Source organism: Vicugna pacos, chromosome 8 (assembly GCF_048564905.1).
Source record: "Vicugna pacos chromosome 8, VicPac4, whole genome shotgun sequence".
Taxonomy (NCBI): Eukaryota; Metazoa; Chordata; class Mammalia; order Artiodactyla; family Camelidae; genus Vicugna; species Vicugna pacos.
In genome coordinates, this window is record NC_132994.1 from 12234792 (window position 1) to 12306880 (window position 72089).

Consider the following 72089-nt stretch of genomic DNA (forward strand, 5'->3'; position numbering starts at 1 on the left):
TAATCTGCTAGCACCAGTGATCCACCCACCCTGTGCTTAAGCTGAGATCCCACCACAGCCAGTGAGCATGTGCAGCCCACACAGGGGATGCCCTGTGAGTTCCTGACTCTGGTTGCCAGAAGGGATTACACTTCTGGGCCCCACGAGCCATCTCCTACATAAGGCTGCTCCTTCAAGTCTGGGAGATGTAGATATCTCACCTACTACACAGCAACAAACTCAGAGAGTCAGGCAAAATATGGAGACTGAAGAATATGTTCAAAATGAAAGGACAAGACAACAACCTCAGGAAAAAAGGTCTTAATAAAATGAAATTAAGTAATTTTCTTGATAAAGAGTTTAAATTAATGGTTATAAAGATGCTTACCAAACTCAGGAGAAGAATGGATGAACACAGTGAAAACTTCAATAAAGCAATAGAAAATATAAAGTATTAAATAAATATAAAGAGATAGAAAGTACCAAATAGAATTCACAGAGCTGAAGAATAAAATAAGTTAACTAAAAAATACACTTAAAGAGTCCAACAAAAATACTCTACAAAATACTAGCAAACTGAATTCAATAATATGTTAAAAGGATTGTATATCATGATCAATTGGGATATATTCCAGGGATACAAAGGTGGTTCAACATCTGCCAATCAATCAGTTGATGTACCATATTAACAAAATGAAAGATAAATTTTATATGATCATCTCAATAGATGCAGAAAAAGCATTTGACAAAATTCAACATTCATTTATGGATAAAGACTCTCAGCAAAGTAGATATAGAAGGTTTGTACCTCAACATAATAAAGATCACATATGACAAACCCACAGTTTATCTCACAACCCAACTGAGAGTTTTTCCTCTAAGATCAGGAACAAGACAAGAATGCCCAATTTTGCCACTTTTATTCAACACAATATTGGAATTCCTAGCCACAGCAATTAGGCAAGAAAAAGAAATAAAGAGAATCCAAATTGGAAAGGAAGAAATAAAATTGTCATTATTTGCAGATGACATGATATTATATGTAGAAAATCCTAAAGATGCCACCAAAAAACTGTTAGAACTAATACATGAATTTGCAAGATATACAATTAATATACAAAAATATGGTGCATTCCTATGCACTAATAATAAACTGTCAGAAAGAGAAGTCAAGAAAACAATCCCACTTACAATTGTGTCAAAAAAAATACCTAGGAGTAAATTTAACTAAGGAGGTGAAAGATGTATGCTGAAAACTGTAAGACATTAATAAAAGATATTGAAGGCACAAGTAAATGGAAAGATATTTTGTGCTCATGGATTAGAAGAATTAATATTGTTAAAATGTCTATACCTACCAACCAAAGCATTCTACGTATTCAGTGTAATCCCTGTCAAAATTCCAATGGCATTTTTCACAAAACTGGAATAAATAATTGTAAAATTTGTATGGAATCACAGAAGATCCCAAATAACCAAAGCAATCTTGAGGGAAAGAACAAAGCTGGAGGTATCATGCCACCTAATTTAAACTATTCTACAAAGCTATGCTAATCAAAACAGTATAGTAATCATATACAAACAGACACATAGATCAAGGGAACAGAATAGAAAGCCCAGAAATAAAACTATATATATATAATCAAATAATTCATAACAAGAAGGCAAAAATACAAAATTGGGAAAAAACAGTCTTTTTAATATATGGTGTTGAGAAAAGTGGGCAGCTACACGCAAAAGAATGACATTGGGCCACTATCATACACCATATACAAAAATTAACTCAAAATGGATTAAAGAGATAGGTCTAAGACATGAAACTTTAAAAATTCTAGAAGAAAACGTAGACAGTAAGCTCCTTAGCATCGATCTTAGCAGTATTTTTTTGGATTAGATTTTAAAGTGAAAGGCAACAAAAGCAAAAGTGAACAAATGGATCTACATCAAACTAAAAAGCTTCTACACTGCAGAGGAAACCATCAACAAAAGGAAAAGGCAATCTACTGAACAGGAGAAGATATTTGCAAATCATATACCCAATTAAGGGTTAATATCCAAATTATATAAAGAACTCATACAGCTCAATAACAAAAAGACAATCTGATTTTAAAATGGACAGAGGATATGAGTAGACATTCTTCCAAAGAAGATAAACTGATGTCCAAGAAGCACATGAAAAGATGCTCAACAACATTAATTGCCAGGGAAATGTAAATCAAAACCACAATGAGATATCACCTCACCTGTCAGAATGGCTATTATTAAAATGATCAAAAAAAAATCAAGTGTTGGTGAGGATATGGAGAAAAGGGACCCCTCATGCACTGTTGATGGGAATGTAAATTGACACAACCAGTATGGAAAGCAGTATGAAAATTCCTCAAAAAAACTAAAAATAAAACTACCATATGACCCAACAATTCCACTTCTGGGTTTCTATCTGAAGGAAATTAAAACAGAAATTCAAAATGATATATGCACCCCATGCCCACTGTAGCATTATTTACAGTAGGCAAAATATGGAAACAATTCAAGTGCTCACTGATGAATGAATAGATAAAGAAGATGTTATGCACACACACACATGGGAATACTACTCAGCTGTGAAAAAGAAGTAAACCTTGTCATTTGTGATGACATGAATGGACCTTGAGGGCATTATGCTAAGTGAAATAAGTCAGATAGAGAAAAACAAATACCAAATGATTTCACTTATATGAGGAGTCTAAAAAACAAAACAAATAGAACAAAAAACAAAACCAAGACTCATAGACACAGAAAATAAACAGGTGGTTGCCAGAAGGGAGGAGGGTGAGAAGGATCAAGAGGTACAAACTTCTACTTATAAAATAAGTAAGTTGTGGGGATGTAATGTACAACATGGGGAATACAATTACATTGTACTGATTCTGTATGGTGACAGATGGTAACTAAACTTATTGCGGTGATATTTCACAGTGTATGCAAATGTCAAATCACTATGCTGTACACATGAAACTAATACGATATTGTATGTCAAATATAGTTCAATAAAAAAGTTTCTAGTATAGTGTCACATCTAAGATTGCATTGGCCACCATAAATGTTAAATAGAATGCATTGTCTAGGTATGAAAATATTATTCCAAAAAGCTATTTATAAATTAGAAGCAAACTTTTCTGAAGTAGTTATGGCTCTCTCTCTCTCTCATCTTTCTCTGGACCTCTATTTTAGCACCTTTTATAATATAATTTTTTGTTTTCTTTGCCCATCTTCTCCACAAATCATTGACTTCTTCAAAAGCTTAGGATGTGTATTATTATATTCCTCAGGCCAACACAACAATTGGTACATGGAAAGAATTGATCAAATAATTGTCAAATTAATATATGCAACAGTAATCTAAGAGTATAGAGTATAATCACCATAAAATGATAAAAGCTGCCTTTATATCATCTAACTTCTGACATAAGCACACTACTTCTTGGCAAGGAAATGCCTTGTTCCCAGAATTACACTAATGTCTCCCAAATGTTTATACAAATTATGGTTACAATTAAGAAACCTTTGACTTAAAATCTGAATACGAAAGGGTAAGAGTTGCAAAAATTGTTGAATTTTAACCTTTATCACAATTTTTATGAATTATTGTAATTTTAATCATCAATTAAGACGTTCAAAATTAGACAATTCATTTCAGTAATACAATTCCATAGCCATGTCAAGATATCTTAAGAATTTATACCACAATTATATATATATATATAAGTGAAGCTTTTCATCTCAAGATTTATTTATATGTAAATAAAGCTTTCAGATCAAGATTAAAGCAATGTATTAATTTATACTAAATATTTAGTAAATCTATGCGAAGAGCATTAAATAACCTTCACATCTGTCTTATTTTTTGTTCTTCTCCATGTCACTCTTGACCCTTTCCACTCACCAGATAATAGTTAGTATTACACACCCACAATAAGAAGAAGTCCCATTAGGTCATGGTGACCCACTTCTTATAATTCTATGAATATCCTATGAATAGGAAAATCAGACCTTTCTTCTAGTTGCATAAATATGTTTATTTATTGTTCCTGATGCTACTGCCTAAAATAGGCTCCCAGTCCAGTGTACAAATGGAGGCAATGCCTTTCCTAAACTGAACTGGCCACGTGGTGCTATGAAGTTCACAGCAGGTGACCATGGCTTCCCAAGATTGTTGATAAATGTAAATCAAAATGAAACAAGTTATTAGTCAAAACAATTACTATGGGGTGTTACAATTATACTGACAGTAATAGCAACACGCTGTAATTACTACAGTGGCAATGGTATCATGGAAACCCTGTGAGAGTACTATTCATTGAACATTCAGTATGTGCCAGGTCCTAGGCTAAATGTGTTTCAAGCAATATCTCACTGAATCCTCACCAAAACCTGATCACTCAATTGTGATGGAGAAGTAGGCAAATTGACATGAATTTTTAAGATAAAAATAAATTCAGGATGAAGTAAGCTACCTCAAATTCTTATTGGAAAAAAGAATTCCTTCTTCCCCATTCCCTCCCCCATCTACAGCACAATGAAGGCATAAAAAAATGATGAGTCACTCAACAATGTCTGAATGAAACTGATTGTATTAATCAGAAATGTAAGTGGTTAACTTTAAATGTCTGACTGATTTTTCCAAGAAGCAAGTGGTATTGCCTTCATAATAGTCTATGATTGTTATGACTTAGTATATTTATAAGATCACAATTCATGTCTAATAAGCAAGAATGAAACAAATCTGGAATATGTTTGCTCCAGTTTGTGTGCCTTAAAGAATGATTAAACTAGTTAATCCAAAAAATGTGATTTATCAAGACAGCAGAAGACAAACCACAGACTAAGAGAAAATATTTGCTAAAGACATGTCTAACAAAGGTCCACTATCTAAAACACACAAAGCACTCTTAAAGATCACCAGTAAGAAAATAAACAACCCAATATTACAATAGGCAAAAGGCCAAGACAGATGCTTCACCAAAGAAGATACACAGGTAGCAAATAAAGACATGAAAAGATGTTCCACATCTGAGGTCATTAGGAAATTGCAAATGAACACAGCAATGAAGTAACACCACACACCTATTAGGATGGCCAGGCTCCAAACACTGACAACACCAAATGCTGACAAGGATGTGGAGCCACAGGAATTCTCATTCATTGCTGGTAAGGGTACAAAATGGTACGACCACTTGGAAGACAGTTTGGTACTTTCTTACAAAAGCAAACGTACTCCCAACACAAAAACCAGCAATTTGCTCCTGGGTATTTACCCAAAGGAGTTGGAAATTTGTGTCCACACAAAAGCCTATACATGGATGTTTATAACAGCTTTATGCATAATCACATTTATGTTCAAACTGTAGGAGATTTATAGATGTATACAAGGATGGGCACGGTATTAGTAATGTTTCTTAATCCGGGAATCTATGGCGAGCCCCTCTGGATTTAAAGTCATTAATTTCTATTATTGTCACAGTGCCTGACCATGAGCCCTTAATCTGATTATCTCTTCTGCTATTCTAACCAGAGCTGTTCCAGCACTGTCTTATAACAAGTGCAAACTAATACCTAATATAAAACCATACGAGCTAATGTAGAAAGTTCTTTAAGTTTATTGTGCTATTAAATAAACTATGAAGTGCTTCAGTTCTCAGTTAAGAAATCATGCTACTTCCTTTAGTGATTTTCTTTTCCTGAATTCAAATTATAATATATGAATCCACAATCAACAGTATCAGGACAACAGAAGGTACAATTAACACCCCAACAAGTCTTTAATTGGAAGGCTTCCGTCTGCATGGAGATTTTATTTCCATCTCATTGTAAGTATTTTCTAAGGAGGTCCCAAATTCAGAGCATCATTAAACTGGTTTATGATAAATCACAATATGTAAGCTATGCTATCTAAGTATCAGTACACTGAATCCTTTACTAAGCAGTTAATACATACAGTGTATTATAGTATCTTTAAGGTACAGAATGCAATCGAATCACCAGAAAGGTTCTACAATTTCCTAACTATAGCAAACCATTTCAGAAGTAAGTTTTAAGCTGTGAATAGAAAACAAGAAGAAAATCATGAATCGTCTTAAATAAGTAATGAACATTTTGTTTCTCTGGGAGGGAAAAATAATCTTTTTTTGGAAATGAACATAAAAAGATTGTGGACCACTTGCAATTAAAAAAAAAAGCCTAGGGCAGTGATTCTTTCTTTTTATGGCTGTGTAAAGAATAACAACCCTGCAAACTACCCAACCCTCCCCATTTCTACCACTAAATAAATTAAGAAACGAAAATAAACAATTCTACCAGATCTGAGGGAGAATAAACTTTTAAGGAGATGCCAAGAAAAATCAAGTAATTCACATTAAGAAATTATATGAGCTAGACACTGTACTAAATACTTTTTATACATTTTTCTATTTAATTCTCATATATTAACTATTTGAGTTAGATATTATCTATCAACCGTCATGGCATCGCAGTGCTTATGCACAAGTTACTGTTATTTTACTTAATAATGGCCCCAAAGCACAAGAGTAGTGATGCTGGCAATGTGGAGATTCTCTTACTGTGCCCCATTTATAACTTAAACTTTATCATATTTATGTGTGTAGCAAAAAATATAGTATAGATAGGGTTTGGTACATCATGTACATAGGCTTATATGTTGTTTTCAAGCATGCACTGGGGATCTTGGAAGTACCCCCTGCAGATAAGAGGGGGCTACTGTATTTATTAGTGAAAACATAAGAGAGTCATAGGATCAATTCAGGGGCCATAGCAGCCACATAACAGTGTTTTCAGAAAGAAGAACCATAGAAAAATGAAAGGGGCAGGAGCTATAGGAATAATAGAAGAGAATTTTTCTTCATCAAGGAGAGACATATTTTGCAAATTAAAAGAGACTTCCAGATGTGTAGCAGAATACATGAAAAAATAACAAAATCTAGACAATTCATTGTGAAATTTCAGAAACCTAAGGATAAAGAAATACTACCAGACAAGGGAAAACAGGTCATTAACAAAGGAAGAAAATTCAGACCGGCACTTGATTTTTCCTAAACAATATTATTCATGTGAAGACAATGGATATACTTCCACCAAGATTCTAAAGAAAAAATATTGATAATTCAACCTAGGATTCTGCACTCAGCCATTGAGGTTCCACCTAGATAATGCAGGATTATCTTCTCATCTCAAGATCCTCCACTTAATCACATCTACAAAAACCCTTTTATTTTTAAAATAGGTTCACATTTACAGGTTCCAGGGATTAGGACCTGATATCTTTGGAGCCACCATTCAGTGCATTACATTCCGAAACCTTGCTCATTTGTGTTTATGAACCCACTGAGCAAACGTGGGGTGGCTAGGAAAAGAGGCTGACTAATTTCCATGGATCAAGTCACCCTGTCCTGTGTTTGTTGAAAGCCTCTCCTACAGTGGTACCTTCTGTAGGCATTTACATGGAACAGGAGTAACGTCATACTCAGAGCTTCTCAGAACTTCTTGTCATCAGTCCTCAATTTTACTCCATACAGGTTCTTAAACATCTGGCCAAACCACTATCAATTACCCCAAAGCCAATGAAAATTCAGAACTCTGTTAATTTTTCCTTCTAGGAACAGTAGACAACCACATGCACCGCCCCAGGCTCTTTTGTGGGGAGGATTTTCCTTTCACACATCTTTCAGAGCCACTCTGAGCAAAGCTGTAACACTACCACAGTCCATTTCCAGCTTTTGTTTGCATATTATGTGGAATAGTTTGTAAACCAGGCTCAATCATTTCCCTTTTCAGTTTCTCAGTCAGGGTTCCAGCATAAATTAGAATTTGTCCCAGATGGTTTAAATGAAGAGCCTTTAATAAAGAGATCGCTTATAAAGGTGTAGGCAAGGTTGAAGGAGCAAAGGATGGTGAGGTACTTAGACACTAGCAAGAGTGTGATACTACCATCATCCCTAGAAGTGAAGAAACAAGAGAAGAAAACAGTGTTCCTGGAACTTAGTGAGAATTGAAACTATAGGTAAGGGGGTGGGAGGGTATAGCTCAGTGGTAGAGGGCACGCTCAGCATGCACAAGGTCCTGGGTCCAATCTCCAGTCCCTCCATTGAAAACTAAATAAATAAACCTGATTACCTACCCCCCACCCAAATCTGCAGAAACAAAAACAAAAACAAAAACAAACTATAGGTGAGAGGCTTCCCTGTGGGGGCTGTGGTTGTGGAGGAAGGTAGCTGGGTCAGAGATGCAACACTGAAGCAGGGAGAGAGCATGGAACAGATGTTCTACCCACTCTGTTATCTACCTGTTGATCTTCTATTGACTGGACCCACCTGGAAGCCAAGTGGCAAAGGAACCAAGGAGATGCAGTGTCCATATGGGTCAGTAGTCTTTCATAGGAACTTTCAAGAGGTCAAACCTATGGGTTGAGGTAAAGCGACAGTGCAGCAGGAGTGATGCAGTGGTCGTCTGAGGCACTGCCCATGACACTTACCTGATGAAGGAATGCTGCTGTGTACGCCCTAGTTCATGACATGGTGAATCAGAGAACGCCCAGTCCATGACAGGCAGCTCAGTTTACATGATCATGTGATAGTCTGTGGTCAGATACACACATTTCTACCATGGTCCAGAAGCAGTCCAGGATCTGTTTCAAAAGTTACTTGGAGAATAGGTCACAGCTTTGCTCTAAAATCCTAGAGGGCTGCCCTGTAATTCTAAATCAAGCCTTGTCAGAAGCCCCTACAGGATTGTGTTCTGTCAGATTCTTCAAGCATCATTTGATCTGTTGGATTTTGAGTCTCAAATATCAGAGTAACTTGCACTGCTGCAGTCCATAGTAGCAATGAAGCCGTCTCTTACTCTGGTCCCATTCCGAACTGGCAGCCTTATGGGGTATTGATACATGGGTCAAAGCAGCACCTTCAAATGTATATATGTTGTTTCAAAAGTCCAGTGAGATTTACCAAGCTAAGAAACTCACCTCTTTAATAGTGATAGGTGACAAAGTACAGCAACTGTCTTTCATGGAGGAAGTAAAATCAACTGCTACAGACCACTGGACTATTATGTCCACCAAACTATTGATGTCATGGCCCTGGAAATTACATGCTGTTTCCCCTCCCACTCTCAGGAATGCATGTCCTTTACCAAAGAGTCATGGTACTTGCTACCTCCTACTTGCTACCTCCTACTAACCATATCCAATCAGCATGATCAACCAAAGCCATGTCTTATGGCATGATGAGACAAACAAGGTTCCTAGATTATTACAGAATGCTGGATCATCGACATTGTCCTGAAGTTAAAACTGCGAAGGAATACGGGTGAACAAAACTACTCATGTTATCTCTTACTAGAGAGTTGGAGAAAAATGTTTAATGGATTGATAGCTAAATATCAGATGCCAAAATTATGTTGATTGGCTTCAGTTAATTGACTACATCTAGGACAGACATTGCACTTGGAATCACGTGATTAAGTTAATGATAACCCACTGTCATTCTCCAAGACTCTCCAATTTCAGGTCAGATCAAATAGGAGAGTTAAGTGGGTGTATGATAAAAATCATCCCCCCTGAATCTTTCATGCCTTTGGTGCTGGTGTGAACCTTTTAACACCCAGAAACGTGGCATTGCTTTTGGTTCACTGTTTCAAGAAAGAGGGGTTTTTTAGGGGCTTGGACTTGGGCCTTTAATCCATATTAGCCCTCATTCTATGAGACAGGGAGCCAATGTCAAGATTCAGCCAGAGACTTGAGTATGTCTAATCCAGCTTATACATTCAGGAACCAGAGAGGCAGGTTTGGGGATCCCCTGGGCCCACTGAGGATGGACTCAGGCCAAAGCAGCATTTATAGCCTGGCCTCCTTAAGTTCCCATTTCCACTGATGGCCACAGTAGCAATTTGGGTGCCCAATGATCGGCATCAGCTCAGTGTCCTGGTAATCCCCCCAAAGTCTGCTTATTTCCTTTCCCTTTTGGTGAAAGCTGGGAGGATTTATAGTATATCTTTGTGACAATGTCATAGGGAATTTTCTCAAGGGGACCCAACATTCCTTTCATGTAGGAAGCTCTGGGTCTATGAACTGACTCAGATATGAAAATTGGTGTGGGGCTGTGTCTCTCTATCGTGGTGATTCAAGCCATGCCTGTATTCACTAACTTTAGAGTCAGGGATAGACATCAAGTAGGACTTTTGTAGGCTGCCTATCTAATTCAGTCCTAGGGACATTATAATAAATTAGCCACCCCCATAGACACTTATGGACGAAGCTCTTCTAATAACCGCTCTGACTCTGTCTCCCATTCCTGTAACCATGTCCACTTTGTCTCTGGCATTTAAGTACTGGCGTTTGGCCCCTGGCCATCCAGAATACCATCATTCCCACTGAAGTGGGGAATGCATTTCAGAGATAGCATCCTCCCTCCCTCATCATCCTGGAGGGGATCAAAATATGTCACCCCAAAATACGCCACTTTGACATAAAGATTATCTTGACCTGAAGGCCACTGAGAAAAAGCAGACACAAGAAGAGCTCTCTGCCTTCCTTCCATCCATCTAAAAGCAGGGCACACATTTCCTTTATGAAGCTGTCCCCTGTCCTGCACCAGGAAAAGGAGAACAACCCTTATCACTGAAAACGAAAAAGGCACTGAGGTGAGTCTGCATAAACAAAACCTTGTGAAATTACCCTTGTCTACCACTAGATTCCCCCATATGTCTCCTAGTTACTTCCACACAATGTATCAGCCTAGAAACCCAGACTCCCTTTCCTTTGTTGGGTCACTTCTCCACAATTTATTGTCTTTTGTTAATATGGTATATAAGCCCCCAAATCTAACCACTTCGTTGGGTTTTTCACTTCTGTTCCATGAAGCATCTATGCATGTAAAATTACAAACATTAATAGTAATAAAAGTTACAAACCTTTCCTCCTGTCAATCTGTCTTTTGTCAGTTTAATTTGCAGGTCTCAGGCACAAACCTAAGAGGGTAGAGGAAAAGTTTTCCTCCCTGCAATCCCCAGTCTTCAGGAAACAGCCCGCACAGAAATTTTCAAGGACCTATCACCAATGTACATTTACCAATGCATTTCTCTAATAGAGTGAGGTCAGTGGGCCACACATGATAAACCGTCTCCAACATTCCTAACTCGTAACTTTCTAAGCCTTTGGATCCTCTCCTCCACACTACTGCAATGAATTTCAACCATATGTCTCATTTTGATGTAGGCCACTAATGATTCCAGGTTTTAGTTAAACAGTTGACAAATCATGACAGTTACTTTTCACGGTTGAGCTATATCCTCAAATTATGAAGTTCTGGTTAAGTGCACTCATAGTAATAATTTCAGTCCAACCTAAATGTATCTTTCTTTCTGTTTGCTTAGCACTCATAGAATCTACTCTTACACATTTCTACCGGGGAAAATGAGCTAAAGCTGATCGTTGTAGGCTCTCTCTTCCCAGGATAGGTTCTGCACTTGTCCCCCTGGGGCATTCTGTGATCTAATTCTCTGTACAGGTGTGATGGCGTTGAAAGAGTAGAAAGCAGACACAAGGAAGATCGGCCTCCCTTTTGAAAGGTAACTACCTTGGTTGAAGTCATGACAGGATCTCAAGCAATGAAGGACTAATACCTGACAAGGAAGACAGTGCTGCTTTTCTTGGCCAGAAATATTCAATGGGGTTGAGAGATTCAGGTTCTCAGACTGATCCAAATCCATCCTAATGTCCCCATTCCAATTCTTTGGGTCCCACTCTTTCCCAAATAATGCCACAGCTTTCACTTACTGAGGGCTGGAAACTTCAGTTGTAATTCGGCAACCCACGTTGGATCAAACTTTGGATCTTGTTTTAAGATGTTTCAGATCTGTAGCTACAAGTTCTAAGAGGGCCTCTCAGGGCAGCCAAGAATTTAAAACATGAACTCATTTTCTTTCTGTAAGCTCTGCAGGGCAATCAGAAACAGGTGCCTCACTCAAATCTTTATATTCCTCATTTCCAACACAATACCACAATGCAGCAGTCACGTGGTCTGCCAAAGGCTTTGCTTTCTATAATTATTTCATCCTTGGCAACCAAAGGTGAAAACAGCTATTGGCTACATGGAAAACAGTATCTCATTTCCCACTGGTCATGATGTTATCGCTGCCTGTAAACTCAACTAGGTCAGATAGCCAATTCCATAGTCTTATCTTTGGTAGTCCATTTCCTGACTAAATTTTGGTGCTGAATACTTAACTACGTAAGGTTCACTGCATGAAACAGATACCACTCAAGGTATTTCAAGCAAAAAGAGCTTTAATTCAAAGGATTCAATGCTTATAAGATTATTGATAGCTTGGAGGACTAAAAGTCAGGAAGCCACCAGCTAGTCCTAGACCTCAAATTCAGATGACCCCATCTGCCGTGATTACTATCACCAACACCACTCCCTGCATTCACAAAAACAATGCCAAGACAGCGAAACATGCAATTCAGCTGTTGCTAACACGTCTGTAAGGAGCCTGTTTATATAACTGCATTACTACAGAGGGATGGCATCCACCTCCCTTCTGCCTTCCAAAAATTTCATGAGTGCCTCACATGGACAAAACCTCAGTTCGTGAGGGAGTCTGAGAAACGTTAATTTTTTGTCCTCCAGACTGTAGTACCAGGAGAGGGAAGGAGGGAGAACATATCAAGGGGTTAGGAACGGCTTCACAGAGCCCACAAACACCCAGCACACTAACCTAAAGATGCTGCGGGATTTCTGAAGTATACTTTGTAGGGCAGCCTCTAGGATGTAAACTCCAAATCTCAGCTCTAAGGATAAATTAGAAACGTGTTCCCCAAATTCATCTGGCTGCTCTTTTTGCCTCACAAGCTCCCATCCATCTTTTCTTTCTGGCAAAAAGACCCAACACCACTTTTAAAGGGGCTGGCAGTAATAATTCAAACATAATGAAAACACGTAAATGTTGTTAAATAAACACAGCTTTGACGAGCAGTTACCTGTTCTTTCCTGATCATGTACCTTCTCTATTAAATTTTCACGATGAGAACTGAACTTGGAAAAGATCTGAAATTCAACCGTGTGTGTACAGCTGATATACCTTCACCACATAATCTGCTTATAAAAATGGGAGAGTTGTCCTTGATTCTCAGATTCAACAATGAAACTGGAACACAAGCCACATTCAAAGGTGAGGTGTGAATGTCCCTAACATAATGCTACCTACCGTGCAAGACTTCCCGCCCTCTTGTTACCAAACAGCTTGACAATCGTGGTCATCACTATTCTTGAAAGACTGGTTCTCAGGATTGCTTCCTCACAGGGAGGAGAAACTCAACGGGGATGACAAAGAAGGGATTTCAACTGGATGCTTTCCTTTCTCCCTGTGATAAATTAAAAAAAAAAAAATTCTGAACTGAGGGAAAGGAGCCCCCTGGCTTCTCTAAAATTGCAGAGAAGGGGTTCCAGGATAACGCAGAGGCGGGCAGAGTGTTTGGAACAGGCAAGTGGACCGACAGACACTCTTTATAGCCCACCACCTTGTATTTTAGGTGGGATGCCCAACCATTTCAAGATGCTACCTTTTTAGAAATGGCTGTACTTTCTAAACCTTCCAAGATGTTTTCGTTTTAGAATCGCTTTTGATTTGGACATATTCTTTGTGCAGATGTTCACTTACAACATGGCCTTCTGATAGGTGCATTCAAATATTATAATTACGTAGACAGATATCAAGGGGTGTGTTTCAGCATGCGTTTATTCTTAAAGGAGAACCTACATTAAGGACACATTCTTGGGGGAAAATCTCACCTAGGAGAATGGGAAAAATTAAAAAATTCCAGTGGAGTTTCAATGTAAGACCAGATAGATCTCCAAGGAATAAAGAGATGAAGAAAAATGTGTTCACACATGGACACAGAAACATGTCTTTATGTGGTAAAATGAAAAAGACAAAGGAGACCTAAGTTCTGGGCATTTCTTAAAACAGGTAAGAAAGAAGTTTCATTTCTCAAAGGATACAGCAAAACTCAGACCTATAAGTCTAAAAGAACACCAAGAGATAACTCAGATCACCCTTGCTCACCTAAAATTCCTGTTAATTAACCATCACCTAAACACAGCTATTACCACCTCTCCATACATCACAATGCTCTTTTAGTGATGTATTCTAGAATCTCAGTCTTCATCTAGTGTTTGTTCTTTATGTCAGTTGTAATTTTTAATTTAGACTTCTATATGCCCTTCAGGAATGTATCCATGTAACATCCTCCTGTTTTAAAAACTTAAAAAAAAAAAAAGCTGTGCCTTTCAATTCACAGCTGCGCCTTCCCCCTGTAATTTATATCAGGAAAACCAACTTCTACTTGTAGGATTTGGAGGGTTTTGAAACAAGGGATCTGTTTCCACTTCTCTCCCGGGTGCAGATGTCCTCTACCTAAGATACCAAAGATTAATTTAAGCGTGGATTCTAAAATAAACTATCAAGGACTTGTGTTCCAAGGTTACCTGTCAAAACTGCTTGCATGCCAAGTGGCAGGTGACCAGTCTCCTCCAGCAGGTCTGTGGTTGCTGCTCAGAGGCTGTGCTCCTGGGCACATAGTTTGGCATCTCGGTGCCTCCCAGCTCTGCGACCCTATTTATCATCCAGCAAGACGCTACGTCTGAGTCACCCAGGTCTGTACTGAGCACGCCTCTTCACATCCTCTACATCTGTAGTCGTCTTTTTCTCAGGAAGGATGGCGTTATGAACACGGCGGGCTGAGATTAAGGCTCTAACAAGAGAAGAGCTGAGAGAGTGTGACCAGCTCAGCGTGATGTAGCACTGAAATGAAGGTGAGAGTCCAAAGTTCTGTCCTAACAGTCAACACGTGATGCCTGTCATGTCAAACGGATATGATGGCAAAAATCACCTCCACCTCTGGGTTCTCCTTCTTACTCACAGGGCTACATGGAGCAAACCTGGAAATTAAAATATTTCTAATAGACAACAAAACACGGCTGGATTCCATGCTCTAAAATGTGAAGATAATAATCCATATGAAAATGTTTTTTGAATGCATACAGAGTGTGTGTGGAAAGAGAGAAAGACAACGAATAAATTAACAATGCTAAAACTGAAACTAGTCACTGGTCAGCGTCTACCAGCAAAGCAGAGCCAAGAGTAACAGAGAAAAGGGGGAAACAAAAAAGAGCGACAGAAGGGAGACCCAAATAAATAAACAAATATTGTAGGTGGGGGGAAAAAAAAAAAGAGAGACAGTTACTGATTCTACAAGATAATGCACTGCTCCACGCCTCAGCTATGGCTAGTCACTGCAAATATTGAACAAATTCCCTTCTTTCTATGTAAGAAGACATTTCTTTAGTGACAAAGTTTTGCCAAAAGAGGCTGCAGTCCTCCTGTACTGATTTTTATGTATGAGGCATGTGTATTTAGTGTGATGAAAGAGAAATTACCAAAGTTGACAGAAAAGGCTGTATTTACCACATCTTAAAATCATCTTTGGTGAAGAAACTTAAAGTATAGTAAGGACTGAAGGATTTAAGTATCAGAACACGAGAGCTCTCCAACTTTATTTTTGGGACCAAAAAAGCACAGCATTAAAAAGTGCTAAAATTTACATTTGAAATGACAAATGTAAGAATAAATCAGAAGAAAATGATATGTTTTATGCCTTGATCTTAATAGTTCTTCCAAAGGCAACTAATTTTTAAATTTAATATTCCCATAAGAAAATAAGCTTTTTACCAGCAATTGTTGACATCCAGGTTCTAGTTTCATTTTTTTTCTACTTTAGAAATTGGCAGCAGGGAAGAATTTAAACAATCGGATCAAATAAACATCTAGTAGATAATTTATATGATACCAAACTGATTAACCAAAAAAAAAAATCATCTTTCCCACAGTTGTAGTATATTTATTGTGCTGAAATCAGGTAGCAGGGAATGAACACCTCTGGGGAACCAGTACAGAATGTTTACAAAGATTTACAAACCTCTGGTCATTACACACTGAGCAGCAAAAACAAAGGTGTCGAATCCACTTAGGCCACTCTTACATGTGTTGCAAATTTTCTGTAATTCTCATAACCGCATGCCTTTGGGGAAAAGTGTAATTTTAATGCACAATAAACAGTTTATAGTTTACAAAATATTCCGAGATAGCCTGCACAAACAGCATTACATCCTGCACATGCAGTTTTGACATCTTAAAGATACTTAGAAACATTCATGCTTTTTGGAGAGGTCACATTTTCCCTTTCTCTAATGATTCCTGGGCAATACCCACTAGCAATGTGACCTACCTAATGAGACACTGTACAAGTTCTCTTCCCTAGCGGATTTCCAGTAGTTTTTTTATATTACATAAAATACTTCATTTGGAAACAGCAAATTTCATTTGTTGGTTCTGGCTACTCTCCCCATTCATTTTATGTCACCAATTAACACCTTGTAACAATCAAGCACTGAATTGAATGAGCTTTAGCACCAAGGAGTCAAGAATATTGTACCAAAATGGGTTTACACTTCACATCTAGTTAAAAATAAAACCTTGTAACTTTGTCACAAGGAAAGTATCACTCCAAAATTAAATACATTGAAAGAGAAGGATAGCTTCACAGGAAATCTTGGTATATGCTATTAGTTAAAAAAAAAAAGTTAGTGAATTCGAAAGCTAATATTAAAATTTACAGTAGAGGACTCCTTGATTTTTTTCATTAAAATTTATTTAATTTTAAATGTTCTTTCCAACAGAAGAGGTAGGTATATTTCCACATATGAAAATTCGGTAACAGCCACAAATCAAAACAAGGAAAGCCTGATAAGAAATCAACATACTCTTCTAAAAGTCCATAAATGTAACTATTTTATGATGTTATTAATAAAGACATGAGTTGTTTCATGTTCCAATCAGACAATAATCTTAATTTTCATAATATATTTCTGGTAGTAACAGGAGTATTGAAAGGCTGCCTTCTCATCACAAAAATTGTTTCCCACAGTGATTTGCGCTGCAAGTCATGGTGACCTCTGAGTCGCCAGACAGGATTTTACTGTAATTCTTATTTTCACCAACACCATCATCATCAAGCCTCTAAGAGTCTACAGAAATCATCAGATTTTTAAAATTTAATAACAACCAAAAGGGTATCTTCGGACTAGAGGTGGAGCGATTTGACCGTTCCAGTCAGCAAATGAATTCAAATGTGCACATTTCAAAGTATCCACATTTCCAGCTCGGGACCAGAAAATGGAAGGTCACTGATTTTTGTCAGTAGGTAATCAGTAATTTAGAAACCAAAAAAAAAAAGCATGAAGACCGCGTTTCTGTGATCATTGGATTGAAGAACGAAGGTAACTGAAAAGTCTCATGCGTTAGACAAACACATGTGAACAGAGGGAGGGCCTCCAAGGTCATGTAATGATTGCTTTGGTCTGACAACATCAAGGCTAATTAAAAAAATGTTTAAAATAAAAACTTCATAAATAAAACATCTGGGTGTTGTATTTAACACTTTACTCAATCTAAAGGTTACTAATACATAGAGCACATTTGTCTTCTTCTCCCCAAAACCCCAAGCCCTCATTTGCTGCTCTTTTCCCTGAAATCTTGTATGAAATGGGAGCTTCCTCATTGTCAGCAACCGTTAAGGCCCAGTTCAGTTTACTCTCCTTTCGCTTTTCCGTTTTTCTGCTTTGTTCCGTTTTCCAGCCCTAGGTGCTTGTCTGACTTGCTCACACCGTTTGCTGAGACGCCGTTCACGGCCGGTTTTCCAGGCTTCGCGTTCTTGGGCTCTTTGTAGGTCCGTACATAGAAGTTGAGGAAGAGGAGGATGAAGCTGATGGCGTAGGCGATGAGCGCCCAGTGCATCCACTTGGGGAAGGGGCAGTCCATGTAGAGGGACAGAGCCGTGTGCCCGATGGTCACGTGGAACTGAACCTGAAAAACAAGGCAACGCGGCGACGTGGGCGCGGGCGGCACGCAGCCTGCCCCCGCCTGGGGGCCTTCCCCCGCCCCCGCCCGGCCCGGGCTCCTCCGTCCTCGGGCTCCTCCGTCCTCAGGCTCCCCCTCGCTCAGGCCGCCGCCCAAACGCCGCGTCCTCAGCCAGGGCTTCCCAGCGACTGGGACTCAGGTGCCTCCACCCAAGCGGCCCCTCGATGCCGGGAACCAGACGGTCTTGTTTTGGGTGGGTCTCTTCCTTCACAGGAATGATCACTTTTGCTTCTGTTGACTTCTGGGCTGTCCAGCTCTCACCCGGGAACCGCCCCTGAGGGCGGAGCTCTGCGTGGCTGCCCAGGACCCCCGAGTCCCTGGCACTGTGTCTGGGCCCAGTGAATTATTTTTTGGATAATGTTGAATGATGTTATCCAATGAGAGGGAATATCAGTGGCCTAAGAGAGTAAAGTAATAGCACTGTAGGCTGTTCAGTGTTCGTTTTCCTCCCATATTTTAGACTGATTTTTCTCCACAAAGTTGTCAGCAAGCTGGTACACATACTTGTAGAAATCAGTTTATCAAAATGGTTCATTATTTGTTCCTTACAGAATGGCAGACAGGAAGGTAAATATGCATCTGAATTAACACCTTCCTTTAAAAACTAAGATTTTGGGTAAAATTTAGTAGATATTTGATAGTAAGTGTAAAAAGAGAGAATCACTTTCAACTTTAAGAGTGTTTAAAAGGAGAAAAGCCAAAATTAAGATACTTTTAATTAAGATGAGGCAAATCAGTGTAAATAATGATCTATCAATAAATGAATGGTTCTCAATGTAAGAATTATGAATTCCATGGTATTAACAAGGGTTAACTTTTTACAAGATTAACTCACATGATGAACTGTTGTGAGAACATCTGGCTTGGAACTACACCACCCTTCACAAAATTAACACCCTATTTGGAAGAGGCAATTGTGTCTTCTCTTTTAAGGATAGCATGATCAATATTAATTATTATATTAAATATTAAAATATATATAATTATATTTATAATACAAATAAATGTTATAATTACAATAATTAAAATAATTTATTCCATGGTAAGCCCAAAATTCCTACGAGAGTAAAAAACTTTTCAAGTTTTCCATGGCAAAACCCAGATTTTATGAACTATTGATTTCACAATGATTCTTAAAACCTGCATGACCAAAAAAAGGGTGTGTGCAGGGGTGTGACTGAGCACAGCAGGGCTCTGGGGAAGTCAGGGGCAGGCTCCAGCAACACACATACAAAGAGTTCATGGGATTTGTGTCACCTCCTCATTTTCTCAGTACCATTGCCTAATTACTAAGAGAAACGAATTACACCGTCTGTATAAACAGCTTACACAAAAAGTGGAGGAAGCTTCCTGTAGCACTGTAGTTCCAGGTGACTCCTTCACACCCAGCATTCCCCAAAAGTTGTGCTTCCTGTTTGGCTAGCCAGCTGTTTGGCAACTTAAAGCAGAGATGAATAGTATTTCCAAATGTGATTTCACTGATAAAATTATGTACATGCTATGATTAAAGCAAATTATAATCAATTCCAAGGCTTGAAGAATAGCCACCAGGTTGGTTTGGGATTTCCAGTTTGGTGACCGGGCTAGTGCTTAGCTCTGAATGCTACACTGACACACCCAGATGCTACAAGAAGTCCTACTAGGTTTATGTGCTGAAAATCATCTGCTCTGAAGACTGGCATTTGAAAATGCTGAGCTCTGCTCTCTAAGGACTGTGTGTTAGAGAATTAGGGGTTCTCTAGTCCTTGTTCCCTTCCTTGACCCCACCCCTTCCTTGGCTCCGTGCCTTCCTTACAATCTTTATATTCTAAATGTATGGGATCTATTAATAAGGATGAAAAATGGAACAGAAAACAGAAAATTTAAGCAAGGGTAGGATGAAGAGAGGTAATATTTTTAAGTGAAAAAGAAAAGACGTGGGGGAGCACATACAGCTCAGTGGTAGAGTGCTTAGCATGCATGAGGTCCTGGGTCCAATCCCCAGTACCTCCATTAAATCAATGAACGAATGAATGAATGAATGAAGAAATACATACATACCTCATTGTCTCCCCCCTAAAAATTTTTTTAAAAATTAAATTAAAAAAAAAGAAAGAAGTTAGATTTCTTTTCTAATCATAAATGAGTCTGTGTACTTTGTGGTGTGCTTAGATCTTAACTCACCCATTTCAAAGATATTTTTAAAGACTAGTTCTCTTACAGAGACAAGAGCTGCATCTGGTCTTTTAAGGACATGTAAAAAGCAAGTGGCTGTGACCACTAGGTCTAAGAACAGGTCGCTCAGAGCCAAACAGCCTCAATTCCTACAGCTGGAGCACAGAGGAAACTGACTTTGTAACAGAAAATTGTCAAAAAAGACTCAGCACTTTACAATCAATCAGACTCAAACAATTTCAGCGTTTCACCGGAAAAACTTTAGAAGCATTTAACTCACCAGCTGCAACATGGTCAGGTATCGTTTCCACCAAAGATACTTCTGAATCCACGGGCCAAAGGCAGTCAACCCATAGTATGAATACATAATCACATGGATGAAGGAATTCAGCTGGGCTCCGAAAAATGCTTTAGAAAAACAGGTAATTACAAGACACAGTAACCTTTATTAGGGAATAAACCGCTTAGACATAAAGTAAGTGAATCTCCGTTATTTTCCAACATTTAATCTTGAGTACAGATTAGGAGTAAGACTTGTAAAATAGTTCTAATGGAAAAGCCTTCTCTTCAGATCATGCTAAGTAATTTCAAAGTTTAGACTCAGGCTTACACCATATAAATAAAATGGGTGTTCTTCAAACGCAAAGGACTTTCAGAGTGGCAGGTTTTCAAATGGGCTACTCCAGTGGCGTAAGTAGATGCTAATGTAAAACTATTGCTAAAGTACTTTTCCTTCTATTTCTTCGGGGGGAAGCCACAGTACACGTAATTGTTTAAGCAGATTTACAAATGTCTTATTACTGCCTTTAGATGTGCTGAAATACTTATCTTCAAGACACTATTTCTCTCTCATGTTTCTAAATAGTTTAAAGAGAAAGTAGTAGGGTGACTGTACTATAGTGACTTGTACCCTGGGTCCCCATTAGAAGAACGGTCTGTTTCCAGCTTAGGGATGGGAACCATCTCCAATCTGCAGGCATCTGCAAAGCTGGAAGCAGACCTTGGCCAAACTGTGAATTCGGATCCTCTTCAACATTAAGAAGGCTACATACAGCCTCCTCTGAGTAAGAACCAGCAGGTTCCCTTGGGCCTGAGAGCAGGAGTGGGCTCTGTGCTTGGACTTGCTTCTGACTGAGCAGTCATATCCTGGCATTCTCTGGATCAGAACCACTAGAACTGCTCCCCATCAAAATTATTATCTGCTACATTTAGGATTAGTTTATGCTTCTCTCTGGGGTAAATCTTTAGGTATGAAAGTCGTCACAGATAAAAAGCTAAATCTCTACTTTCTTTACATTTCTTTAAAATGGAATTAACAAAGAAATGATTAGCCATATAAGTAAGTTAAATTATAGACCAAGTCAAATTCTCACTACTTTCCACCTGACACATTTATGTACTTTAATACATGCGGATGTGTTCCTAAAAATACTCACCCTGTCCCCCTGCGACCCACTTAATTCCAATCCACCACAATGTAAACATTGTACAGTGATGATATACATGAAGGAAAGAGACTTGGTTGTTTTTCTTCCTCAGGATGAAAAACACTGTGTCCAAATACTCAATTCCCTTAGATATGAAGTACCACCACAGAGCAGCAGCTATCTGCAAAAAGAAAGGAAAAGCGGTTATAAACACAGCAATGACACAATCACATGGCTTCCTACGCATTTTAAGTAGGTCCTTATTCATCTTCATTGCACAAAAGGTATGGGCTACTGTTTGTTTGGATTTGGTTTTATGCTTTTGAAAAACCTAGGCATCTCTTCATGGGGAAAAAAATGGGAAAGAATCTAAATCTGTATCTGCGTAGTGCCAAAGATTCAGAGAAAATTTTCAGTCTGTTCCACAGCTGAATGTCATGAGTACCACGCTGCTGGATGCAGAGCTGTCAATGCTTTCACCCGGCTATGATCTTCCTTTTGGTACAGAAATGGAGATACTGACTTTGTAAAGGTATTTCAGTGGCCCATGCTTAGCCTGTGTCCTAACTCAGATGTCCTTTCAAGTGTGATTGTGTAGCAACTGGTCTCTCTCACTTTAACATGTGCAACAAAGTAAGATCTCATCACAGTAGTTGGTGTTAAGCAGTAACATCTTTCCAATGATAAATTGAAACAAAAACAAACAAACAAACAAAAACAACAAATATTTCCTAGGTCACAAATATAATCCTGCTTACATGAGTCTTTTCTTTTCCTAGGCTCTAATTAAGACGCCAGATGGTGCAGAAAGATTACATTACATGCTGAGATTAAGGATCCAAGGATCCAGTGAGAGGTGACCTCTGTATATATGGTTTAAAATGTATTACAAGAATCTTACTATACTAGTAACCTAAACTCAGCTTTTTTCCTGTCAAGTATTCTCTATGACGCGTGCCCTGCATACACACAGCAAAGGCAGCAGGACCTGACTGTGGTCTGTTCATAAAGCTGTGTGCGTCTGGCTGTGACAGATGCCTTCACAGCCGGCCCCAGGGCTTGCAGAGCTGAGAGAGCCCTTCCTCATTTTATACCTGCATCCTCTGGGGGACACGGGCTACTGTTTGTTTGGATTTGGTTTTATGCTTTTGAAAAACAAAATGACAATTTTAAAGTGTGGGCAAGGAGGAAAGAGAAAAGCCAAAGAAGCAATAATGTCTTGTATTTTCAAATGGAGAATTATTTACTGAATTAGCATGAATTGTAATACTGTTGAAAGTTGGTTGAAAATAGGCTTGGAATAGTTAACTATTTACACCAACACTGTATTTAATACTCACTACTATGCTCACACTTTAAAAGAAAGGACAAACTGGTACGGCAAACTTTATCTGGAAGGTGATCGATAACGTCCTAATTTTCCCCTCATCTGGGCCTCTAAATTAGCCACAATTCATGAATAGTCATAAATAACCCTTCTCTAAAAAGAAGTTTGTGAACTGAATAGCTACATCAAAATGAAAAGAGACACTTCTTGGTGCACAGCAATGAATACAAAAATGAGTCTCTTGGTAAAACACTCACCCTACCACATCTAACATTAGGAGAAGAGAGAGGGAGGGAATTTTCAAATGCAATCTGTTGTGACTCTCTGGCTCCTTCCCCTCCTAGATGACAGTCTCACCATAGCTAATTTTTAAAGAACTGACTGTTTATGCATGTCAGGAGGGTAGGTTCACAATGACCAGAGTGGTGTTTTTCAACCTTTAACCTAAAACTGTAAGTATCTTGTTTGGCCCAAGGGGGGTTTTCTATGAGCACGTCACTTAGGAAGCAAGTCCAGCCCTCTTCCTTTTCCCTCCCCCGAGCCAAGCAACAGCAGAGTCAGTGCTTCAGGGAGAAGGTGCTCTAGCAAGATGGTTATCCCAGCCAACAAATCTAAATAAAGGAGCCCCCTCGTTCTCTCTCAGTCACACCCTGGGTCTTAGCTTCTTGTTAACCATTTGTTCACACGACCAGCGTCTGCCTCTCCTGCCTTCACTAGAATGTCAGCCCCACAAAGGCAGGGATCCTGTCTGCCTTTCCACCTGGGTCTCCAGTGCCCCTCATGCCACCTGCACGGAGCAGATGTTCAATCCACTTTTGTTGAGTGAATAAAACCAACATGACAACCAAAGGGGTGATTTTTCATTAGTGCATTAAGTCTCGTAACAGGGAAATGAAGACGTGGAACATTAGTACTATGATCAGTACATTAAAGCAATGTGGTCTTGGGTCTTGATGAATATTGGTATTTATATATTGTCCAACCCAAATGCTGATGAGCTATTTTGTTTTTAAAGGAAGCTACTACACATTATTTTATTACTACATCTATTACAGGTAGCATAAAACATATATACATATATAACATATTATATATGTCACATTATGTTACGTGTATATAACATATTATATATTACATGTTACCTATATGTTAATGTAATCTTTAATATAAACCATAGTACACAAGAGGAGTTCAATAAATACTTAACAAAGTAAGGTAATTTATTGTTTCTTCACTTGAATAAAATGGTAATTTTACTGATGTAGGTGACTGCAAAGTAAAATATGATAACATTGTATTACTAGTCTATTTTTCTGCAAATATAATAAAAATTGAGTTTATACCTATATAAGTTGTGCTCTGCTTCATTTACTAAACATTACATTGTGTATAAAATGTTTGTTTTCCTTAGACTTTCTTAACAAATGAATTAGACTTTAAGAGTTTCTATTCTTGACCAAAAAACCAAAAATCTAAAATATCATCTTTATACTAAACATGGAACTTCTTTGGTTTTTTTTTGAATACTACATTTTAGTAACCCAACACATATACACCCTCACATCACCAAATGAAAGAAAATTCTAGAGGTATGAAAACAAACTTTCAATTATGTGCTTTTAAAGAAAAGCATAACTTCACTGACTCAAAACAATCCAATACACTCTTACCACTATATTAAAGCATGCCTTTTCACAGACTAGGGACTACCAAATTACACCAACTTCTATGGATTAATAGTATTTTTAACGTACTTACCCTGACTTCATTAACATCATCAGAATAATCCACACCCTGGCAAACATAGCTATATCCTGCATTATACGATCCCATGAATAACTGGAAAAAGGGAACAATATTTGGAGGAAAGTTTTAGTAGGTATAGCATTTTAAGAGACTAAGTACAATATGCAAACTTCCAAAATATTTTTAAAACCAATATTGTCTAAAAAATTTCAAATGCATTAAATATTTAATGTGTTGGAATATCTAAAATTTCCTGTCAATTTATTTTAAAATTGAAATCTAAATTTAAAATGACGTAGCATTTGGACTGAGACAGACTCTCTCTCTCATAGTATTACGAGAAGTTGTGAGGAACAGTGTCACAGATCCAAGAGTTACACTGATTTCTATTCTTGAATCAGAGTGGTTTGCATCTAACAAATTAGGTAAAAGTATCCAAATAAATTATTTTTTTAATGAAGCTGAGATTCTATAGGCTAAGTTTTCAATTAAAGATTTTTTAAAAGGAACGTTAACTGTTTATTTTCCCAGCATCACCAGCCCAGTTCTCTGGGTTCACACAGAACTTTAATGAAGAGTCTCTTGGGAAACAAATTCCTTTCACTCTGACAACTTAAAAAATGGCTGTGTTAATCTAGCCTTTAGGATATTCTCTCCAAACGTCATGGAGGATTTGCTGATGCCCAGAAAAGTACACGATGATTAGCAGCCAAACTTGCATAACAGTTAATTCATTTTAGTTCCAACCTAAAATACAATTACATCATGTAATAGGATTTAAACTTGAAATCGGTATTTTACATTTGCGTATTTTCATCACTTACCAAACCTGAAACTGCTGAATAGTAATTATAAATAAAATAGCTACAACTATTTACTAAGTGCTTAATATGTTCCAAACACTATGCAATAATTATCTCACTTATCTCTGATACCCTAGAAGGTAAGTATTTTGTCTATTTTACAGATGGGAAAAATGAGGGTCAGAAAAGTTAAATAACTTCCAATGTCAGAAAAGCCAATGCGGGTTATTTCAGAATCTAATCTGTCTGCTACAAAATTGCATTTAAAACAACTGTCCTATCCTTGATGTATGATTCATATTATTGTCATCCAAAAATGAAAACTGTTAATAATATAAAATTTATTCTTAGAGGAGCTAACAGCTATCTTAGGGTACAATATTACAATGATAGTTTTATACATTTTCATTTTTTAATTTCCAATAACCTGAGGGAATTATAAAGTGACTTTAGTAAACCTACCTCTCTGAAGATAAAAAGGTTAAGCAAAACCATCCCAAAATTATAGATAATGAGCACTAAGCGCATCTGAAAAGGTTCTCTGTCCTTCATCCATTTTGGACCCAGCCACACGAACAGGAGGTAAAGAGTGCTTATACAAAGTGTAGGCAAGGGAGACTGCATCAGAGGCCAATTTTCCACGCGTTTATCTACAGAAAGACAATAAAATTCTTTAAATAATAAATGTTTTATACAATGAATTTATTACGAAGTATAACGTTTCAACTTAAGTTTTTCTAATTTGACCAAATGCAGATCCCTGTCCTTAGAGTCCCAACAAACACACATGACATAAAAACCAAGGAAACAAGACCACTTCCTGGCAGTAGCTTTTGAAAATGAAGTTTCATTACCAGAGGCACACATTACAGAGAGTGTAGAGCACAAGGAGAAGAAACAGGGCCCCTAAAACTACAGAACAGGCTTGGGATGAAAAGAGAAGCAAAGATTTCACAGACAGAAAATAAATACTTTAAGGGGAAACTAGACTTCAACATTGAACGTGAAATTGATCTGTGCAGTCAGGAAGGGGCTCCCTCCTCTGCGGAAAACAGAAAAGCTTGGTAAACTAAAGAGGTCTGGAGCAATAGAAGCCATTCCCTGGAATATTTCTGGATACTGAAGACAAGAGTATAGTATGTACTAAGCTGGAGATTAACTTAGAGATCATGCCAGTTCTGTAATTCACTTAACCAGCAACCACCACACTCAAGACATATTCCTAACTTTTTCCTTGAGAACGTGAGTCTATTTTTTCCCCATGAATATGACCAACTTCAGTGCTTTTCTCTAAGGCTATAAATCATTTACCTTACATATGTGTAAATATAAGTATCTATGAAATGTGACACATTATTTCATTTAAAATGAATCAACTGCCATTAATAGTCAAACATGTAAGCCTGGATCAAGTTTATAAAAGAGTTTTGCCACAAGTAAAACACTTCCAAGAGAAGCATGAAAATGAAATATGAGGCTGACAAAAATTAACCTTCCAATACATTATAAAAAGCACTGAAGTTAATTTTGATATTTCTAAAAACTCATCAGCATTTTAAAGGTTGTGAATCTAATGTCTATGTAAATAATGTAGTTTATTTTTGGTAAAACAAAACACTTCTATGTTCTATTTTCAAGAAAATAGTATTTTTTAATAGTAGAAAAAAATTTAACTTCCATCCAGTTCCTGAAAGCTAGCCTAAATGAATTTAACTTAATTGCTCATTACAATGTCCCCCTATTTAAACTGTCAGTTTTACTAAAACTACCTATGCAAAATAGTTCTGGATAAGTTAATCATGTTTCAAAATAGTTTACTTAGACATAGTCTGTTTCTATATACTGTCAACAGAAAATAAGATACAAGAAATGAAACAGAAGTACAAAAATATTTAATCACATAGCTTCCAAAGTCAGGAAGTGACATAATAACTATGGTTTTGTTTTGTTTGGTTTGGTCTTTTCAGTGAATACTGGGGACTGAACCCAGGACCTTGTGCGTGCTAAGCGTGCTCTGTACCACTGAGCTCTACCCTCCCCACCATAACTATGGTTTTTATGAAAGAAGAGTTGTTAGAAGGGTGGGAGAGTGACTTGAAAGAAAAACACATATGAGAAAAACAACAACAAAAAACCCCAGAAAAACTGATCTTACTTCATAGTTTACAGAGAAGGCCTACCATCTACCTATTCAAGGTTCTGTCATTCAAAACATATTCCAGAACTAAAATTAAACTACAAGTCTTAAAAGACAGGAGAGACAGTAATCTTCTAGGAGGAGGGACTGACTTAGAGATGGGGGCCAACTTCTGTTGAAGGTCCCACCAATGGTTACTCACTTTTCTTTAATGTTGTTATAATATCCTTCTGTGACCATATCTTTCTATGCTAAAAGTCTCTTTAAAATATGGGGTATTCATCTACCTAGAGCTTTGTTTTTCTATATTATAGAAAAAAAAACAAACAAACACAAACCCTCTAAATCCTAGAGCCCGGCTCTACTTCAGGTCACCAGGAAAAGCGATGCCAGGGTGACCCACCCCAGGCCACAAACCAGATGGCAGGTGCTGCTTTTCCCATGAGATGGACACAAAGAGCGAAAGGCCTCTGCTGTGAGATGATCTATGCAACAGAGAACAGAAGACAATTCATCTGTAAGGAGATTCTAATTTCTAACATCACAGGCCAGTTCTTACTCTCACACATACACAGAACTCCCACTGACTTCAAAGGAAGTTTTGAGAAGCAAGCAGGAAAGAATTAGAGAAATGGGTCCAAAGTTTCCCCCAAATCAAAGAGAGATAGAAATGTTCCTTCTTTTTAACACACAGTGAAACCTGTACCATTCTCTCACTCAGCGGAGATACTGAAAGAGAGAACTAACAAAGAAGGGAGAGAAAGACCCAGAAGGTCTAAGACTAAATACTGACAGAGGCCAACAGACGAGAGACGAGGTGGCGGGAGCAGGTGAGGAGTAATGGGGGGGGGGGGGGTTGGAGGAGGCCCGGGTGACTCCATCGGGGACCAAGGGGGCGGAGGCCAAACACTGGCTCTGCCACACAGTCTGTCCTTGCCCTCTTCACCTAGAACACCCGACGGAGAGCAGAGGCACGAAGCACCTGGGGGCATCTTTAAAATGCAAGTTCTGACTCAGCCCGTCGGGGTACTGCCCATTTTTAGGAAGATTCTGCACTTTCTAGGCAGTTCCAGCTAATGTCATGCCAATATTTCATGCACCATCTGTGAGTATCAGGAAACTAGGTGAAGTTTTAGTATTTTACTTTTTTAACCTCTGAAAACTGTTACTTTTAAAAATAACAGGAAGAAGAATGGAATTGAAGGTGAGGAAAGCAGGGCCAAGGCAGTGTGTGCTGGCCAGGGGGCCCATTTCTCACGGGTGCAGAGCCCGCGCAGACACGGTCCTGTCACTGCACACATCACACTGTCCTGTGACTGCACGCGTCACACTGTCCTGTGACAGCTTTAACTGCATTCCCCGAGGGCAGGGGCGGGTGTTGCATTCTGGTTATTATGACAAGGCCTGTCATGGTGCCTACACATTTATTTGATGAATAAGTGAGGAGTAGACAATTTTTTTTCATATGGGTCCTTTATTCCCAAGCCCTTCAGTGAAATCCAACGGTACATTCATTGACAGTCCAGGTGTCTTCAGTGTCCAGCAACCCCGACCCCCAGCTCTTCCCGAGCCTCCCCGACGCTGGCACACCACTCTAACCCAGAGTCCACCACACTTCATGCTGGGATGCGGTGGGTGCTCGTGTGCCCCTGGAGCCCGACGTCTTTCCTTCACGGCTCCCCCCAGGGGGAAAACACAAAGCCCTCACTCCTTTCCCCGACATGCAAGCCGTGCACTCAGCCACCACTTAGCAGAGCCCTATTTCCAGCCTATGAAGGACCACATTTCACACAGTGTCCTTCTCAAACTGGCCCCACAGCTCACAAGGACCAGAAGGCACTCAAAAATTCCTCCTCCAATGACCATTATTAGGGAAGGTATAGTAATGGTCAGCAATCTGAATCACAGCATAACAGCAACTTCCACTTACATTTGCAAATGATAACATTTGCATGAAATTTCTCCATGTCTTTGCGGTTATTTGTGTCTTTCTGAACCGATGTGCATTAATGTTTTTTCAGTACTGTCTGCCAAGACATCCTACACTTCTTCTATATGTTCTCTTTCCCACTAAAGAGAAAGACCGAGTACGTCACAATAATATCAAACAATGATACAAAAATTCACCATTGGTAACAGTCCCAAGTCTTGAACCAAAAACAAACGATGGGGAATGAGAGCAGTAAAGAAAAAGCATGAGTACTGAAGCTTTAACTATTTATACAAATAATGAATTATTTTATATAAAGTAATGAGTTATCCAGCTTTTCATTAGCTCAAATGTATATGTTGCCTTTCTTCTAAGAAAGATGGGTGCATTCCCTTACTTTTTTTCACTTTTTTCCCCCAGTTTTATTGAGAAATAATTGACACACATCCCTAAGTTTAAGGCGTACAGCGTGACGGTTTGATTTACATGTATTGTGAAATGATGACCACAGTAGGTTCAGTTAACATCCACCTTCTCATACAGATAAAATAAAAGAAAAAAAGGAAAAAAACTTTTCCTTGTGATGAGTACTCTTGGATTTACTCTCTTAACAGTTTTCCTATATGTCATACGGTGGTGTGATGATGTGCATCGTACCCCTTATCTTACAGCTGGAAGTCTGTACCTTTTGACCACCTTCCTCCAATGCTCCGTCCCACAGCCCACCGCCTCTGGTAACAAGTCTGACCTATCTTTCTGAGTTTGGTGTGTGTTTGTTGTTTTTTTTTTTTCTTAATAACCTTTTGAAGGTAAATTACATCTCTATTCATTTGAGTTACACTGAATTCAAATACAGATTATACATATTAAAGTAAAAGAGGATACATATCATATCTGGTATGCTGTCAACACCTCTATCCCTACACAGTTAGGGTGGGATTCCATGCCATGAATTTATTAGAAAAAGAAAAAAAGAGAAAAATTCTATTGAAACCCTATCCCTTCTGCCACCACTGAAGTCAATCCTGTCATCAAGGAATACCGAGATTCAAATACATTTTATGTAACATTCTTGGGAATTCTCTCTTTGAAAAGCTTTCTTTCTGGGGAGAGGGGAGCAGGGTCAATATGGCACAAATATAAATTGGACTCTAGTTGACTTGTTTTATTTTTATATTTTATATTATTAATGTTTATTACCATGTTTATGCCCTTCTGTCTTAATGATTTTGTTCTTATTTTGAGCCTATTTATTAACAATTTTAAGTCTTTCATGCTGTGTGTAAACGCTGACCTAAACTAGATTTGTAGAATTTTAGACTTAGAAATGATCCCTTCATCTTGGGAATGAGATGCACAGAGGTCAGAGACTTGCTGGAGCAGGGGGAGCAGGAGCCTCCAGCATCCTGACAGCTGCTCCAGGACCACTCAGTCACCACGGCCGCTAACTTTAGGGGAGAAATTTCCCCATCAATTTCTTCCTAAATTATAGGTGCAAAGAATACTTTCAGATAGAACTGTGATCATCGATCATGTGCCTTCAAGGAAGAGAAAATAAGAGAGACCTTCTTTGAAGGAAGAGGACAAGAGGTAAACAAACCAAGGGTCACACTGTCTCAGGTGCTGCATCCGGCAGACCTGTCTGGGACCACGATGCTCTGGAAGACAAGACACAGAGACCAGCAGGAAAGAACCAAGGATGTCCAGCCTGGCAAAAAGGAGGCCTCATCTAATACTGACAGACCCAATGAGAGATCAGATTTATGCTCTATTTCCAGAGAACCAATGAGAAGAGTTCTAGAGAACTACATTATACCTAAATTCAGGAAGTTTCTAACCATTAGGTCTTCTTTAAGTAGAAAAAGCTGTCTCCTTTGGTTATGAGTTCTCTATCCTAGTTTTAGATTAAATTTAAGCAAACCTAAGGCTAAATATTGTAGTAAATCAAGTTCAGGTGCAAGAAACTTTAATAATAAGAATTACTAAGACACATTACCTTAACCTTCCAGAACTTTAACGGTTTACTCTTTCTCAGGAAATGGTTTCCATTCAGAACATTTTGACTGTTGCATAAAGTTCAGGCCAAGAGGGACTGATTTATTTACAAACATTAGTTTGGTCAGCAATCAAACAATTGTATCTACATTACAAAAGGCCATGTAATGGTTACACAACTGGATGTGTTTGTCAAAACTCACAACCTGTTCATTAAAAAGTTTTTTTTTATTCTGTGTAAATTATACTTATATAAAAAAAATGAGAGGAAAAATGGTCCATCTTAAGTGGGGCTTCCCTTGAACATCCTCCACCAACAGTTTTTTATTCTTAACCTGATTTGCCTCTTAAAACCACACAGCATGGTGGACAGAACAGACTTTCAACTCAGCCCCTCCATTCCTTTTGCACTGAGTGATCTGGGGCAGGTTATTTATTCCCTGACCTCTCAAAACTCATTATCTAATAGATAAGACAGACATGAAAAATCAATTACTTTGCAGAATGATGAGGACAAAGTCAGAGGCCAGCCTAAGGACAGTGGAAGGACAGGAGAGAAGGGATAAGGCAAACTTCAAGAGCAGACACTGAAACTGTTTCTTGAAGAAAAAAAGAGGAATTTGCCAAGAAGACAAGGAGGGAGGAAGGCCTTCCTGTGGAGAGAACCATATGTATGAAGAGCCCCAAAGCAAGAAATAAAACACGTATTTTGTAAACTAAGCAGGCCTGAGGTAGAGGATTTATACAAGGGAAGACAGCAGGAGATGATTAGAGATTTATAGGTCAGATTGGACCTGGGGAAAATCTCACAAACGATGCTGAAGAGGCTGGAAATTACCCTATAGATAATTGTGAGATACTTAACTGGTTAGAAAGAGGAGATCGCATTTGGCTTTAACATTTAACGGATCATGATGGAGGGAGTGAGAGACGGACTGAAGGCTATGTCAAGAGGCAGGAAACCAGCTGGGTCAATGGTTCTCAACCTGTCTGTTGCAAGGCTGACTACCTAAGACTCATCTGCTTGTTAAAAATATAGATTCCAAGGCCCCACCCCAGATCTACTGAATTAAAATCTCTGTGGGTGGGGCCCAGCGCTATGCTCTCCAAGTTGCTCTGGTGATGCCGATGGGCAGCCAGCCTTGCCTGGAGACCGGCCACTATAATGCAAGAATGATGGGAACCTGGATTCAGGGAGCTGCCCTGGGGATGGAAGAGATGGGCAGAAGTGGAAATCACAAGGGTAAAATCTACAGATGGCTGAAGTGGATGTGAGATGTGAAGAGGATGAGAGAAGTTCAGGATGACACGCAGATATCTGGCATGGCTGGAGACACAGATGGTAAAGTCATGGATCTGGAACTGGGCATCCAGGAAGAGAGCAGATCTGGAAGGAGATGATCAAGTGAGTTTTGAAACAACTTGTGTTTGAAGCCCTCGAGGGACACCTAGGTGGGGGTATCCTGTAGGCAATGGAGCTGCAGATGACTGAGTCACTGGCAAGGGAAATCACACCAGAATTTCAGGTCATGAAGGAAAGAGCACACTGAAGGAGAGAATAAAATGAACAAGACTGAACCCTGGGGAACACTTAAGGGAAGGGTGGGATCAATGGCAGCGAAGCAACCAGAGAGGAAGGAAGAGAAAAGAGAAAATGACGTTGTAAAGACCAAGATGCTTCTGAAATGATGCGGCAGGCAACGGACTGTATCGATGGAGAATCGACTGTTCTTTTCTGTTCTTTTTACTGAGGAACTAGTAACCATCTCACAGCCTTGATGTGTGGTAGTTAAATGGGAAAGTTCGAGCATACAAGGATGACACATCCCCCTTCACGCTCTACCCCACTCCCACTTCACACCACAGCTCCACACAGGTGTGTCACACGTCGGGTATAACCTACACCCCACCCACTGAAAGTTAAGCACTTGGATGTCTTCCGGACCTTTTCTTCCTGATCCAGAGGCGTTCTCTAGCTTCTGAATATGAACACTGAACATCTCAAGTCGGACTAGCAGCCCTAGAACACAGCTTCCTCAACAACCAGCTGGGTAAGCCAAGCACGGCGCCTGGTCTCTCTGGCCCTGCGGATGATAACGGGCTGTCAGGAGGAAGAAGACACTACGTGCTCAGTGTCTGACACAGAATAAGAGCTCGATAAATGTCGCCATTGTCATTACTACTGACAACAACCAAACCCCTGAATCCTCCTCTCCCCCAAGGGAAGAGTTAAACCAAATTAAAGAAAAATTATCATGAGTAATTTTAGAAGAGTTTAAACTGAGAAGACAGAACACTGTATAACATATACTGAGAAGACAGCACATCTTGTAATTTACTTAGGAGAGCAAATACATTACAAGTCTAACCCTAAATTTTGAATTATTTGGAGAGGTTTTTTGTTGTTGTTGTCGTTGTTTAAAAAAAAACTTTTTAAAGAAAATGTAAACCAGATTTTTAACAAATAATAAAATATTTGTAATCCAACAGTTTTGACATAACCCGAGTCCTTAGAAACTTCTACTTACATACAAACAACTGTAATTAATTCTTACAACAAACTATCACTGTGTATATTAAAGCAACTTCCTTTAAAATCTCTGACAGGTCTCCTCTTTCTCTGAGAGGCTTTTTTCTTTTACAGGTTTTTAGAATTCAGGGTTTGCATCAGCCAGAATGAACTTTCTTCCCCAGGTACTCTAAGCTGGTCATCGTCTCCCAAAAGAAATATTAGCAAAAAATTTAATTTTTAGAACATCCAAATTCCTAGAATTAACAAGAAAGAGCCCAAGATTACAGAAGGAAATGATGCTAGTTGGGTGACGACTTTGGGACGTCCATGAAGCAGAGGGAGTGCGCAGCACGGAGCAAGGGACAGGACCTGAATTCAGGATGACTGGACATCAGCTCTGCAGATCATTTTCTAGCCCTGTGACTGGGAACCTGAAGCTTTCTGCACCACAATTTCTTCCTATGTAAAACTAAAAAGGTGGTTTTAATAAGATTGCCCACATCACAGAGTTGTTTGATTTGGGCCTCTCCAACATTAACTCCTTCTGCACTTAAAAATACTAAATATGTATTTCTTCTGAAACTTCTAAAGCACACCGTGATTACCTCTCTCATGTCATGCAACTGTCCTGTCACTTCTGCTTAATCGTGTCCCACACCAGATGGGGAAGGGGTTACACCTGTGTTCTCTACGTCACAGAGGCTCCCACAGTGGGAGCACCCAGCAGATGGCTGAGGACTAAGTGCACTGAATAAAGGCCACAAAGTATCTAGAAGATAAATATTGTTATCATGGCTACTGCTACCATGAGAATAGACATTCAAGACATTTCTAAATCACCTTTTTGATTCAGGTAAAATCAGCAACAGTGACTAATTAATATTGTTCTACAAGAAATATAAAGTCCCTGTTGGGGTTAAAAAACAATGAATTGTTCTATAAAAATCCATGCCATTGTTTAGTTTTCATTCTTTTTTTTTTTAATTGAAGTATAATCAGTTACAATGTGTTCATTTCTGGTGTGCAGCATAAGGTTCCCATCATACGTCTACATGCATACATTCTTTTTCATATTCTTTTTCATTTTAGGTTCCACAATATATTGAATACAGTTCCCTGTGCTATAAAGAAGAAACTTGCTTATCTATTTTATATACAGTAGTTAGTTATCTGCAAATCTCCAACTCCTAATTGCATTGTTCGGCTTTCTTAAATAAACTTTAAACTCAATAGCTTATGAACATTTAAAAGTTCTCCTTTTTCAATCACAATACATAGTAGCAGATTATCAGAAACATTAGGAAAACTCCACTCCCATGCTATTCAAAGTGTGGTCCATACCACACCAGTAGAAAAGCACCTCTTGGAAGCTTACTAGAAACGCGGAATCTCAGCCTTTCTCCAGACCTATTAAGCCAGAATCTGCATTTTAATTAGATTCCCAGGTGATTTTCACATTCAAGTCCAAGAAGAACTTCTTTAGTCTACTCAGAAATGTGCGCTGACTTTATATAATACATAATCAAGTCATGTAAGTTCAATTTATTTGTTCCTAGAGCCTACCTGAATAAGTCAGCCATTTCTGTCTCTTCTAACAACATCTACATCTATTTAACCTGTCATAAACAAAAGAAAAACACAAGTCCAGCGACCAATGAGAAATTCTGAGTAGCTTCACCAGGATATTCAAGACAAGAAATATGTACCACGTTATTCTCTACAACTATTCACTCCTCTTTAACAAGTTAGAACCAACAGTTGCAAATCAACTTCATTTTTTTTTTATACCTGATGGCTAATCACTATATTCAGGTGACACTGTTATAAGTCCATTTGCCTTTACTGGCTACACAAAAATAACGGTTATTCCCAGTCACACTGTACACTAAAAGCCCCCCAAAGGGAAACTGGGGTCTCTTCCATAGGGAGTTAGTCACTGTCTTCCTCCATTTACTATAAGTATCAGGAGGGCCAGGGCTACAGCCCTTGTTCCTTGGTGTATCTCTGTAACAATGCCTTCAAACACCTGTTAAAAGAAATTTTTAAGGAAAAAAATGTAGGTAACAGTTGTCAAGAAGAGTTTGAGGGGGTAGGATATAGCTCAGTAGCAGAATTCGTGCTTAGCATGCATGAGGTTCTGGGTTCCATTAAAATAAATAACTAAACCTAATCACCCCCCACCACAATAAATAAATAAGTATTTTTAAAAAGAAGAGTCTGGGAAAGATCTCATCTCTGTGACAAAGATAAACTAAATAGCACTGTAAGGCCTCTTTCAGGTTCTAGTCTAAAATGTGATGCTTAACATATTCTCCAAGCCAAGTAAGACCTTGGGTACCAGTGAGGTGGAAGAGGAAGACTCAGAGGAGAAAGGACCTGCGTACAACTGGATAAAGGGAACAGGTGATGATCGGAGATGTACTCTAGAAATGACACAGGTTCTGAAGGTGGTGGAGGAATGAGGGGTCGGTTTCCTGCTGAATCAGGGTGATGAGGAGGGGGATGTCTGCTTTAACCCTCTACAGACTCAGGAGAACGGATGATGGTTTGAGTTTGGAGAAGCGCCTGGATGAATGGAAAGAGAGGGCAGTTCTTGCAGAATTCAGAGGTGAACCAGGCAGAGGCTGCACTGAAAAAGACCAGAAGGTCAGAGTGTGATGGGCAGGCAGGAGGCAGTGGAGGTCTGTACCAGTAAGGCCGGGGTCAGCTCCAGGGTCTGAGGGTCTGAAGGAGCAGATGGCCAGCATACAGCTTTATGGACTCAAGTATGTAACAGTCACCTAAGAGCCTGAAAGCATGGAGAGAGGAGTTAAAAAGCAGAGAAAAAAAGAATTCTTGTGGGGGAGGGTACATCTCAGTGGTAGTGTGCACACATAGCCTGCAGGAGGTCCTGGGTTCAAACCAGTAGCTCCATGAAGTAAGTGATTAAACCTAATTATCCCCCCTGCCAAAAAAATTAAATGTGTGTGTGTGTGTGTGTGTATATATATATATATATTTTTTGGTTTAATATATATATTTAAACCAAAAAAAATTTTTTTAATTCTGGTTCTAAGTTTCCCTGAACAGAGACCACAATAAAGGTTGAAAGTGAGAGAAATTATAAAATGTCCCATAAAGAGCAGATCAATAGGGATGGAGCCAGAAACTACAAAGGAGAAAAGACAATAGCACAGACGAGGTGGGTGAATCAATGTGTGATACAAGCTGAAGACTGATTACTCCGAGGTTTAATTTGGGAGGATTAGTGCTCGATGGATAAGATTCAGAAAGTCAGCTCACTGACTTGGAAACTGGGGAGAGTAACAGTACCCAACTCAAAGGAGCATGAGGATTAAATGTGGCAACACATACAAAGCTCTGGACACAGTGCCTGGCATTTAGTAAGCATTCAATAAATATTCTTTATTAAGACTGGGCAATAAAACAGTATTTGCTGGATGAACAGGGAGGCTGCACCGCTTTATGAAAAGGTCCCTGATGTGAGACAGTGAAAGATCCTGATTCAATCCCAGCTCTGTTACTTTCCAGCTGTACAGTTTTAAGTCGATTTCTTCATCATAGAATGATGGCTAACTAATACTTATCTTATAAGGACACAAAAGTCATTAAATAATACAAGTTGTATAAAATTCATACCACAACATTTTATAGCTCATAATGGTCCTACACTAGAAATTCAATAAACAGCAGTGAGTTTTAGACCATGGGCTCTGTATTCATGGTTTAAAAAAATAACATATTCATAAAAGCCAGTGGGGGGAGATGTACAGCATTAAGAGGTCAGGGGGTGGGGTGGATGTGTGTGTGTGTGTATGTGTGTATGTGTGTGTGTGTGTGTGTGTGCGCGTGTGTAATATATATTTTTTAACCATGAATTTAGATATTATCTGCACATGGTGAAACTCACAGCTATTCACTGAGCTACGTAAAAGATCACTGCGGACATAAAATGCTACAATGGGCATTTCATATACTTTATGTTATTTAATGTTCAGAGTATCCCTATACAGTACGTATGAAGAAGAAATAGACAACTACATCGATTTGATAGGGAAGAATGATGCCTTGCACACAGGAAGCCAAGGCAGAATGCAGATAAGTGGTTTCCTTCTCACCCCACCTTCACATTTTGCTGTGCTTCTCAGAAAAAAGTAGTCATAAAACCTCCTCCCTGTGCTAAACTAGGGGTTCAAAGCCCAAACATCCCCCTTGGTGCTGCTGATGTTCTTAAGGCTTTAAGAAAATTGAAATGGTGTTTCCCTTTAGCAAAAAAAGATTGAAGACACTACTGGAGTATCTATGTGTGTTTTAACAGGAACTTTGGCCAGAACCTTCTCTTGCTAACAGTCTATAAGCTGAAAACCACGGTCGGTCCTGAATTAATTCCTTTTCACTAATAAACAATAGTTTCCAGTTCCTGTATTATAAAATTTGTCTAACACTTTCATAATTCACTTTGAACGTACTTTTTTATGGTTCTAGCTAGTCCATAACATGGAAGTCAACTTCATCTTCTCAGGCTAAATGCTACTTTTTATATTTTAGCTATATATTCACACATATGCTATAAATATGTAAATTTACATAAATAAATAACACTTTTTAGTTTAATCTCAGACAAAAGCCTTACAGTACATTAAGCATTTCAGATGCTTTTCTTTAGATTACCCCTGGTGGTATTATGAGTGTTCAGATTTAGTATTTTAAATAGTGATACTATGTTGATGAGAAAGCAGTATATGATAAGGTTAAAATAAAAGATACACAGGCCAAAGGACTTCGCTTTGGTGTGATGGAAGACCAGAGCACTGGGCTAAGAGACAAAACCACCTGCTTATATCCACTTCCACTACAGTGTCCATCTGCAAGTTATTTAACTTCTCTGACTCTCAGGGAATTTAAAACATATGGAAATGTCACCGCTAGCCAGGCCTATTTTCCTGAGCTGTTGTGAGGTTCTTGGTAATACTGCAGAGCAAAATACAAAGGCAAAGTTGTCATCCTTGTTACTTGCTACCTTCTAGCCATTCAGGTATTTTTTTTAAAGCAACAGCTCTGCATTCTCTTTATAAAGCCATTTTATGATGAGCTGAAAAAAATAATAGAAGAGTCCACTGCTTTAGTACTTCACACTGAAGAAAGGTCATTTCTAGAGATGCTATATTAATTTTACAATATATGAAATTCTTTCTTTAATTGTAGTTAAAAAAAAAACACATACACCTTACTATCTTAACCACTTTAAAGGGTACATTTCATTAGTGTTACCTCACTGGTGTTATCTACATTCACACTAGTGCAATCAACCTCCAGAACTTTCTCATCTTGGAAAACCGAAACTCTGTATCCATTAAACAACTCTCTAGCTCCCCCCCTCCCCAACCCCTGGCAACCACCACTCTACTTTCTGTTTCTATGAATCTGACCTCATGAAAGTGAAATCTCCAGGATCTGTCTCTTTGTGACTGGCTTGTTTTACTTAGCATAATGTCCTCAAGGTCCATCCATGTTGCAGCTTGTGTCAGCATTTCCTTCCGTTTTAAGGCTGAATAATACTCCACTGTCTGTATATATCACATTTTGTTTATCCACTCAGTCACCAGTGGATACTTGGGTTGCTTTCACCTCTTGGCTATTGTGCACGGTGCTGTTATGAACACGGGTGTACAAATATACACGAAATTCTTTAACAATACATATCTGTGCCTAACTTTTCATTTGATAAACAAATAAAAATGAAAACAGAGAAGCTAACTCCTTCAAACATTCCAGTTCAAAATTACAGATGGCTTTATGGGATCACACCTAACTGAACAACCGATTCCTTCAGTGGACTAATGCATTTGCATTTCAAATTCCAAGACATATTCTAATTAAAATGTGATCGCAAATAAAATATTGTATTGAGGTATTTGTTTAAGGATGACAATATTCCATGGAGAAAAATACATGACAAAAGTAAGATTTCTTTTTAGTTAATAGTTTGGTTAAGGAACATACTTCACCAAAACCATTTAATTTCCTTTGTTTTCCCCATATGCTAAGACCTACACATTTGTAGCAATTTTACAAAAATTTTAAGCCATACTTCCAAATTTAAGTTAGAAGTGCTCAAAGATAAAGTGCTTATAATTGAAAATCTTTTGTAATGATGTATGATAAAATTTGCACGTTCCATGGAAAAAGCAGAAAGTAAGATTAAATTTAGACTATCTAAGCCATTGCTTTAAGAGATATTATGAGGATTCAATAAAATGGCCTTAAGAGAACATGTAGTTTCAAACCTTCTCATTGTACAGGTAGAAACATGAGCCCCAAGAATCAGGAATAACTTGCCCCAGACCACGTAAAAAACCATCCTCAGAATAATAAATTCATTCTTTAATGTTATCACTATTATTTTTGACAAAATAGTTGGCTCTGGGTTGTTAAGGAATGTCTAGATAATTAAATAGGTACAGTATTATAGCAACAAACAAAGTGCTATGTCAAAACAGAGGCTTACATATCTGTATCCCTTTGTTTTTCTATTCCTTTACCTATTTCTTACAGAGCCGATAAGAGAAAGTAAAAAGGACTGAATATGAATTCGTTATTTTTACAATTCGGGCAGCACTAATAACAGCCTTGTTGGAGAAGATTAGAATTATTTCATAGAATGAGATTTTAAAATTACTTATCAATATCTGTTTATTTGAAATTGCTTTATCTATTTAAAGAATTTTTAACAGTTGCATCTATAGCCAGAATTTGAGAGCCAGATGACACCTCAGAGATTGCCTAATTCAACTCAAATTGACAGATGAAAAAAGTTGAGTTTGAAAAGCAAAAGGAATTCCCCAAACTCTCACAGCTAATTAGCAATAGACCCTGAGACTAAAGCCTCCTTGGTCATCTAAATCCCAGTCCATCTCTGAACCACGCTGCCTCCTCGCGTCCACACACCTCACAGTGCTTCTGCACAGACGATGGAGTGAGAGGAAGAATCACATCTGATTTTACACCTCCTGAAAGTAAGTATTTTGGGCTAGCAGTTTGATTCCTTCATCAGATTTTGTTGACATCAACTGAATTGATGACTTACATGATAAAAATCATTTTTAAAACTTTCTATAATTTACTGTGGCCCAAACCCTGATTAGTATCAGGGAACCAGAATATATCACTATTTGAAATTATGCTACATTAAGGGGATCATCTCAAATCAACAAAGGTAAGGGTACTCCCTAGTGCTGGGAAGAAAAACACAAAGAAGTGAAAAGATGGGTAACAGTGCAGGACAACAGAGTGCCAGGAGGAATGGCACAAGAGCTACACGAATAATCGCTAAGGGCTTTGGGATTAGATGGAGTAATGACCGCTTGGAGTTCCATGGCCAAGAAAGGCTTCCTGTGGGTGGGAGACAGATCAGGCTCCAGGGAAGGGCATGTGGGGTGGTAGACGGGGGAAAGGGCAGGAAAGGCAAGGGGTACAGCATGATAAGAAACATCAAGGTGGACGTGCACACGTTTTACTCGAGGGTGAGTTATCCAAGTTAGCTGGAGCTGTGGGTCCGTGGGCAGGGAAAGACTCACGGACCAGGTTAGAAAGGAAAGCTGGAAACCTGGTTTTGAAAGGCTGTAAATTTCTTCCCTTCTCTTTTCTCAAAGTCAAAACCCTTACGATTTTTTTTTAACATATATTCTAACACATTCTCACTCTAGGGGAAAATAAAACAGTGGCACATTAATTTAACAGGAACAATGTCCTGATAATGAAAAAGAAAAAAAAGAGCCATCGAATGTAAGAAAAGACAGATTCTGTTACCCAACTCTTCTCTATATGCTAATATAGGTCTAATTCAAAATAAGTGACTCAGTAAATCTAAAATAATACTTATGCTAATAATATTAAATCATTCACTAATGATAGTACCATATGACTTGAGAAAAAATAAAATGTTGGATTTTAAAAGGATGAACAACTTCTTGTGGCCCTTAAGATCACAAAAGCACTGTCTAATATAACTATCTATGCAATGCTTAAAACCTGTCTCCCTAAGCCAAAGAAGCTAGCTGTATAAACTGTGTCCTGACACCAGTTTCAGAATTTGCACTGTTTTCCCCCTCTGGAATTCCACGTGGATTGGCTCTTTTGCTGGGGAAGGGACCAGAGCATCAAAGTCCAGGATTCTACCCCCAAAACCAGTGGTGAAGGAAAAAGCAACAAGGATCAAACAAGCAAACAAACTCCTAAAATAGCCTTTGGGGACCTCTCGGACGCTTCTGGGGCATTAGGAGAGAAAGGGAAGTGTAGGACCTCCCTGGGAACACTAGCTAAGGGAGACCCCATGTTAGAAGATGGAAACATTCCATGTATTTGTCTTTCATTAACTATCTAGAATTTAGTATGTCTTTTCTCAAAGAAACACTAAAAATGGTAAGTGGGTCTCCGGCCTAGGCCAGACAAAACCTATTTAGACAATAACGTAGGTTAAAAAAACCACGCATTAACTGTGACAAATAATAAAACTAACACAAATATGAGACAATGTTTGAGACACGTGCTCCTCCGGGACCTAGCCATCCCTGGCTTGGATCTGCTTTCCCTCCAGCCTGTTTCCCTCAGCCACTCTCCCCTCGGAGTGAGATGGCCTCACTCTGTCTATGGGGTGTGTATCCACTTTTACCTTAACCTGAGCACCCAACCCCACACCTCGTGGCCTTTCTCTTGCCTTCTGAAACACCCTACACTCTATGGGGTATGTATGTCTCTAAATAAATCGACCTTTACTCAAAAAAACCTAAAAAAACAAAACAAATTCCCTCCCACGAGCCTCCAGTTTCAGCAAACCAGGCTGACGTACTGACCCTTAGACATCTTTCCAGTTTTCATGGCTTTTTAGTTCTAACACCCCTTTCCTTAGTCCACCTATCAAATGCTCTCCAACTGTATCTGCATCAACTCCACACAGTGAAACAGCTAAAATATTCTAAAAACAGAACCTGTATATCCTCCTCACAAGTCAAGATCATGGTTTAAGTAGAAGCGTAGACGGGAAGAGTAGAGGACTTTTCTAACCTTCCCGAGGCCCCAGCGAGGCCTGGCTCTGACAGACCACGCTGCCTTCAGACAGTGACACCCAGGAAGGTGGAAATGGCCATGACCCCCTAGACTTCATAAGCGGCATGGGGCAGAGACTGGGTGTCCTCATTCACTCCCCAGAGCCAGAACTGTTCCTGTACGTGGCAGGTGATGAGATAAGAATGAATGATTATACAAGCCTCGCTTCCAAATTTCATCATCACCTGACAGGAGTCCTCCCTCCTCCTGCACCAGGCAGCCCCTTCTCCCTTCTGCCCCTCCAAAGGGAGTTTAAGGCCAGCTGGACTGGCCTTTCATGCCCTCACTTCAGTTCCCAAGTAGACATAAATTTTTCACCCAAGTATGGGGTGCTATATCCGTGAACAGAAAGCAATGCCAACACCCCCCATCAACACACGCATGTACATACATACTCTGTGAACAATGGATGTTTAAAAACACATGGTGAAAAAGAAATATGGTAGCTCAAGAGACATCTGGCCTTAATGTGGGCACACTGGCTGTTTACTTTGTGGGACGTTTCTATGCTAAATGTCACTTATACAAAATGCTACTAATAAGCATTTATTAAAGCAATAAATGCAATGGATAATGTAAGTAATTTGGGGATATTAAGACTCAACAGTTTTTAAATTTTGCATAAAACGTTTCTTGATTAGAGATACTCTTTGAGCCTAGGATCCCAGTTCTAGTAATTTTCATGTACTCATAAAGTAAAAGAATAGAAAACAACACAGTGACAGCAGAGTACTTCATGCCACCAACTGGTATAAAAAAAAAAGCCCTGGATCAGTCTGTCTGTTCCTATATATTATAGACCAAGATTCACTGAGTTGTTCAAAATATTTAAAAATATAATAGAGGGAAGGGCAAAATTATTTTTGTGGTTTTCCTAAAAGTACAGCTCTTTCAAAGTTTCAATTCCAATGTATAAAGTGTTAATGATATAGTAAAAGTAACATTTTCTGTGTCAATACACTGTGGGCCATATTCTGTATTTGCTAGATATGTGTCTTTGAAAAGCCCAGTTTTTCATACATTGCTTTGGATATGTTTTATTAAATAGCACCATTTGATACAACAGCACAAAATGATATTTTTCCAGAAACTTCCCTAGGACAAAAGTCTTTTGGATTATCAGATAAACTCTACAAATCTGTAACTATTTCTGTTACGACAATCCAAAGTGGGTACTAGTTAGGCTGAATTTACACTTTACACTCACTTGACACTTAGGCAGAAACCTCGGTGGGGAGAAAGACACATTTAATGAATTAATCAAACAGTTAGAAAGAAGCACAGAACTACAGTCTGGGGATGAAAGCATTCAAGGGCACAGAGCCTTGCTCATTTCCTGTTCTCCCTGAATAGTCTGTATCCTTTCACCATACTCATCACTATTTCTCAAGATCATCTTTCCCTCCACCCATTTTTATTTTCCCCTTTTCAAACACCTGATTCATTAACTCTGCCTTCAGTCTTATCTAATGAGCTACCTTTCTGCTAGGAAACTCCTTCACCCAGATGTTCGTGAAATTATAGCAAGATCCTCTTGGAATCGGAGCAGTGTGAACTGAGTCAAAGGGAAGGAACCTGAGAGAAGCAGGCAGAAGGGGATGGGGGAGAGAGGGCAAAAGGAAACGGGGCATCACAGGGTTCCTCCTTTGCCCAGCAGCAAGGCAGAACAGACTATCTCCCCCTAAGCCTCTGAGTTGGTTAAGAAACACCATCTACCCACACTTGGTAGCTCATTACAGAACAGAGGGAAGTGGTCTCGGGTTTCGTTTCGTAAGTGGATAGCCAGAGCCTGGGTGAATACTTTCCCTCCGACCTGCTAGTGAGAGGTCACTTGTCACTTGTGTTCCTGTGGCTACTCTCACTTCTCAGGCTGGGCCCACAGTATGATTTTATATGCCCTTCACAGGCCAGCAGACAGCTTTCACATGAGGCACCCATAAGAAGTTTGCTATTTCATTTCTGTTTTTTTTTTTATACAAGCACCATAAAAAGGAATTAAGCTTTCCAGAAAGGTGTATTCTACCTTTGCTCTCAATTGTTCTGAGACTCCAGAAGTGGGAAGGCTCTGAGAGAGGAAGGGAAGGCAGGAATGAGAACTCCTGGGTGTGGCTGGCTATATAGAGATTGGAGGACCTTGACAATGCCTAAACTCTAAAATATGCAAAATGTAACCATCTGCCAAAGAGATGCCTGATGCTCAGCTCCGTGCAATTGTGTAATTGGAAACCCTGATGCAATATTTAAATAATCAAAATCACAGATGAAGGGAAGGGCACATCTTTCCCAGTTTTTGTAGGTGCAACATAAGCTCAGTGTACACTACACGCAAGAAAGACTTGAAAAGGAAAGACTCCATTAACAACTGCCTTTTAACCATTTTCAATCACCACGTGGCTAGTTAAATAGCTTATTTCTTAGTGTCAAATTCGAGATCTTCTGAAAAAAGAAACACTTAAAGAAGTGAAACCCTAATCAATGTCAAAGAATCATTCTGCCTCACACAGACATAATTTCAGCACACATTTTTCCCACAATAGATATCCCATGTATTGTACAGTATCCATGCTGTAACCACTGGCCCATTTACTCTAACAACAAACACCAAGTTAGAGGAATGCATTTCCATTTCCAGGGAAGGAAGGGACAGTCAGAACACGTCATGTTATCTCCTCCACTGCTGGGATGCAGGGCAATGCTACAAAAGGACTAGAAAACGTGAAATCACAAGATCGTTTCTAAAATCCTATTAGCCTGTAAAAACTTTACAAACTTTCACACCAAACGTATCTGAAGCAAATGAAGAAAATGCACGGTATAACATAAAAACAACATAATATCACAACTCTTTTTCCAGGAAGAGCTGCATAACTCCGCTAACTGACGATCCCTCTCAAACTGCAACAGCAAAAGCGAAGAGTTTGCCGATTTAAGAAAATTGTATACATGCAGGCTTCCGGGACAACCTCTAGGTGCTGCTGTAGAGACCCCCTTCCTAAAGATTTTCTACTTCTTTCCCAGTGTTTTAGCCTTTCTCCCTCCCCCTGACCGCGCTGCACTGCGCAAAGCCATTATTATAGACAATCACTTCAAACATATTTGCTGTTGAAAAAACCTCAGAAACTAACCTTCTGCAAGGTTCAAGGAGCCAATAATGGCTTTTTACTTTTCATTCCAAATGACACTACAGATGGACGAGCTAGACAAGAAAATACTAGCAGGTGTGTCAAAGCAACCAGGAGGCCAAAGCAGCAAAAGGACAGCTATCACCAGGCCCTCTCCCCTCCCCCAGCCACCTCACCCTCTGGAATATTACTAAATGTTAAAACCGACCCCAGTGCATAAGTTAGAGCTGTCAGAGGAGCTCGGGAGATGTGGGACTACAGGGTGGGGCGGGCCTGCGACGAGCCCGTAGCCGCACAGGCTCCGTCTGAAGCGACAGTCCTGCATCCGAGAACCTTACGAGAGATGGTGGAAGCTCAGAGGAAAACCGTGCCAGCGTCGGGGGGAGGGGGAAGCCATAACGTTCGGATCAGATTAACCAGTGCCCGACCGCGGTCCCTGCGCGGCTGCTCCTCTGATCCGCAGCATCCCAACAGCCGCAGCGGGCGGAGGGCCGCCGGGCCGGGCGCTCCGAGGCCAGGGGTTGGTGTCTCCCGTGGGGCCGGGCGAGGATGGGGAGCCAGCGGCTTTACCTGTGATGGACCAGGTCCAGCGGTAGAACTCCACCGTGTCGTTGAGCGCCGTGGACACCACGTTCAGGACACTGCCAGGCTCCGCGTCCAGGAGCCCCATCGCGGCGGTAAGCGGGCGCCGGAGGCGTTGCGAGGAGAAAGGGCAGACCCCCGCGGAAGGGTCGACCTCGGAGGCGACGGCCGAGGGAGCGAGCGGCAGCCGGGGACCCCTCTAACGGCGGCGGCCCAGCTGCGTCTTCTCCTCCTCCTCCTCGGGGCGCCGCGGCGGCGGGGTCGATGAGCCGGGCGGAGGAGAAGGTACCGTCAAGGCTCCCAGGAGGAGGAGGAAGAGAAGAGGGAGGAGGAGGTGGAGGAGGAGGAGGAGATCCCGCCGTGAGCGCCGGGCGCTGCACCAGTCTGCCGCCGCGCGCCGCCGCCGCTCCAATCTCCTCGGCCCGCGTCACGTGGCCACGCGCGGGGCGGAGGGGCTGGCGCGCCCCTCCCTCCTCCCGCCCGCGCGCGGGGACTCTTGCGCAGGGATGCTGCGGCGGGCGGCCGGCGGGGCCAGGGCCGCGCAGGCGCGCGTCGCGCCGCACCCCTCGTCCTGACCCCCTGCGGGGGCGCGGGAGCCGGCGCCGCGGCCTCCGCCACATCCCCGCACGGGTCTCCCTATGCCTCTTCCCTGCCTCCCTCTTCTATCGGGCCCTTGCGGAGGAGTCCGTCGCCTTCCCACAGGTGACCTCGCAACCGCCCAGGATGCGTCTTAGGAAACAGGACAGGGAAGAATGGACGTTTTGTGACAAGGATGGAGTGGGCGAGATGCTTTGGTCCTTACCTGTCATTCACTTCGATTTCCCTCGCTTTCTGTTTCCTTCACCTCCACCAGCACAGGCTTGTTACCATGACACGGGAGACACACAAGTTACCCCTCTAAATTAGTGAAGGGATATTCGTCTTCCAAGCTACAGTGATGGAGAATGGATTTGGGAATCTACTTGTTAACAAATTAATAAATAATTTAAATGAATGCTTGCATGTGTTTGGTAGACCCTTTTTAATATACATGGAATAATCAAAGCAATGTGATTGTTAAATGAGGTTATAATAATTAAATGACGTCATTAGGAGTTCAGAGAAGAAAGAGAGAAAAGCAGTTTTTCATTTAAAAAAATTGCCTAGATAATAATTAGAAGATAATGGAAGGCAACAAGATAATCTTACTCCTGAAGAGTGAACCCCTGAAAAGTAGCAAAAACTACACTACATACAGTTCATAATTTGATAGGTTCTGACATTGAACAAGCCTTTGAGAATAATCCAAAAACCTTTTCACCTACTTGTTATTTAAGCATGTCACCTACTTTTTCTGTAACTCTTTCTCCAATTGTTGGTTTAGGACGCTCCATTTAAAGGCCACTGAGTGCAGTGTTGATTGCTTCTGCTCTTTGATACTGTTAAAACAATGTGAATACTATCTTTTCTCACAGTTACTTGATTTACTTATTTTCGAACTGACACCTTATATGTTCTTTGACTTTATATTGGAAGTATTTTGGAGGCTAAAAATTTTTTGGTTCCTCAGTGCTATAAATTATAATTTTAAAATATTTATGATGATGTCAAAATTATAACTTTTTTTTTCAGAACATGCTAAGGACTATTATAAGTGGCAGGCACTTTAGGGAAAGAAGTAATTAAAAGTAACTGATTTATTGCATTACTCAAGCAACCACAGCCTTCATTAAATACTCTATTCTTAAGATTAATCAAATAGAATGTAATTTATCAAATATATTTACCAGATTAAAGTTTTTGGATTGAAATTATGGTTCCTCACATGTCAACCCCAAGTTATGTGTATTAGTCAGATTCTAGTGGCTATTAACTATATAAAAAAATCCAATCACATCTCTATATTTGGAAAGTGGATAAAGATCAGTCTACTCATGTACTTTGATGGTCTAGCAAGGTTCAGATTAGTTTGGAATTCATCTAGAAAATTAATTACTATTTGTATATTGTGAGATCATGGATGCTTTCTGTGGAGAACAGATTCCCCACCCTCACTTCCATTCACATGCTCAGAACATCAGCATCTTTACTTGTTTAATATAGTTTGAAATTCTTAAAACCATTTCTGATAGCATTTCCCCAGCTTCTCTTTTATAGTGAGGCCAGTTTAAGTCCCTCTATTCACTAGGGGGCGCTTGTCACATATAAGAAAATCCTAGACAGGTGATGACTCCTCCACACCCTACCTGGTAGAGGAGTCTATTTGTTTGCATTTATGAGCTGTCCAGACACACACCAAGAACCAGAGTCCTAGAACTTACCGGCTTTGGAGCCCTATTACTCAGCAATGGAAGCTGACAGGCAAGTATGCAATTCACAAGTGGTTTACAAGCACCATTGTCTGAGAACAAAAGCCTACCTACTCTGTGCAAAGGGAAGGAGACTTGCATGTCCACTCACCTAGAATGACAGCCACCTAACCAAGATCTTGGTGGCGTTGTGGCAGAACAAAGTCAAATACAAGCACCTATAGTATCTGCAAAATTTTCAAAACAGAGAGTTCTTTGTGAGGGATTGAATACAAATACAACACAATTACAAAAACTAAGGGAGAGGATGTGATTATCATAAAAATGTTTTTATATAAAATAGCAAAATATTTTAAAAGACTTACAGCCCATACAGAATTGACAGCATAAACAGACCTATCCATTTTTCCTCTAGTGTTTCCACCTTCCCATGTTGTCAGTATTGGTGGCAACTTGTGCTTTCAAAGAAAGATGACCCCAGGAATCTGTTGAATCAGGAGTGAAAAGAGGTGGTCTGATAAAAAAGAGCTATAGAAAGACCCTAAGTCTTACAGAAGTAAATTTTGCCAAGTGGATAATACAGAGAATGGAGAAAATCAATGGTAATACTATTTGCTGTCTATTAGTTCTGGTCTTTTGTTTTATTCCACTCCACCTACTACACAAAGATAAAAACACGTAGCACCCATGACAATACAGGTTCTTAACTAATTTAGAATTACAATTTTTGCCTTAAGTCATCTTTCATTTACAAAATTTTAAGATGTTTACTTTTTTGTTAACTTTCATACAGTTATTTTTATTATATTACATGGATATAGATGCTCCTGATAATTCATGAGTATTGAAAAAGTAACAGACAATACAGTGAAGTGAAAAGCCCCCATAATCTTATCTATCATTGTTAATAGAAATCATTTTTCCAGATTTTTACACACCTGTGTAAGCTCTTTTTTCTTTACACAAATGGTTATTTATTATTCAATAATCTGCCTTTTAAAAAACTTAACAAAAGATCAGGAGCACTTTTCAATGTAAAAATATCAACTCCTTAATATTCCATTATATGATATACCATAATTTATTTAGCCATTAGAATTAGATTGTTTCCAGTTTGAGCTATTATATCAATTTGACTATTAGTGTCCTTGTATATACAATTTTGTGAATTTTCCTAATTATTTTCTTAGCATAAATTTCTCCAAGGGAAATTCCTGGATCAGGGAGTTTTAATTTAGAAATTTTGATACATGATGACTGATTATTCTCCAGAAATGTATCAATTCACAATTCTACCAAAATCTATTAAATTGAACTGATTTCCCCATACCCAATTCTTCTTACTGAATTTAATTATGCTCTGTAATCATTACCAATCTGATAGCCAAAGAATGACATTTATTGTTACTTAACGGTTTATCTTGCTTATTGGCATTTCAGCTTCTTTCTTTTGGGAATTGCCAATTTGTATTCCTTGCCCACTTTCTAATAGTTGTGTCTACTTTTCATATTGACTTATAAGAGATTTTTATGTAATAAAATAATTAACAGTTTGCTATATATGTTGCAAATCTATTTTCCCAGTTTATTTGTGTTTCACTGGATTTATTACAACAATTTTTAACTAGACATATTGGAGGCCAGGGAAAAATTAGGCTCACCCATCACCACCTCCACCAGAATTATGTCTCAGAATAGTCTTTTTCAAACTATGTAATGTCTGGCAGTTCTGATCTACCCTTCTGAGAGCACATGCTACTCCCTTCCGAAGAATCTCAACTACAAATATCTTGTATTGGATATTCACTATTTTGAGGTCCCTAGTATGTACACCCAGTCTATACTCTTTCTCTTTTATAAGTCAGTGCTATTGGTCCAGTCTCTCTGCACATAGCCAAACTTCAAGTCCATGTAGCCACACTTCAAGTTGCGTGTTCTAGGGTGTAGGGTTAAGGGTGCCAAACCATAGTGGTGGGTATAGTTCAAGTGGTAGAGTGCATGCTTAGCATGCACAAGGTCCTGAGTTCAGTCCCCAGTACCTCCTCTAAAACGTAAGTAAATAAATAAACCTAATTCCCTGTCCCCCTCCCTATAAAAAAAAAAAAAAGACCAAACCATGGTATTGCTGCCAGTTTTGCCTGGCTTGGTTACATCCAGAAAAGTTCTATCACTCTCAGCTGAATAACTCTGGGTTTCCAGTTCCTTCATTTACTATATCTTATAATATCTTCATCTTCACCAATCATACAAACCTTGACCAAGAAATCTGATAATAAATGGGAAGTGGTAAGGAGAAAGCCTCCATCATGCTCTTCTCTCCCCATGACTAAAAGTCAGTCTGGTTTCATCGTAGAAGACAAAAAGAGCGCCTGAGAGCAAACTAATTCACCCTGACCAAGAAAGAAACTGGCTGTATTTCAAGGACTTAGTATAAAAAACCTGACTCTTGGTTCCATGTCAGCATTTAGCTGACTCCATCCATATCAGCCATCCTGATAATCTGGGGGTGCCTTCAGGAAAATGGCTATATGTGATTGAATTTTAAGAAAGTTGCTAGTAGCGAACTGCAGTGTTGTGGCCCTGAGGCTGTGCAGTGGGACACTCACATGAGATGAACCCCCACAACAGAAGTGCATGACCTCCCTCAGACCTTGGAGAAGCAGCCTTAGCCCTGAAGAATCCAGAAACAAAACCAAAAGGCAACAGCTGAGGGGAAGTATTGGCTTCTATACCATCAATTATATCTGGTCCCTCTTCCTCATTCTTTTTCATCAGCTCCTCTTCTTTCTGACCTCTGAATGTTAGAGTTATTTATGGTTGCTTTATAGGCTTTTCTTTTTCTTACATTATACCAGCCACCTAAATTATGTGATCCATTCTCATGGCATTGGTGGCCATCTGTTTATATCTCCCAAATGTGTATCTTCAGCTTAGAACCTTCCTTCAAGCTTATATATCTCACGGCTTGTGTAGTATTTTCTCTTTGATGTGCCTCAGGCATCTAAAACTCAGCCTATCAGAACCTGTTCCCCTCAACATCCGTTCTTCCTCCTATTCCTCCATTACTACGCATGCCCAGAGTAATCTCTGACACTTTACTCTCCCTTACCGCCCACATCCAATCCATGAACTACTCCTATCAAATCCACTGCAAAACATACCTTGACTCCTTCCTCTTCCTTCAGCTCTACTGAATACACTTTAACCTAAGCCTCTGTCACCTCCTCCTCATCTTAATCACCTCAATCAGAGGATGACTGACTACTCTTCAGAAAGGTATCAATTCACAGTTCCACCAAAAACATATTAAAGTGTGCTCATTTCCTCACACACCCCATTCTTCTTAGTCAATTCAATTATGCTCTGTAATCATTACCAATCTGATAGCCAAATAATGATATTTATTGTTGCTTAACGGTTTATCAACAGAAACTTACCTGGTCTCTCTGCATCTGTTTCTTACCTTCTTCTCACACAGCAGTTTAAGTACTCTTTTAAAATTGCACATCGGATCATGGCACTTCTCAACTTAAAACCCCTTGATGCTTTCACTGCTCTCAGGAAGCTCCAAAGCCTCCACATGTGCCCCTGCCCACCACTCCCTTGCCACTTCTGCCTTTGCTGACCAGTGAAGCTATTCTGGATATTTTTTGGTTTCTCCAAAGAGCCAGCCACTCCCTGCCTTCAGGCTTTGGCACAGGATTTTTTTCCTTTCTTGGGATGCTTTCCCACAACCTTCTATTAGAACTAACTCCCACCTTACCATTAATACACCACTTCCATGGAGACATTCTTCCTGATTCCCATAATTAGGTTGGATCCCTGTTTTATGCACCTTCATGATATCTTGTACTTTTCTATCATACTATTTGTATCATTTACTATTATTTCTGAATATATACTACAGAAAAAATCCAAATAAGAGTTCCTGAAACATAATAGGAGTTTTTTCTTCTGATTTACTTGAAGTTAGAGGTAGACAGATCAAAGCTAGTAGAGAGAAAGAGGTCAGTAAAAGGTAAGCACCTTATAACAACTTCAAAATACATAAAGCAATTTTTTACAGACTAAAGAGAAAGCCAAACAAATTAAAAATCATTAGGGAATTTAATACCCTTATCTTATAGTTGATAGAATAAATGTGTAAAAATATAGATTTTTATCACAAACATTTGACCTGGTTGAAGTTTATAGTATACTATATCCAATTACTATAGAACACATTCTTTTTAGTGCACACATAATATTCACAAAGCTCTACCAGTTTTCTGGACCATCAAATAATCAGTAAATTTCAGAGAATTGAAATAATATATACTGTGTTCTCTGGCCTCAGAGAATTAAATGGAAAAAAATCAACAAAAATCAAATATCCATAAAATTACCAAATACCTGTGTGTTGAACAACATGATTTTAAACGATAACACAAGTCAAAAAAGGACTCAAAGTAGAAATTATAAAATATCTCAAGTTGAATAACAATTAAAACATAACAAGGGGGCAGGTATAGCTCACTGGTAGAATGCATGCTTAGCATGGACAAAGTCCTAGGTTCAATTCCCAGTACCTCCATTTAAATCAATCAATCAATCCTAATTATCCCCCCAAAACAAAACAAAACAAACATAACATACTAAAATGTGTGGAAGGCAGCTAAAGCAGCCTTTAGAGGAAAATACATAACTTAAAATACTTTATTAGAAAAAAGGAAAGATTTACAATCAATGTTCTAAGTTCCTAACTTAAAGAACTAGAGAAAAAAGTAAAATAAAAATAAGAAAAGGAATAAAATAAGATAACAGCTTAAAAGGAAATAGAAACAATCAATTGAGAAAATCAGCACAGCCAATGGTATATTCTTTGAAAAGTTTAAGAAAATTGATAAATCTGGAGTTAGTTAATCAAAAAAGTAGAGAATGAAAGAAGGATATTATCACAGGACCTATAGTCAGTAGAAAGTTAATAGGTTAATATAATGAATAACTTTATGCTATAAGAGTTGATAAATTGGATAAGGTTGACTACATCCTTGAAAAACATAACTTATCAAAGTCAAAACAAGAAGAAATATAAAATTTGAATAGCCTTAAAACTATGAAGGAAATTAAGTTTATAATTTAAAAATGTCCCAACAAAAAGTTCCAGGTCTAGAACGTATCACTGCCAAATTATATGAAACATTTAAGGATGAAATAATACCAATCTTACACAATTTTTTTCAGAATATAGAGGATAAGGTAACTCTTTCCAATTCATTTTGTAATGTCAGCATAACTCTCTGATATCAAAATCTAACTTGGACTTGTCAGAAATGAAATTTACTGGTCAAAATTCCTCAAGAACATAGGTGTAAAAGTCTTTTTAAAATTGATCAAATCAGGAAATATCATGCTCCCTGATTTCAGACTACAAAACTACAACCAAAATAGTATGGTACTGGCACAAAAACATACACGTTGATCAATGAAACAGAATAGAGAGCCTAGAAATGAACCCGTGAACCCATGCTTATATGGTCAATTAATCTACAACAAAGGAGGCAAGCATATACAATGGGGAAAAGACAGGCTCTTCAATGAATGGCTACATGCAGAAGATTCAAACTGGAATACTTCCCACACTATATACAAAAATAAAATGGATTTAAGACTTAGATGTAAGACCTGAAACCATAAAAATTCCAGAAGAAAACATAGGCAGTATGTTCTTTGATATTAGTCTTAGCAATATTTTTTTAGGTCTATCTCCTCAGGCAAGGGCAACAAAAGCAAAAATAAACAAATGGGACTACATCAATCTAAAAAGCTTTTGCACAGCAAAGGAAACTATCAACAAAATTAAAAGGCAAACTTTTGAATGGGGGAAGGCATTTGCAAATGATATATCGGATAAGAAGTTAATATCCAAAATATACAAAGAACTCGTGCAACTCAATAGCAAAAAAACAAACAACCTGATTTAAAAATGGGTGGAGGACCTGAATAGACATTTTTTGGAAGAAGACATACAGGTGGCCAATAGGTACATGAAAAGATTCTCAACATCACAACCATCAGAAAAATGCAGATGAAAACCATAATGAAATATCACCACATACCTGCCAGAATGGCTGTTATCAAAAAGACAAGAAATGACAGGTGTTGGTGAGGATGTGGGAACCGTCTTGCACTATTCTTGAGAATGTAAATTGGTGCAGCCACTATGGAAAACAGTATAGAGATTTTTCAAAAACTTAAAAATAGAACTACTGTACAATCCAGTAATTACACTTCTGGGTATTAATCTAAAGAAAACAAAAACACTCAGCCAAAAAAGATATATGTTCCCCTATGTTCCTTACAGCATTATATATAATAGCCAAGATATGGAAGCAACACAAGTGCCCACCAAAAGATGAATGGATAAAGAGGATGTGATATACACACACACATACACACACACACATATATTATAGATATGATATATATAGTAAGATGTGATATATATATATTACTCAGCCATGAAAAAGAATGCACTCTTGTCATTTGCAACAACATGGATAGACCTCTAGGCAAGTGAAAGAAGTTAAAGAAAGAAAAATATTGTATGATTTCATTTATATATGGAATATAAGAAACAAAATAAATGAATAAACATAACAAAACAGGAATAGAGTCACAGATACAGAGAACAAACAGGGGGTTGCCAGAAGGAAGGGGGGTACAGCGAAGAGAAAAATAGGTGAGGGAGATTAATAGGCACAAACTTCTGGTTACAAAATAAATAAGTCACAGGGATGAAATATACAGTATAGGGATTATACTCAATTAACATTGTAATAACTATGTATGGTGACAGATGGTAACTAGATTTATCATAGTGATCATTTTGCATATAGAAATATTGAACCACTATGTTGTACACCTGTAACTAATACAGTGATGTAGGTCAATTATACTTCAATTTTTTTAAAGAAAGACAGGATAGCTAACAATACTGATAAAGAACAAAATTGGAGAACTTACACAACTTGATTTCAGGACTTACTATAAAGCTACAGTAATCAAGACAGTGTGATATTGGGGAAAGAATGGACACACAGATCAATAAAAAAAAAATAGAGAGCCCATAAATAGATGCACACATATATAGTCAACTGATCTTTAACAGAGAAACAAAGACAATTCAGTGGAAAAGGGATACTCTTTTCAACAAACCATGCTGGAAAAATTGTATGTCCGTAAACAAAACAAAACAAAAACCTAGATAGAGACCATGTATATTTCACCAGAATTAATTCAAATTGGACCATAGACCTAACTATAAAATCAAAATAATAAAACTTCTGGATGAAAACATAGGATAAATCTAGGTTACCTTGGTTTTGGTGATGCATTTTTAGACACAACACCAGAGTTGCAATCATGAAAAAAAAATTGTTACGTCATTAAAATTTAAAACTTCTGCTCTGTTAAAGACTGTTTAGAAATGTTGGAGAAAATATTTGCAAAACATTCATCTGATAGAGGACTTGTATCCAAAACATGTAAAGAAGTCTTAATACTCAACAATAATAAAACAAACAATTCAGTTTTAAAATAAGCAAGAGATCTGGACACCAGGTGAAAGAAAATATACAAATGGCAAATAAACATGTGGGAGGCTCAGTGTCATTTGCTATTAGAGAAGTGCAGTTTGTACTGGTGTCTCTAACTCTAATCTATTACCACCGTATGGCTTACTCGAGCCTCCTTTTTCCTTGCTTACTGTAAACATCCACTCCAACAGTGAGAAATCTGGCTCACACCGTTTGCGATCCATTTACTTAATCATTCAATTCCAGCATACACATAGAACAATAGCAGAATTGTTGACTTGTCCCCCCTTGGGAAACAACTCTATCAACTGGAGCACATTGTCTACACGCAGTTCCTTTTGCCTTCAGTTTTAACAGACCCTACTCACTTCCAAATCTACCTAGATCAGCAACTTTCATCCTGATCTTCTTCAGTGAGGTTGTCCATCTATTTTGTTATAATACAATTAAATTCTCTTGTTACAGTCTGTATTCCATCCTAGGATTTCCTCACCTTCTAAATGATTTTTAAAAATTTCATACCTTAAGATTCACCTTTGCTGTAAAGTTCTATGGATTGTAAGAAAGGCATAGTGATAGTTATCTACCCTTACAGTACCACACAGAATATTTACACTGCCCTACAAAATTTCCTGTACTAAGTCTATTCAACCCCTTCCCATCTCCCTGAGCCCCTGGAAACCACTGATAATTTTTGCTTTCTCTAGAATTTTGCCTTTCCAGAAAATGTCAAGTAATTGGAATTATGTAGTACATAGCCCTTTGGGGCTAGTTTCTTTCACTTAGCAGAAGTAAGACAGAAGTATGATGGGGTGTAATGGAAACAAGAGGGTCTCTTAACTTCGACTGGGAATGTCAGTGGCTTACTAGAAAAGGTAATGGTTAAGATTTATGCCATGAGTAAATGTTAACTAATTCGTGTGTTCATTCAACAAACATTCATTGAGTTTCTACTATGTTTATCAGGCAGTATCCTGTCATTTTTTGAGACTCAAATTACGAGTGATTTCCGCATCACACTTCCGCCTTCCATAACTTTTATTTTTCCTTTAAATCATTTGACATCAGTCAATTTCATATCTGGAGCCAACAGGCATTCTTCAAAGAAAAATATCTTTGTAAATTGGAGAGTGTTGTCCTTGCCAGAGCATATAAAGAATTAAATTGCAGGGGTTTGGCAGTGAGTAGCATCTAAGTAATACTAAGATTATTCCTAGCCATAAAGTCAAGTTAGAAAGTGAAAGAAATATTATGCTTTCATGCCCTACTGTGAAGATCATTTTACCAAGAAACTAAATCAAGTCTATAATTAATAAGGTCAATGTGGCAGAGCTAATTCAACTGATTTGCAAACTCACAAATTTTAACTGCCAAAGGTGAATTAGATTCAGCAACATTTCTTGTATTACTAACAAGATTTGGTCCAGAATAATACAAAAGATTTCCAAATAAAATGATATAAGAATAGATAAACAAGTTTATACTGTGTAGCACAGGGAAATATATACAAGATCTTGTGGTAGCTTATGGGGGAAAAGAGTATGAAAATGAATATATGTATATTCATGTATGACTGAAAAATTGTGCTATACGCCAGAAATTGACATAGCATTATAAACCAACTACAACTCAACAAAAAAAAGAATTTATACATCAAAAAAATTAAATTACAAAAAGAACTCTAAGAAATACGAAAATGAATATATATGTGTATGTGCATGACTGGGACGTTGTGTTGTACACCAGAGATTAACACATTGTAATTGACTGTACTTCAATTTAAAAAAAAAGAACTCTAAAAAAAAACCAAACCAATGATATAGGAATTAGGGTTGGGCACAAAATCTTCAAAACTGTGAAATAACTGGCTTGGTAAATTTCTGCTAGTATGCATTTATTTATTTATTTTTGATCTAGAATAAATAATAAGACCAAAGGAAAGGAACATACTTTGAGGAGCACATTTTGTTAGATCCTAACTAGTAGGTTGCTTCTTTTGCTGACAGAATTTTCCTTTGGCACTTTTTCTGCAACAGATCATCGATTTTAAGAGCAATTAGGAAGACGGATAGTGTATTACAATGGAAAGTATCCTGGTCCAGGAATCAGTAGGCCTCAGTGCTATTTTTATCTCGGGCCCTATGGTGTATGGGCGTGCGCAAGTTACTAGTCTCTTTAAGGCTTTCCTTATCTGATAAATGAAGATAATGTATTTCATATCTTCTTCATATAATTGTTGTGTGGGTCAAATGAGATAATGATCATTAAAAGGACAAAGCATAGCACTTTTATTACCACTAAAATTTCTTCAAATAAATTTACTTTAAAGAGAATAAGTTCTTCCATGGAATTTGAAAAGATTTTTTAAAAGCCATTGTGATATGTCTCTCTTCATTAATATTTGAATTAAGTAACCATCTATAATGTTTTAAAATTTACTTTGTATGTGTAGAAAAAGGAAATAACCATTGCTAGCTGTTTCTTCCCATGGGGAAAATTATAGTCCTCTAGACAGTCTATAATATACTTTCATATTGAAAAAAACTGCCTCCTATATCAAGAAATAATATTAAAAGTCTCCACTGTCCTGATAATCATTTGGCAAAAATAAATAAGCCAAAAGAACCATGAAGGTGGTTATTTATAATGCACCAAGCTTTACTAATTTACTAGATAGGAAATAGTAGATTATAACATGTGATGAATATTTATAAAAACCTATTCAATATAATTAATACTTAAGCATTTTATCCAAAATTCTGTAGCATCACTGATGTAAATGAGCAGACATGTCCTCTTAGTTGGAATGTAGGGGCTAAAGGGTAAAGCTGAATAAAAACAAGTTCAATAACAAGGGCTTAACTTCCAGAATATATAAACAGCTCAAACAAGTTGACAGCAAAAAAATAAATAACCAACCCAATCAAAAAATGGTCAGACGATCTAAACAGACATTTCTCCAATGAAGAAACACAGATGGCCTATTGGCACACAAAAAGATGCTCAATATTGCTAGTTATCAGAGAAATGCAAATCAAAAATACAAAGAGGAATCACCTCCACCTCACACCAGTCAGAATGGCCATCATTAAAAAGTCCACAAATGATAAATGCAGGAGAGGCTGTGGAGAAAAGGAAACCCTCCTGCACTGTTGGTGGGAATGTAAATTGCTGCAACCACTGTTGAAAACAGTATGGAGATTCCTTAAAAGATTGAAAGTAGAGTTACCATATGATCTAGCAATCCCACTCCTGGGCATATATAAAGAGAAAACTCAAATTCGCAAAGATACGTGCACCCCAATGTTTATAGCAGCACTATTTACAATAGACAAGACACGGAAACAACCTAAATGTGGATGATTGGATAAAGAAGTTGTGGTCTATACATACAATAGAGTACTACTTCGGACATAAAAAAGAATGAAATAATGTCATTTGTAGCAACATGAATGGACCTAGAGATTATCATACTAAGTGAAGTAAGTCAGAGAAAGACAAGTATCATATCACATATATGTGGAATCTAAAAAAAAAATGACACAAATACACTTATTTATAAAATAGAGATAGATTCACAGACATAGAAAACAAACTTATAGTTACCAAAGCGGAAAGGTAGGGGGAGGGATAAATTAGGAGTTTGGGATTAGCAGATACAAAGATATATAAAATAACTAAACAAGATCCTACTGAACAGCACAGGGAACTATTTTCAGTAGTTTGTAATAACCTATAATGAGAAAGAATATATATATATATATTATCTGAATGACTATGCTGTACACCAGAAACTAACACAACATTGTAAACCAACTATACTTCAATTTTTTAAAAAGTCTGTAGGAATAAGAAGGAAAAAAAATTGTGACAATAAAACAACTAGAACCAAGCAATGATTGCTCGAAATGTGTAAATTCTGAAATATCCTTTATACATCCTGACTGAATATGGATATTATAGCATCTGTTCTGGATATCACGTGGCAGAAATGGCGAGTATCCAGTAAAACTGCAGATGAGTAGTAAGAAAAAAAGAAGCGAATGCCACCGTCACCACTATTTTGGTATTTCTAATGTAGTGCTTCCTATCCCACAGGCTTCAAATTAAATTACATATGATAAGATATGAGTGGAAGTAGCTTGCTTCAGAGTTTGCATTTTATTGCAAAATAAAATTCCTGTGACTTTCATAAAAGTAATGTAAATGAGGCGTATATTTGTGTCTTCTGACACAAATGCTCACCAATGAATGTAGAAGGAGTGAGAGGAGTAGAAAAGCCATGACTTTCCAGCCACCATAGTAATAATTGCTTCTGGCTAGAATCAGCCATGAAGGCTTAAGTTATTGATTGAAGGATTGTTAAGGAACAAGGTAGTCACCTAATCTGAAACATCACATCACAGATCACATTAAGTACAAAGGGGAAAAGGAAGTTTTTCAGGGAAAACTGACAGCGCCTTAACAAAATGATTATGTTAACGTGACCAATAATGGGACAGATGACATCATCTGGTTGAGTCATAAATTGAAATGTGGGTGAAAGTTTTGGGAGTTTGAGCAAAATGGACTGACAGCAAGTATTTCTGGGAGATGGGTGTCCTCTCAGAAAACTGGCATTCATACGGAAACAGTTCTCAGCAGCTGGAGGAGCAGCAGCAGAACATAGCTGTGTGGGGCTAGTAGCAAGAACTTCGTGGGGCTCCGGGGCCAATTCAAACATCTCTGTCTCATTCAGTCCAGAGCCAGTGCCCTGCTCCAAGTGCTCATCCTTCACACCTACCATCAAGAGCTCACTGAGGACTTCCTTCCTGGTGGCTTTGAACGACATCTTTTAACCAAGAAATGTATCCTAGGACAATGTTTCTCAAACTTTAATGAGCACACAAGCCCCTGGGGATCTTGTTAAACTGCAGATTCCAATTCAGTTACATCTGGCATGGTGCCTAAGATAGTGCATTTCTAACAAGTTCCTGAAGCTGTAGGTAATGCTGATGCTGTTAGTCTGCAGACCACACTTTTGAAGGTCCATTTCTGCCCCCTACCCCAACAAAGTGATTACCAGTAATCATAAAACAGTCCTGAATTAGCCAACTTTTATCAACTGGCATGAAATTAAAATCAATCTGGCTAAAAGACTTGCACTTAGGTTTTCCTGAATAGCATTTTCACTGCACAACAAAATTAAACCGATTTTATGCTTGTCACTAATGAATATGTATATAATTCTGTAACAGTCTGCTGTGTGGCTAATCATTTCTTCAAATTAGATTGTAGTTTCATTTTGAAAATGGCAGATGGTGGAAAACATTAACATTCTAAATTCTCTTAAGACCTATCTGGACCACTTAGCATAGAGCAAAATTTGGGCTTGTTATGCTAAAATACTAATTTGGGGATTTACTTTTCGTTTGAGCCGGGGTTTGTAAACTGCTTGCTCTTGGGCCCGGTTCAGCCTATTGATGTGTTTTGTGTGGCATATTTAGTTGTTGCTTTTTGTTGTTGTTTGTTTGTTTTTTGACATAGTATTGTAAAATTAGGACTTCATACATAAAAATAGTTTTAAAATATTAGCCTTCCCTTGATCTGTTGACATGCTTAACTTTCTTTACCAAAGAAAAAAATTTAAAAGCACTTAAACATTTGACTCTCCATAGAACTGTAACGATTGCATTGTGAAATTAATTAATTATAGTCAATGAAACCCAGAAGCAGAGGAACATAAGAAAAGAAATAGCAATGCTGTTTTGAAAAAAAATCTGTGAATTCAATGAAACACAAAATGGTACTGATAATAAATGGAAATAATAGAAGTAAATGAAAATACAAACAGTGGAAAATAAAATCCTTACATTGGGGTGGATGATCTCTTTAATTGACAAAATATGCTCCATTTTAATAATTATTGAAGAAAACTGTATATTACAATTGTCAACGATCTTGGGGTAGAGAGTTACGTTAATGCCCTATGAATCTTTCCTGCCAGTATCCACGGCCGTGTGGATTCCCTTCCAAACTGACTTTGGATTTGGCCGATGGAGACATCAGCAAACATGATACAAACAAATGCTTGATAAACGTTTGTATGTTGAGGCTTCAGAGCACCAAGACACCCAATTTACTGAAATGCCACAAATATCTCTAACTGCCAAATCAGAATAATAATAATAATCACGAAAAGAATCTGCATCTTTGTATCTAGGTATTTGGCTTCCTAGGAAAAATGAGAAGATTAGCAACGCTTACTGGAGTATGTGCGTTCCCAGTCATCATAGTCAGCCAACCATAGCCAGGCACTCTTGCTCTTAGACCTGGTTTTGACACTCACAGAATTCTTACAATGCTACTATGGTCACACGAAGATGAAAAGCCACATGTAAAGAAAGGCCAGCCATCTCAGCCTTCAGATGAGCTCCAGAGCCCAGCCCCAAGCCTGTGGAGTCCCCAAGCCTGTGGAATGTGGCTGCATATATGAACCCAGAGACCAAAAGATTTCTTCCACCTCCTTGTTCTTTCTCATTCACAGGTTAACCGGGTCACTTATATGGAACCAACTTGTTCATTAAAGTATTCTTAATAAACTTACATGGAACAAACCTACAAATTAAAATATTCTTAATAAATAAAACATTGCTGAATTCCATATTCTAAAATATAGACCTAATTAAATGTATTAAAATTGTTTGAATGCCCAGAGAGTGTGGAGAAAGAGGATAAATAAATGAATAATGTTAAAGTCAAAATGTAGTCTATCACATCAAGATTTTAAAAACAAGGAGCAAAAAAAAATGATTCTTCATGGTGAAAGCAACTTGTAAATTGCACGATATTTTGATAATTTTAAAACTCAGAATAGTGAAAGCTGGAACCTAAAAAGAGAGATACAAAGATGATTTTACATGTCTTTCTTTTTAAATTTAAAAATAATTTCTTTCAGGTGTTGCTAGATTTCAAGTTTTGATCGATTTTACAAAAGGTACATGAACAGGATTTATAAACAATATTTTGGTTAGATAAAACACACAGTTTATATGCAAGAGATTCCAACATTATAACTACAGATAACATCTTTCTGCCAGTTTGGAACATATCAACTTTGTAAAATGTTACATATTTGGGTTTGGGGTTTTGGCTTTCTTAAAAGACATTTCTCTTAGCAAGCTGGCTGAGGTTAAATGTTAGAGAAGTAAATTGACTTGCCCAGAGTCACAGCTGCGTAGTGGCTTAGATAAGATGAAAGTAAAGATTTCTAACCACTAGTCTGACATATATAATCTTTCCATTTTACCAGTCCACTACCTTCTTTTATCCTGTTCCTGAACATTCTACAGATGTATGCTGTTTACACAGGGGAGTGTGGTTTCAATTTTAGTTGGAAAAAGTGAAGGATGATTGCTAACTAGTGCCAAAACAATAACCCCCATTGACTCATTCATTTATCAGTTCATTTATTCAGTATTCACTCAGTAGCTTCCATTACATTAGGCCCTGTTCTAGCTTCTAGGGACATAGCAGTGAACAAGTTGGGTGATCATTCTCATTGTTGTGGAGAATTTTAGTGGATAATATGAAAAACTAAATAAGTGAAATCTACAGTATTTCAGGTGATGATAAGTGCTACGGAGAAAAATGACACAGAGCAGGCAAATAGTGCAGGACTTGGGGTGAAGGTGGGACACTTGGTGATTCCATTCAAAATATGATGCTCAGAAAAGACGTTATGAAGAAAGTGATCTTTGAAGAAAGAGTTAAAGGAAATGGAGAGTCATAAACGCCAAAGGCTTTAATTAGCTCTGCTTTCTCCCCAAGCTAGAATCACGTGTTTCTGTTTCAGTGGTAGCTAACACAAGACCTGGAACCTGAATCAACGGTTGTTTACTGAGAGACTGGAAATTTCCCATAATCTGACTGTTCTGTTTTACCACTGTAACAAACTTGCTTGTGGTCCATGTTCTGTAATTTATGTATATTTTAAACAAAGAATAAAAGCAATGCAACATAACCCTGTTCACCGTGGAGTTTATACACATATGTGCCTATGGTAAGACATGTACATGTGTGTGAGAGAGAGATTGAGGGATGGTGAGGGAGGTTGGCTCAGCGTCATTGTTATGCATCTGTTAAAAGGTAGATGTCCTCCCTTCCATCCCTGCATTTTTCATGTTTAATCTTGAAATTGGAGCCAGTGCTTCGAGAAGCATAACATAGGAAAAAAATATGTACCAGTGAGTATTCTCATGCCAAACACTTCAATAAACTCTCAACTTGCTGAGAAACCATTGTGATCCTAGATTGACAGCCCTGGGTGGCCTGGCCTGTCTCCATCCCTTCCTGTTCTGATGTACCCCTGGAGAGCCTGGCTAACTCTAGGGCTGCCCTGATCCACCTCCTCCTTCATCCCAGGGCAAGAACAGCTCCTCCCCAAGGCTTCAATTTTTATTAACACACTAGCAAATAAGTTTATTAACAAACACATTGGATCTCTACTACTCAATGTCTGGTGCTCAGGGCTGCACACTGTGATCTAACGCTAAACATCTACTGTTGTTCTTAACCCTATCCGGGCCCTAAGGAAATGCTTCTCCAAACCCTTACTCTATGCCCTTTGAAACAAAAGGCACCTGCACCCCTGTACGGTTTGTGGGTTGTGGGACTGTCAACACTGGAGATGGACGCTGCTTCAGAGAATTAGAGTGGTGGATGTGTTTAGGTTAGAGAAAGACAAATTAATTAGTATATCAAGACTTCCCCTAACATCATTCCCAGTAGTGTGGAGCATCCATTTTTGTGCTTTTCTTTATGTTTCAATTTGTGGATTTGAAGGCTGTCAGAATTAATATGGTGTTTATAAATATTTGCATGGCTCTCCAATATGGTAGCCTTTGCCACCAGTGGATTTGAGGCACCTAGGGGAATAGGGAAATGTAGCCACCCCAGCTGAGTAAGTGTAACATACACACCAAATTTTGAACACTCAGTATGAAAAAAAGAATGCAAAAGACCTTATTAATTATTGTTATATTGATTATATGTGGGAGTGATAATTTAATATTGTGGATTCAGTAAAATATATTATTAAAATTAATTTTAACGATTTGAAAGTTTACTTTTTAATTTTTCTAACGTAGAAAAAATTTTCATGTGAAGAATTTAAAGTTCTGCATGTGGCTTGTACTATATTTCTATTGGACTGTGCTGATCTAGACATTATATGCATAAAGCGTGATAATGATTCTTTGTATTAACAATTAAATGGGCATTCAATGCTAGAATTTTTTTAAGTTTTTAAAAAATTATTGACATATGACATTATATTAGTTCTGGGTGTACAACATAATTATTTGATACTTGTATACATCGTGAAATGATCAGCACAATAAGTCTAATTAACATCCATCACCGCAGTTACAATATATGTTCTTGGGATGAGAACTTTTGAGATCTACTCTCCTAGCAACTTTCAAATATACAACACAGTATTGTTAACTATAAGACAATGCCGTACATTACATCCTCGTGACTTACTTATTTTATAACTGCAAATTTGTACCTTTTGACCCCCTTCACCCATTTCGCCCATCCCCAGACCTCACCTCTGGCAACTACTAATCTGCTCTCTTTACGTATGAGTTCTATGGTTTTGGATTTTTTTTTTTAATTCCATATACAAGTGAGATCATAAGGTATTTGCCTTTCTCCTTCTGATCTATTTTACTTAGCATAATGCCCTCAAAGTCCCTGGATGGATGGTTTCATTTTTATGAAAGTGTCTAATAAGATTTCATTAAATTTTTAAACAATGAATTAAAAAATCAACTTTAAGTAATTTGAGTAAAATTTTTCATATACATTAATTAGAATTTGTATTTTAACGTTTGATTTTAATTTATTTGAGTATTTTAGAAGAAGATAACGTTTTGGAAAAATATATGTAAAATAATTTAAAATTTTATATGTTTTAATTTTTGCTGAAAATATGTTTACATTTTGTACCCTATGATCATAGTTGCAAGTAATTTTTAATCATTTAGCTCTTTACTGTCAATAGAGCACAAACTATGTAAAAATCTTAATTAGAGCATTATAATGTATGATCTTTTTCCAAAGAAGATTAGAAAAAATAAATTAATGGAATGAATCAACTCATAAGTAATTTATCAATTATATACTTCTATGTTATTATTCATCTAAACATCTCTCGTCCATCAACAAAAATCCTTAAAATGTAGAGTAATAATTAAATTCAAATGTCTTTTATATTTTGCCAGCTATCAGTAACAAACAGCCACAGCTTTAAACACGTGTTTTACCTTTTATCATAATGGACAGACACACTGCTATTGCTGTCGGAGGAGAGAACACATTTCATCTTACAGCTTGTCAGCCTGACCTACAACATTTAAACATTTAGACATCTGATATGTGGGTCTCTAATTTTACTCCTTCTCTGGACCTTTTTGGATCATAAGGGGACCTAGGGTAACCAGAAAGTTCTAGGTCAAGCAGGGTGTTCTCCATGGAACCACATCACTTGTGAACTTTCCGCAAGTTCTTGGGATCCTTTAGCACTGACAACATTTACATGGCCTCCTAAGGCCTGTGTGACCCAAACAGAGTCTCTAGTCTAACTCATCTGACATTTACTCCTGAGCCTGGAGGGAAAAGGATGGATCTAGGAAACAGGTGGGGAAGACAATGAACGTGACGATGTCTTTGCACATGTGCTTTCCTACCTCTGCCCTTTCCAGAGTAAGTTAAATAGCCTGGTTGAAATTTGCTGAGACAGGTTGAAATCAAACTCAAAGCTTCTGCACTGCATGAAGTATCATAACAGATGTGGTGCCAACTGTTGGTAGAAACTGGGTCAAAGGGTGGAGCAGGTGGAAGTGATGCTCTTCAGTTGGGACACTCAGCCACCTGCCAACTGAACTGTGACTGAAGAGTAAGGCTCTTGGGGAACCCAAAGGACAGCTGTTTTAAGCTGAGCTGTTTTAAGTTGATTCACATGTTATTTTAAAAGTACGCAGAAAGGGACCACCACAAACTGCACTGATCTGATATGGATGAGTACTGTGAATTACATCTATCCATGGATAAGCTTTACTCAACACTGGAAATTAATGGCTGTTTTCAGTGATGGAAACTGTGGAACTTTGAACGATCATTCCATCAGAAATAAAAATAGATGGGGAAGCAAAAGCCCAGAGTTCTTGTCCCAGTTTTGCTATTTCCCAGATTATAAACAAGGGCCAGTCACCAAACTGGTCTAGGCTTCAATCTCCTGCCTGCCAAATGATAGGGGGAAAAAATTCTGCTGACTGTTTCTTAAACTGATATGAGAATTAAATGAGACCATTTAAGTGAAAGCACCTACAAAATTTTAAGATTATTTATAAATAAAAAAGTTATCATTTTTGTTTCACTTGGTATTTCCTCCAGGAAGTTAGGACTGATTGCTATTATCATCATTATCATTACATATTGGTATAGGTTTATTTGATGTGATTATGTAGTAAGATATATTTCTTTCCCAAATGATGACAATTCAGAATTCTAAATCCTATTAAATATCCAAACTTCATTAACGTACTATTCAGAGAAACTTCCTTTCATCAATTTCACTCACTAATGTTTTCCCCTTGCAGTTCCCATTTCTCTTTCCTTCTTTTCGCATTTTTAAAAAAAATCAGATGATTTGTTTTCCATAAGATACCTATGTTGACAAAATCAACATGGCCATTTTATCAGTGATTGCTTTTCTTCCTCCTCTCTCCTTTCTGCACTCATCTGCAGAATTGATGGGGAAAGCGCTTCTTACTGTTCTCATCTTGATTCTTTTGAAAGGGGACTTTGTTGCTCCTTTCATTCGCCCTGAGGCATCTGTGGGTTCCGTTCTGACAGAACCAGTCCAGCGGCTGAACACACCCTTGTGCAACCTTGTCCTGTCAGGTAAAGCAGGGAGTAAGCCTCTGACAGGTGTCGCTGTCACCATCCTAGGTGACCATGGCGCAAGTGGGACTTTAATCAGACTGGTGTGCACACATGGTTGTGAAAGAGGGTGTGCATGGGTGACTTTCTCCTCGCTCCAGGGGAATGTCTGGCTGCATCTAGGTGCTCAAAGTGAGTCAAATCTTTAAGAAGCTTTGAAATAAAAAAGAACAATATGAAAATGCTAGGACAGTGCTCCTAACTAAAAAATGCACATTTAATTATGTAAGAGGGGATATATTAGAAATATGTATTAGAATAAATTAATATTAGAATAAAATAATTATTAGAATATTAGAATAAAGTAATGTATTACATTTTTCTCTTCACTAACTGAGGAAAGGTGTGGACCTACTTTTATATATTCAGATAAGTTAATTCAGGCCCCTCAGAGGGGATGCAATTAGAAGATAATTTTAAACACTATAAATAAATAAACTGGAAATGACTTTAATCATTCCATGCCTTATAGTTAATCTGCAGAATTTTAGAATTTCAGAATACTGCTTATTATGTTAATTATCATGGCGCTGTGTTACAAAGTTGACTGTATGTGTTTTAGTTGTTATAAATGTTCTCTAGGAATTCTTGTTGATGGCTTTTTTGGAATTACTCATTCTAAATAGGTGATCAGTCCCTTAGTATATTCTAGTTTCAGAGGCAAGAGGTAACTTGATCCCAAGAGGATGTGGCTTCTTTCTGAGGGTGCTTAGAAGCCCGTAACTTCTGCATGGATACCATCAGCTCTGCTGATGATTCCAGGGCCCCAAATGTAAACCAAAGCAGCAGATCCTCTGGAAATGTCCTAGCACTTCAATGGTAACTTCTGTGAGCAAATGGTTGATGACTGGGGCCCTCGAGAATCTTAGGGATACTCAAGACACAATGTGCAGCCTTGTGTGGGTGGAGCTCCAACTATTACTGAATTTCTTACTGGCCCATATAGGAAGGGGGCATGGAGCTGGATTTCAAGTGATTTAGAGATTATACCAGTTATGATAATTCTTGACTTCTGAAGTTGTGACCTGAGCTTCTGCTATTTCTTTGTTATGGCTTTTAACATACTTACTCACAAACTGAACAAGGGATTAGAGAGAATTAACTATTAATTCTTGGGTTGGACAAGAGATTAATCTTGCGCTGATGATCTTAGGATAGTTAGAATAGTGCATAACAGCACCCTTCGATTTTATCCATTGTCCTTTAATTGTGGAAACTGGCTAACAAAGTGTAAAAACTACACTTTATTTAGAAAAAGCACCATAATTCCAAAGCAACAAATAAAGTAATTATTTTAATACTGTGTATATCATTCCAGTCAACATGCTTACATATTAACATGTAACCTACACCCCTAGTTTGAGGAGTAACATGGAGGAACTTCAGCAGAATTGATCAAAGCCCGAATTCCTCCCTGCCCTTTGGTAGAATATCCTGTGTGATGACTGGCCTCCGTGTTCCCTTTGGTGGCCTTGAAATTGCTCTTGCTGCCACCTTGTGGCTTCTGTTGCTGCTGGTTGCCTTTACTGTCGAGGGTGTGGCTTTGTGTGATTTGAAGATTTTCTTGTGCATCAGGATCACGAACCTGGGTGCAGATCACGCAGGTTCAGTCCTGTCAGAGCCCATCTGGGCATTTCAGGCCTACTTTCCTGGGGCCTGAAGGGCCTGTAGGAAAGAGTGAAAGCTTTGTCTCCTGCTTACGTTACTAGGCATTCTGGGTAAATTGTGAGATACTCTGAAAGAAGTCAATGCAGGAGGGCTATAGAGCCTCCTGGGAGAGAACATATCACCAGAAGGGAGGAGGCACAGAACAAGCTCCCCAGTACCAAACCCTTAGTCATGAGAAGAGAAGAGATTCTGAGTATGTATAGATAGCTTTGTGACTGTCACATCTGTCCCTAGCTCAGTCCCACACATTTATAACTGGGTCCTAGACCAAAAGTAAAATAAGTAAAAATTGAAAGAGCATTCACTGAGCATCAGGGCGCACACACACACACACACACACACACACACACACACAGTGCATTGTTTTTGATCCCTCAGACTGAAAGTTACAAAGGAGAGATAGGGAATCCCAGGTTGCCACAGATCACCAAGTTTTGGTGTTGCGAACTTTTAAGGACCTCACAGGGTGTTGCAAAGTGCTTTGTGCTCAGTAGATTAACAAGGTTTGCTAAAGATTCAGATGTTTGGAGGAACAGGATCTTGGAGAGAAAAATGTGACCCTTGGAGGAGAAACATCGTCTCCAGTAAGGCTAGGTTTGTTTCTGCTCACAAGTAAGACAACCCCTGTGACTTTCGGAAATGCCAAAAGGATCATCTTGCGGGCTGAGGACCAGCATTATATGGCTAGGGGTGATAAGTCCTGAAATCTGAGTGGTTTTCAGGTGACCCTGAAGGCACCCACCGGCTGGTGAGTTCTCTCTAGAGCTAGTGTTGGCTCATACACCCACAGGTGGAAGATGCTGCTATAGATAAATTGTTACCTGGTCAAAATGGTTTAGCCTCTTAGGTTTTTAAAAAAATTTTAAAGTATAGTCAATTTACAATATTGTGTTAGTTTCTGGTGTACAGCATAGTGATTCAGTTATACATATATATATATTCCTTTTCATATTCTTTTTCAATATAGGTTATTACAAGATATTAAATATAGTTCCCTGGGCTATACAATAGGACCTTGTTGTTTATCTCTTTTATATACAGCAGTTAGTATCTGCAAATCCCAAACTCCGAATTTATCCTTTCCCACCCTCCTTCCCCTCTGGTAACCATAAGTTTGGTTTCTACGTGAGTCTGTTTCTGTTTTATAAATGAGTTCATTTGTCTGACTTATTTTTTTGTTTGTTTAGATTCCATGTATGAGTGATGTTATATGGTATTTTTCTTTCTCTTTCTGGCTTACTTCACTTGGAATGGTAATTTCTAGGTCCATCCACATTGCTGCAAATTAGCCTCTTAGGTTTTTTTAATGGTGCCCCCGGACTTATCATTTTTCTCTCATTTTTATGCAGCACATACTCATTAAGTATATCCTCTGCAGGTGGAGATATAGTAGTGAGCAAGATGTATTTTGGTCCAATTTTGGTCCAATTATTATAGATCTCATAGCCTGGTGAGCAAGACAGATGAACAAATTCATTCATTTACTTTTTCAACAATTTTTAATAACGACCTACAATATGCTACATACAATTCAATGGCACAACAATGAACAAGTAAGCAGGGAAGAGTCTTTGTCTCAAGGTGCTTACTTGGTAGGAGGAGCCAGGTAATAAACACAAAGAGAAATAAATGAACAGGGTAACTACAGAGAATGATAAGTATTGTAAAAGGAAAGAGCACGGAGAGGGTAGAGCTCGGTGATACAGCGTGTGCTTAGCAAGC

General features: G+C 38.4%; 1 protein-coding gene and 1 long non-coding RNA gene across 2 annotated transcripts; one reads left to right on the forward strand and one right to left on the reverse strand.

The window, feature by feature from the left end:
• Positions 1 to 14753: 14753 nt before the first annotated feature.
• Positions 14754 to 17361, forward strand: LOC140697640 (uncharacterized). The gene is made up of 2 exons (XR_012074793.1): positions 14754 to 14843; positions 14953 to 17361. It is a non-coding gene; the product is annotated as an uncharacterized lncRNA (long non-coding RNA).
• ELOVL4 (ELOVL fatty acid elongase 4) lies at positions 15903 to 47215 on the reverse strand. The gene is made up of 6 exons (XM_006214340.3): positions 46835 to 47215; positions 25926 to 26113; positions 24673 to 24753; positions 21597 to 21768; positions 20441 to 20568; positions 15903 to 17952 (listed from the first exon to the last, which is right to left on the reverse strand). Exons 1-6 carry the CDS (start codon positions 46932 to 46934, stop codon positions 17677 to 17679), a joined length of 945 nt encoding a protein of 314 aa, XP_006214402.1. The 5' UTR covers positions 46935 to 47215; the 3' UTR covers positions 15903 to 17676.
• Positions 47216 to 72089: the final 24874 nt, after the last annotated feature.

Excerpts from the sequence above, each read along its gene's own strand:
- ELOVL4 (XM_006214340.3), bottom strand. The coding sequence starts at position 46,934 with ATGGGGCTCCTGGACGCGGAGCCTGGCAGTGTCCTGAACGTGGTGTCC. Across the intron at positions 24,754-25,925 it reads ACCTTTTTATCTTCAGAGAG|TTATTCATGGGATCGTATAA; the intron begins GTAGGTTTACTA and ends CCCTTTTTCCAG. Across the intron at positions 17,953-20,440 it reads ACCTGACCATGTTGCAGCTG|GTTCAGTTCCACGTGACCAT; the intron begins GTGAGTTAAATG and ends CTTGTTTTTCAG.